The sequence below is a fragment of the Cervus elaphus genome, chromosome X (assembly GCF_910594005.1).
Source record: "Cervus elaphus chromosome X, mCerEla1.1, whole genome shotgun sequence".
NCBI lineage: Eukaryota > Metazoa > Chordata > Mammalia > Artiodactyla > Cervidae > Cervus > Cervus elaphus.
In genome coordinates, this window is record NC_057848.1 from 69,812,299 (window position 1) to 69,881,596 (window position 69,298).

Sequence of the window (69,298 nt, forward strand, 5' to 3'; positions counted from 1 at the left end):
AGCTGGACATGACTGAGGGACTAACATTTTCACTTTTCACTTTCTAATTGGAGTACAATTGCTTTACAATGCTGTATTAGTTTCTGATGTACAACAATGTGAATCAGTTATAAGTGTGCATATATCCCCTCCCTCTTGATCCTCCCTCCTACCACCAACCTACCCCTCTAGGTCATCACAGAGCACCAAGCTGAGCTCCCTGTGCTAAATAGTAGCTTTCCACTAGTTCCACTAGCTATCTGTTTTACACACAGTAGTGTATATGTGTGAATGCTACTCTCTCAATTTGTCCCACCCTCTCCTTGCCTCTCTGTGTCCACATGTCCATTCTCTATGTCTGTGTCTCTATTCCTGACCTGCAAATAGGTTCATCAGTACCATTTTTCTAAATTCCATACTATATCTTATATCTAGAATTCTGGCATGATGCTAGGGGTTCTAGAACCAGGAAACAATCTGAATGACTATTACCACACTAACAATCAGTCCTGTCCCATGGTGGCCTCAGTCCTTGGACCACATCTGCTTGATCTCTCTACTCCAAATCTAAGTTTTTCCTAACAGGCTTTGCATCTCTCATGAAAAACAGACTCATGGTGGCCTTCCTCCCATCCATTTTCTGGACATGCATCAATTCTAGCTGTGAAAAATACCTTAGGCTCATTCTAGTACATCTGGATCCCACTCATTCTAACTACAGTGGCTACTAAGGAAGTGTAAATACTTCATTTGTCATGTAACAACTTTTTCCTCCAGCATTCCCTTAATTCTTCAATCCATTTTTAATATTGAGATAATTTTCAATTCACAAAACAGTTACAAAGCTAATCTAGAGTTCCCATACATCCAGTTTCCCCTAAGGTTAACACATCACATCACCTTGAATTTGTCACAACTAAGAAGCCAATTTCTGCATGTTACTATTAACTAAACTACCAACTTTATTCTGATTTCACTAGCTTTCCCACTACCTTCCTTTTTCTCTCCCAGGCGCCAATCCAGAATACCACATTGCGTTTTGTCAGCATATCTTTTTAATCTCTTTTTGTCTGTTAACATCCCTCAGTCTTTCCTTGTACCCCAAATTTTTAAATAGTTGAAATATTTTTATGTCAGTTCTATGAGAAGAGTCTGAGCCCTGCTCTGTCTAGATACAAAAGGGTATAGAAAATATTTCTTCTTGTTAATTCTGAAAAGGCAGGATTCTTTTTTGTCATTAAAAAGAGGAGCGAGAAAGCTCTAGAGTGTTGCTTTATAATATAACAATCCCAGATCCTATTTCTGAGGTTGGACTTTCCTCTACTCCTTCAAAATAGGCAACCTTTTCATGGAGGCTGAGAACAAAAATCTCCACACTTTTTACCCACATCCTCTACTCTATCAACTAGCTTGCAACTGTGAGCCAGGGTTACCCCAGTTATTACTGTTCTACAGTCGACACTGCGGATGCAAAGTGTGGCACTCTCCGCTAGCTGCATACCCAACACCACTCACAATTTTCTCTTCCAAAAGAAGCCTGGTTTTGTTTAGCACAGCAATGTGTCTGGCTAAAAAAAAGTCAAGCTTCAGGCTTCCTTTCAGCTCTGCATGGCCAGGTAACATCATGCTGGCCAATGAGACGGAGGCAGAGGTCTACAAGGGCTTCTGAGAAAGTTATTATTTTTCTGATTTGAAAACTAGGGAGTGGGGAAACGAGCAGTTGGCATATGCCTTGTGCACTCTGTTCTTCCCTCTTTTTCCTGCATAGAATGTAAGCTCAAGACCTGGAGGAGAAGCAGTCAACCTGCAAGCATGGCAACATCAAGGACAGTGAGTGTGAAGCAGAAGGAGCTCCCATAGCTGCTCCACCCAACCTGTCTCCAGACTTTTTATTACATGTGATAATGAAATAAAAATAAAATCTTTTAGTTAGGTCAATATTTGTTAGGTTTAAGTGATAGATAATCAAATGTAATCATACTGATAAACAGAGTCACACTTGCAACATGCACTGACCCAGTACTGCAGTACAGTAATGGTCAGTAACCGCTGTAAATCTTCTCTGAGAAATGAAGAGGATGAGAAAAATGCCAGGAGACTGGAGATAGACAATATTCCCCATTTCATAAAGGACACACAGACCTCCAAACTCAGTTAATTCCCAGTAGAACTCTAAATGTGATTGTAACTAAACAAATCCACACTTCTGAAGGACTTTGCTTACTGCCTTTCAGGTGAAAGTTCACTTAACTTTGGCAAGTTATCAAGTTCCAATGAATGATCAAACCAAGGTCCATCATAGCTTAGAAATATTTCTCTGCCCTGATAAGAAGAGCCATTCTTGGAGTACTCCACTGATGTTAGGAGAGCAAGCCATCAGGTGTGCTGCTCTGCAGAACGAGGCAGAGTTTGTACGTTTGTGGCTGGTGATGGCAAAGCAAGCAGAGGACTACATCCACAACCCAGTCCTAATACAGTTGATACAGCCCTTACTGTTTGTAGACACTGGTTAAGCTATTCACATAGATTATCTCCTTTGATGCTCACAATGCCCCCAGTGAGCTGCATTCTATTTATTATCCCCATTTTACAGATAAGGGCTTCCCTGGTAGCTCAGCTGATCAAGAATCCACCTGCAATGCAGGAGACTCCCGTTTGATTCCTGGGCCGGGAAGATCCCCTGGGGAAGGAATAGGCTACCCACTCCAGTATTCTGGCCTGGAGAATTCCATGGACTGTGTAGTCCATGGGGTCACAAAGAGTTGGATATGACTGAGCAACTTTCACTTTCACTACAGATAAGGAAACTGAACACAGATCAAATAACTTTCCCAAGAGGACTGGCAAATTCAGAAAACTCTAGCAATCCATCCTTAGACTGGTTCCCTCTGTGCAGTACTGGGATACTGCTGCAAGCCCCACCTCCATGAAAACTGCCTTTTTCTCATGCTTGGTCACTGGTACTCTGAACTTCACAGAATCAATATTCCCTCCACATCTCACATAACATATGTAGATAACAAATGGCAGTCAAAGCTCTAGCCCTCATTATTTCAACATTAAGACTAATCATTCCTTTCATTCTTTGAATAGGGTAGGTGTCAGCATCACTTGTTCATTGTAACCAAATTTACTGCTGCTTTTCCTCCTGTTTATCTATTAGACTGATTTCTTGGTTTTGTACCCCAGATTCCAGTTCGGTTAGGTGCTCCATCAGTTAGAACTGCATATGGCTGCAGGTTATAGAAAAGCTATCTTTGGAAAGCTTAATCAAGTAGGGGTTTATTTTTCTGGTGGTAGGTGGCTGCTGGTGACAGTCCAGTGATACCACCATGATTCTCTTGGCTCCCCTCTCATGGTTTTCCTAGCTTTCTCAGGGTTTTCCTCGTTTTCGGCACCTCATCCACTGCCAAGGCAGGCATTACAGAGGAAGAGGCAACATCAGCCAAATTTGTCCCCTTTTCTCAAAAAAAGCAAAAGCTTCCCCAGAAACTTCCCAGTAACTTATGTTTACATCTTCAGTTCAGTTGCTCAGTCATGTCCAACTCTGCGATCCCATGGACTGCAGCACGCCAGGCTGCACCAACTCCCAGAGCTTGCTCCAACTCCTGTCCATGTTTACATCTTAATTGCAAAGAAATACGTCACTTGGCCATTCTAGCTGGGGGGTGGGGGTGGAAATGTGCATATTTAGATTTTGCAGCCTCTAGGGTAGAGGCAAGCAGGAGAGAATGAGGCTGGGAATGGAAGAGGAGTTAGCCAACCCAGTGTCTGCCACAGATCACACGCTTATTTGTTCTTAAACGATAAAGAGAAAATAATGTGATTATCTTTTTATGAAGTAGCTACTGAACTGACCTTGAGCATTAATACTTCCACCTGTGCAGGCTTATTGGTGATGTTTGGACTATGAACATGAATCCTGACATTCAAACCCCAAGTACAAAAGAAATTCCAACCCAAATGTTTACTATCAAGCTCTGAAGTGTAGAGCTTAGAAATTGACGTGTAGAGTAAGAGCTTAGAAATTGTCACTCCAAGCCTTAAAACAAGAAAGACATTGAGGCAACAGAAAAGCAATGACTTTTCTTAGACCTAGAGAACTGACATCACCAGGCAAATAGCTTGCCCCAAATGTGGAGAAACAGGTGAATACAGATAATCACAACAGAGATTAGGTTACCTGAGGCAGAAGCCACTGGAACCAATTATTGGTAGGAATACTTAAATGCTGGCTTTGATGAATTGCTTGAGGCTGAGTGGGACTAGCTTGAGAGTTGAAAACTCCTGGGGGAATCAATCTTGGGATAAGTCCTATATTTTCATTGCTTTTGCCTCTGGGAACCAGCCTGCCCTTCCCCTACCCCCACCCCACCCCCATCCCACCCCCAACTCCAGGTTCTCAGAGTGAAGTTCAGAGAAAAATTCCCTCCAGTTTCCTGCAGGAGGATGGAAAACACAACCATTTTAAAATACACATAGTGTTCTTTGTAACAAATGCCTGCTTACTCAAGCCTTCCCAACCTGGGAGAGGGGCTATTAGCCATTGCCAGTCCCCTCTAACCTTTCTGTATCACCTAAAGGGAGGGGAAAAAGCTAAGATTTGCTTTTGAAGATCATAGCCCAGGGACTCAGGCCCACTAAAAATCTGGGAGTTAATCATAAGATGACAGAATGCATCCCCTCCCCAACGCCTTGCCACCACATCAACAGGGCTCCAGAATAATAGTTGATTAGAACTAAAAGAGCTGAGAAACACTATGTAAGGAGGAGTTCTTAGGGAAACTCAAAATAACAAAGTAGACAAACATAAGGTTACTAGAAGAAACTGACATTGAAACAGCTGAAGCAAACACAGCTCAGCCCCTAGTCAGATTAACATAAGACTTCAGGTTCACATGGAACATTCACCAAGAATGGCCCATAACGAATCTGAAATAGTAGAAATTACACGGGGTCTTCTCTCAGACCACAATGAAGTTAAACTAGAAATCAATGACAGAAAGATAACTGGGAAATCCCCAAATATTTGGAGATTAAACAACACACTTCTAAATAACACATGGGTAAAAGTAGTTTCAAGAGAAACTTTTAAATATTTTGAACTAATGAAAAAAATACAACTTTTCAAAATTTATGGGATATAGCAAAAGCAGTGGTTAAAGGGAGATTCATATATTAGCAATGAACAATTGGAATTTGAAATTAAAAATACAGTATCACATCAGCACCAAAAAAAAAATCAGATACTAAGGCATAAATCTTACAAAATATGTACAGTATCTATATGAGGAACACTACAAAACCTTGATGAAAGAAATCAAAGAAGATCTAATGCAGAGACATTCCACATTCATGGATAGGAAGATTCATTACTGATAAATTGTCACTTCTTCCCAACTTGTTCTATAGATCAAGTGTGATCCCAATCAAAATCCAGCGAAGTTATTTTGTGGATATTGACAAACCGATTCTAAAGTTTATATGGAAAGGCAAAAGACTCAGAATAGCAAACTATATTGAAGAAGAACAAAGTTGAAGGACTGACTTTAAAACTTCCTTTAAATCAACAGTAAAAACTAACACATTGTAAAACAACTATACGCCAATAAAAATTATTTTTAAAAAAGCAACAGTAATCAAGACAGTGGTATTAATGAAAGAATAAATACATCAGTGAATTGAACAGAGACCAGAATTAGACCCATACAAATATAGTCAAATGATCTTTTCCAAAGGAGCAAAGAAAATCAATGAAAAACAAGTCTGTAAAAAAAAGAAAAAAAGAAAAACAAGTCTGTAAAAAAAAAAGAAAAGAAAAACAAGTCTTTTTTTTTTAAATGGTGCTAAAATCATTAGACATTCATAGGCAAAAAATAAGTCTAGCCACAGACCTTATACCTTTCACAAAAGTAGCACAAAATGGATCACAGACCTAAATGCAAAACACAAAACTATAAACTTCTAGAAGGTGACAAAGGTGAAAATCCAGGTGAACTTAGGTTTGTTAACGACTTTTTGGGTACAACCAAAAGCATAATCGAGAAAAAATTGATTAAGTCGGAGTTTTCAATGAAAAATCTCTACTCTGTGAAAGATAGGTGAAAGAAAAGACAAGCCATAACTGGGTAAAATATCTGGAAAACACAATCTGATAAAGAGCTGGTATCCAAAATATACAAAAGACTATTAATATTCACCAATAAGGAAACAACCCAATTTAAAAATGAGCAAAAGATCTGAGCTCTGGGACAACCCAGAGGGATAGGGTGGGGAGGCAGGTGGGAGGGGGCTTCAGGATGGGGTGGACACATGTATACCTGTGGCCGACTCATGTTGATGTACGGCAAAAACCATCACAATATCATAAAATAATTATCCTCCAATTAAAATTAATAAAAATGAGCAAAAGATCTGAAAAGAGACGTTCTCAAAGAAGATATACATATAACAACAAGCATACAAAATGATGCTCAATATCATAAGTCATTGTGAAAGTCACTCAGTCATGTCCGACTCTTTGTGACCTGAATTCTCCAGGCCAGAATACTGGAGTGGGTAGCCTTTCCCTTCTCCAGGGGATCTTCCCAACCCAGGGATTGAACCCAGGTCTCCCGCATTGCAGGGCGGATTCTTTACCAGCTGAGCCACAAGGAAAGCCCAAGAATACTGGAATGGGTAGCCTATCTCTTCTCCAGGGGATCTTCCCGACCCAGGAATCCAACTGGGGTCTCCTGCATTGCAGGTGGATTCTTTACCAACTGAGCTATCAGGGAAGCCCCTATTAGGGAACTGCAAATTAAAACAAAATAAGATTCCACTGCACACCTCTTAGAATGGCCAAAATCCAGAACACTGACAGCACTAAAAGTTAGGTTGGGCTGGTGAGGATGTGGAGCAACAGGAATACTCATTCATTGCTGGTGGGAATGCAAAATGGCACAGCCACTTAGGAAGAGAGTTTTGTGGTTTCTCCAAAACTAAACATCCTGTTAGCATGGGACCCAGCAACCGCACTCCTAGGTACTGCATATACCCATATGAGTTGAACACATATCCACACAGAAACACACACATGGATGCTTATAGCAGCTCTACTCCTGTCAAAACTTGGAAGCAATCAAGATGTCTTTCAATAGGCAAATGGATAAATAAGCTGTGATACATACAGACAACAGAATATTATTCAACCCTAACAAGAAATGAGCTATCAAATCATGTAAAGACAAGGAGGAGCCTTAAATGCTATCAGTAAGTCAAAGAAGCCAAGGTGGAAAAGCTCTGAACTGTATGATTCCCACTCTATGACATACCTGAAACAGCAAGTGTATGGAGACAGTAGAAAGTTCAGTAGTTGCCTAGAGTAGGGGGTTGAGCTGATGAATACATAGGTGAAGCACAGGTCATTTTTAGGATGGTGGAATTATTCTTTATGATACTATAATGGGGGATACATGACATCATTCATTTGTCAAAACCCATACACCATACAACCAATGTACATGTGTGTGTGAGTCGCTCAGTCGTGTCTGGCTCTTTGTGACCCCACAGACTGTAGCCCACCAGGCTTCTCTGTCCATGTGATTCTCCAGGCAAGAATACTGGAGTGGATTGCCTTTCCCTTCTCTAGAGGATCTTCCTGATCCAGGGATCACATCCTGGTCTCCTGCATCGCAGGCAGATTCTTTACCGTTTGAGCTACAGGGAAGTCCATTTAAACTAATGTATGGACTTTGGTTAATAAGATGAATCAATTTTGGCTCACTGGTGATAACAAATGTACCACAGTAACACAATATGTGAATAATAGAGGAAACTGAGAGGGAGGTATCAGGGAAGCAATATGGGAACTCTCTACTATCTGCTCAATGTTTCTGTAAATCTTAAACTGTTCTAAAACATAAGGACTATGATTTAATTTTTTCCTAATGTCTAGTTCAAAGAAGATGTCAAAGTGAAGTGAATGAAGATGAATGTGTCAAAGACTGTGTCATGGAAAAAGTGAGGCTTTAGGTAGGTCCAAGAGAGTACATAGGTTTTCTAGAGTTGGAAAGGGCAAAGGGCATTTCAGTTGGGATTGAGGCAGGAAAAACGTTCAAAGGGCTCAAATTTCAAAGCAGCAGGAAATAACACAGAATAAATCAATGCAAAGACAACAGGTAACAATTTAATGGAAGCTAGGGGCCAAGGCAAGCCTAGAGGTGCTGAAGCATCATTCTCATATTGGGTAAATATAAGTACGGTAGCAGATTGGAACCAAGCTACATCCTCAACACGGATTCATTCATTTCATAAATATTTAGTAGGTACGTGCTATGTTCCAAACGCTGTGGTAGGCACTGGGAACCAGCAGTAAATTAAAAAAAAAATCTGTTCTCACTGAGCTTACATTTTAGTGATAGAAGACAGAACTTACGTGATGTTTTCAAGAGACAGCAAAGAAGCCAGTATGGCTGGAATGGAGATAAAGGAGATAAAAGGTGAGAGACAGAGGAGATAAGTGAGGCCAGTGACTGAAGGGCACTGAGGCCAGAATGAATAAGGACTTTGGCCTTCCGCTGAGGCATTTAGGGTACAACTAGAAGGTTTTGAAAAACAGAATGACTTGATTGACACCTGAATAGGGTCAATGTCTGTGCTGAGAACAGACAGAGGCTAAGAGTGACTGCAGGGAGACTAGGGAAGTTGTTAAAATAATCCAGGTAAAAGAGGAATGGGACTTGAACCATGGTTTTAGCAGCACAAGTGGTAAGAAATAGGTTGTGGACTCTGAAAAGATTTGCTGATGGATTCAATGCATGAGAGAAAGAGAGGGTCAGAATGACAGTTTTAGGCCTGAGCAATCACCTGGAAGAAGGGGTTGCTAGGGAGAAAGAATATGGGAGTAACAAGTTCATGAGTGGGACTGAGCCCGTGTCTGAATTCAGCTGAGCTGTCTTGAAAGTGGGCATTTCAAGGACCTAGAGATCAGAGCAAGGCTGAGACTTACACTTAACTGGGAAAGACCAAGTCATAGTACATAGAGGTAGTGAGGATAGGCATGAATTCATTCATCCAAGATTTCCTAAAATCAACCACTCTGAATGTGCCAGGGACATAAAGATACCTAAGACATCTCTCCTGCCCATAAGGCACTCACAGTCCAACAAAGAAAACAGAAATGTAAATAAGTGATGACAGTACATCAAGCATCATAGGTGAGGTATTAAACATCGACTGAATCCCTTCTATATGCTGAGTACTGGAGTGAGAAACAGGAGGCATGTACAAAGTCTTTAAGAGCACAAAAGAGGTTCTTGCAAAGGTTCATAAAGACACTCACAAGGATTTTCACCACAGTGTGACATAAGGGAGTTGGCAGTAACCTAGACGCCCATCACTAGGGAAACTGCAGTATTGTGGATATAGCTCAAGAACGTAGCATTGAGTGAAAACAGTGGGAAATAAGAGATTTACAGTCGAGGACCATCTTCATAAATGTAAAAGGCATACACAAAACCCCATGTCTTAAATGATCAAGGATCCATACCAAACATACTGCAGTTTGTGTCTAGAAAAAGAATGAGAGTGGGTATTGAGAAAGACAAGGACAAATAAACCAAAGTAAAACAATATAAATAAGAAAAGGGCCTTGCAGGGACTGATGATAACATGCTGAGAATTGTGGAGCAGAGTAAACTCTCTGCACCTGAGATACAAATTACAAGTTAATGGGAATCCAGCCGATAACTCTAATGAGAAGATTTCTGGGGGCCAAGACGCACTGGGACACACGAAGGCATGAAAGTGCATCAGAGCTTCAGGGAACAGCACCAGGTTTAGTGTTGCTTGCAGTGGTTATGAAGAGCTGATAATATTTGAAAGCCTGGAGTAAACTGAACAACATCCTACACGTGAAAGTTAGAATCATCCGTATCAATCTGTCCCCCTTTATTATATTGGGGTTAAGGCTGATGCTCTGCTCTGCTTCCATCTAGTCAACAGTGATAAGTCTCTTTTAGCCGCACTGGAATCTTTGCCTCTTGCGACTCCAGAAACCCTAGTTCAACAAATCACTCCTGTTTACGTGGCCTCAAGGAATGTGGCCTTGATCTGAGGCTTTCATGCTGGAGCCCCACCAGAGGCAAGGCGGCTGCTCTGGCCAGGAGTGGGCTGGGAAGGGAACTGGAGGCCCAAGGATGCCTCACATTCTGGGGAACCTGCCTGGGGCAGTTCAACCGCCTCCACCAACTCAGTGCTGCCAGTTAACTCTCACTGGTCGCATTCCAGGTGGAGTCTTTTCCCAGCTGTGACCACCCTTCCCCCACCCCACAGTGGGTCCTGCACCACTATCATAGGTGTACCTATCCTTCAGAGCCCTTATCACAGCTGCCACTCGATTCTCTTTTCTGATAATTTATGTTCATGGGACGGGGGAGCCTGGTGGGCTGCCGTCTATGGGATCACAGAGTCGGACACGACTGAAGTGACTTAGCAGCAGCAGGTTCCTCTAGGTTCCAAGTTCAATGAAGGTGGTCCTTTCTTTACTTCTTTTCACTTTTTTTTTCTTTCACCAATGTTTCACGAGCGCGCAGCAAGCCGTCTGGCACATAGTTGTTGTTTAGTCGCTAAACCATGTCTGGCTCTTTGAGACCCCATGGACTGCAGCCTGCCAGGCTCCCCTATGGGATTTCCCAGGCAAGAATACTGGAGTGGGTTGCCATTTCCTTCTCCATTGGTATAAGGTAAAGGCTCAATAAACTTCTCAGTGGAATACAAGCCTTCAAAAGGAAACCGAGGTCGAGGTGGGTACAAGCATAGTGCAGAAGCAACAATGTGAAAAATTTAGGGTTTGTTCTACTGTGAAGGGTAAGGGGGGAGAGCTGCAAAGAGGTGCACTGGCCCCTGTAGACAGGTCACCTCCGGTGCAAGGCGGGCATGCGACAGGCATGAAACAGTAGGGAAATTAACTGCAAAGAAATCAACGGGTGTTTAGCGCATTTTTTTAAACGTGTGTCAAAACGGTATGAAACAGAACAGAGGGAAGGGGAGTACGTGGGTCAGGGCTGGGTCTGAGGAAAAACATTTCCAGAGGTCCTGACACAATCCACTGCCCCTCCTAGCACACTGGAAGGCCCAAGATCTCCCGGGGAGGGGAAAGCGTTACTCTCAGCTTCTGTCTCTAAGGGTCACACAAGCCTGGTCACCGCTGTTGCCACTGTTAACTAGTTTAAAGTCTTCGTCAATCTAATTTTTCACCTCCATTCTTGTCTCCCACTCCACCTCCAGCTCCATTAGGCTCTGCCCCACTTAAAAACACAAAACAAAAACCACCTCCGACCCAAGCCAGTCCAGACCTGGCGAAGTGAACACACTTGTTCGCTACGGGAGGCCCTTTCACGAGCCCTTGGCTTGCCCCCCAGCCCCCACTAACGGAACGGGCGCTCAGAACCCCGCCAGGCCACGCCAAAAGGCGCGACCTCGGCCAGCGGTGCGACCTGTCGCCGCCCTTCCAGTCTTCCCGCCGGCCGCCGAGCCCGCGCACGCCGAGCCCGCGCGCCTCACGTTGCGCCCGGCCACCCTGGCCCGTCCGGAGCAGCGCGCAGGCGCGCGCTCCTGGGCCCGCCAGGGGAAAGAGGGCGGGGCCGAGGGGCCGAACCCGCGGGGGGAGGGGCGGCGTCGGTCACATGACGCGGTTTCACTGTTTACACGCGGAGCGGCCGGATCCTTCGGCCTCAGTCAGGCGCTCGGCTCCGTTTCGGTTTCACTTCCGGTGAGGGGCCGCTTCGGAGCAGGCGGCGAGCCGACGGCGAGCGCAGGCGGCAGCGGTGACTGCGGCGCCACTGCCGGGGGGCGTGCGGTAGCGCGGCGGCGGCGGCGGCGGCGGCTGGGCCTCGAGCGCCCGCAGCCCACCTCGAGGGCGGGCTTCCGAAGCGAGCAGGGCGGACGAGAAGATGGAGGAGCTGGTGGTGGAAGTGCGGGGCTCCAATGGCGCTTTCTACAAGGTACTTGACTCCAGGGCAGGCCCCATCTTCGCCCTGCTTTCGCTCCCTTTTCTTCTTAGCCTCGGCCGGAGGCAGGCCTGGAGCCCTCTTCCCGAGCGCCGCGCCCGGGGGCCGGGGCGCACTCGGCGGGATGTTGTTGGGGAGGGAGGGAAGGACCGGACTTCGGGCCTTTGGGAAACCCCTGGAGCCCCACTGCCTCCCCGGTGTGAGGCCCCGGCGTCTGTCGGAATGAGAAGCGAGCAAGGAAAAGAGGGTGCCCTTTTGGGAGCGAGCCCCAGCAGGGAGCGCTGGGGGTGGGCGAGGGCCGACGGCAGGTAAGAGATCCGGGCGGGAAGCACCAGTATCCGCGCGAAGTGACGGTGAAGGCTTATTTCTGTTTTCTTAAATAACCTTTTCCAGTGGGATCCGGGCCTGACGTGTGGGTAGTTGCCAAGGAGCGGGGGGCGCTTCCGTCAAGCCGCCTTCTGCCTTGCAAAGACGGTTTGCGTTCTCCTTTGGTTTCTTTTTTCCGGTCCAGCTTTGGAACTTCGGAGAGCTCCACTGTTCTGGGCGAGCGGTGTGAAGAAAGAGTAAGAAGCTGTAGTTGGTACCAAATCACAATGGCAACTGATTATTAGTGACTTCTCTTTGTGGATTTCAAAAGAGATTTTAGATTCAAAAGTTTCAGGAAGACCTTTACATATCCGAGTGATGGATTAAAGAACTTGGTAATCTTGAATGTTTGCGCCCTCCCCCCCCCCCGTTATAAATGTGGGAAATTTTGGAATACAGATGCTTCAGCGTCAAAAAACATTGGCAACTCTACTACTTAAGAAAAAAAAATAACCCTCCAAAGGCCTGGATATATGCCATGAAACTTTAGGAAATTTACTAAGCGTATATCATTCCTATGGATTTTTTTTAAGTGAGTGGAAATGATTGTTTTGTGCTTCAAGCGCTTGACTTACCTTTGAACGTGTAATGCTGCAGCTAACTATATTGTTGAGGTTTTAAATAGGCATGCGTGGTTTTGCTACAGGCTTTAAGTACAGCATTTCATATCTCACTAATATGTTACATTTTCAAAAACAGGATTAATAATATTTTCATATGTCAGGTAGTGCCTCTGTTGGTTCATACTTGCTGCAGATCTAGCAATCTATAAGTCCTCGTGTCCTCTTGAATGTCTCTCTGTAACTTCGGTAGGTAATGTCCCACCTTACTACAGCATTTTGGCAACAGAAGGTGCATATGGAAGAAAGTGTGGAAATTAAATATTGCCAGTTGTCCAAGCGCCATTAAATCTACATAGAAAAACATAAACGTTTCAAACGAGGTATAGGCATATAAACATTGACTTAACTATATATGTGTTTACCTATTTCATGGAGAAATTTGGAGAGCATTATATTTCATAAGTGAGTAAAGTACGTAAACTGTTCCATGCTTTTAGCAAAATGATAAAATCTTTTGCTGTAAAAGGAGGAGAAATTTAACCCAGCATTTCTGTTCTTAAGTCTCACCAATATAAAATTCTTCCAGTTAACTGCAGTTTCTGGTTGCATTTATTTCAATGATCCATAATTATTGCTGATTAGTTTGCGTAGAACCCTTCTGTTTCCTGCTGCTAAGTCGCTTCAGTCGTGTCCGACTTTGTGCGACCCCATAGACGGCAGCCCACCAGGCTCCGCCGTCCCTGGGATTCCTAGGTTGGTAGTTTTGCTCACTATATTTGGGACGCTAAATACAATAAATATGAATAGGGGCTAAAGGTGGAGCGGTAGTCTAATAGATCTGTGATATTAGATCGAATATCACTCTTACTGTCTTTTAGTGGAGTTAGCTTGCTATAGAGGGCAAGCACATCCTAGTCTTGAAGGATTTATTGTTCTCTTCCAGCAGCCTATGATTTGCTTTGTGATTTTAGTTGCAAACTGATTGGAATATAAGAAACTCCCTCTATCTCTCCTCTTTATCCCCGCCTCTTTTTTGTTTTTTTAAACAAAAGTTGCTTAATATGAAGGTGAATAGAAGGAGTGGGTTGTCTGTTAGTTCCTTGAGGGGAAATGTTAAATGGTGAACAGACACATGCAGAAAAATTGCTGAGATGCTTATAATGTTTTGTTTTTAAGAAAACCTCAAATGGTCTGTGTTGGTAGAAAAATAGTTTCTAGAATGAAAAAGGTTTAAATTCTTATAGGACTCAATACTGTTCTGAGTTATAAAAGTAAAGCAAAAGTAAGTCACTTGTCCATTGGGATGGACAGAAAAGATGGGAAATAAAGACAAAAAATGAACTGTTATGAAGAAATGTTACATTTACGAAAAATTGGAAACCTAGGTTCACCAGATTGAAAAGACTTAAGGAACTAAACAACTCGAACGACTTCACTATAATTGAATTCAGACTTTGATTTGCCTACCAGAACCGCCATACTGGAAGGTGCAGTTCTCTGTCTTCTGGGCACATGGTCCAGATTTGCAGTATAAACTGGATAGATTGTATGCTGGTAACAGGTGGGTTTTTTCCTCTAAAAAATTAACTAAAACTTCAGGTTCAGAATCAACAGAACCATGACATCTAAACCCTAAGATCATAACAGCTCATTTGTATTTTTCCCTCTGGTGTTTATTCTTAAAAACTTGAAAGTTAAATTTAGTAACTGTCAGAGCCACTATTTTTATGCTTAGGTATTTCTTTGACTTTGGAAAAGTCATGAGTACACCATATAGAGCCTAGGTTACTTAAGACATGAGAACACTTGAATTATACATCACAAAATTTTTTACAAAACATCTCCTAAACAAAGAATGTTGAAAAAGGTCTTTATCATCAGGACATCTGCCTAAAAATGTACGATCAAGGGGAAATTTTTTAACTTAACATTTTCTTCATATTTTCTCTGAAGTCTTCTGTACTTCAAGGAAGTACAACTTTAGGTCAGCTGTATTTTTTTTTTTTCTTCCCAGTCTAAACACCCATTTTAGTGTTTTGCAAGCAGCATTATTACCCTTTTGAATTGAGCATTTTCCAACTTCATACTCATGCACTCTGAAAATCTCCACATATTATTAAGTAAATGTAAAATTCAGTGTTACAATAGTTGGATTTCTGATTCCTGACCACTATGAGAATGTGGTTCTTGGCATAACTACGAGCATAACTGTTAACAGATACTGAGAGCTTTCTAGGTGCTTTACCTCTTTTAAATTTGTTTAATCACCACCCACAACCGTGAGGTACTATTGTTACTCCCATTTTAGGTAATAGATAAGGATATAGGTGTACAAAGAGATGAGGTAGGTGACTTATTACTAACTGGCAGAGCTAGTAAGGGTTAGATTGGGGCTTTGAGATGAGGTACTCTGACTTCCTGAAGCAATGAAATTTAACTTAAAGAAGTGAATTGGCTTTCCTGGTAGCTCAGACGGTAAAGAATCAGTCCGCATTGCAAGAGAATTAGGTTCGATCCCTGGGTCGGGAAGATCCCCTGGAGAAGGGCATGGCAACCCACTCCAGTATTCTTGCTTGGAGAATTCCATGGACAGAGGAGCCTAGCAGGCTACAGTCCATGGGGGTCCCGAAGAGTCAGACGTGACTGAGCAACTAACACTTTCACTTTCAAATTTTCATTGTACTTTTTTTATTGTAATTGTTATTATAACACTATCTTAACATTATTCTGGGCTTCACAGGTGGCACTAGTCATAAAGAACCTGAATGCCAATGCAGGAGGTGTAAGATTTGTGGGTTCAGCATTATTTTATAAGTTCATACAATGACATCATGAAATACTCCGTTTATGTATAGGCTTCCTTTTTAGCAACTCTTGCACACAGTAATTCTTCATGTGAATGCCTGTTAATGAAAGATAAAGTTTGAAATCTTTGATTTTCCTATAATATTTGCTTTTGTTACATTAGGAGCAGGTAAGAACTGATGCATTCAAAAGTTAGAATACATAGGCACAGGGAAATTAATAATTCATTTCATACTATTCTTTCTGTACCTGTGTGTTGTCTTTGGGTCAAGGTGAACCAGAAAGAATGCATTTTTCTCAGAATTTGTGGTAAATGCCCAAATGAAGTCAAGTATTCCTAGTCATGCACTGTGGTTGGAAGAATTGTTGATGAGCTTTATTGTACTTTGCCCTCTCTGTTGTTGATTCTCATATGTTGTTAGCGTCCACATTCAAAGGGTGGCAAAGCAATAACTCACTTTGTATGTGAAGCCTTGGCTTTGAATCATATTTTATCAGATTTCATATGTCCTTATCATCTTATCTCCTACAGCTTTTCTTGAGGAGGGATATTTTGCGATGCTTTTAAGTTTTCTCTAATGAGAATCATCATTGCACTACATGAGCTGTCTTCAGTGATAATGTAATAGCTGTTCATTGCTGGTCAGTGGCTTACACTGAAATTTCTCTACACAGTCATCTCTGTCATGTTTGTGAGAAGAGTTTGCCAAGGTGTAAGGTGTAGTGGGAGAGTAAAAGTTCGCCAGAATGGGGACAGACTTTCTTTTGGTTTCATCAGTCCGGGTGATGTGATGTTGGAATTAGATATCTAGTCATGACACACTTTGGCTAGTATGATGTTATGATTGCCTCTTTGGCCCAGTTGCCAGTAAGGTGGGGGGATCCCATAATGATTTTTTTTTTGATTTTGTGTTTATTCCCCTTGATGATAAGTCTGTGTTTGTCTTTTTTTGTTTTTGGAGTATAGTTGCTTTAGGTGTCTTGTCTTTAACTGCACTTTTAGCAGTTTCTCAAACCCCAAAAGCTTTTGTCACTTTTTTTTTTCCTTTTAAAAGTCTGAATGACCTGTTAGTATTTAGTATCTTTGAGGAACTACCCTTTTCTTTTTCTGTCCTAAGTTTTAATATCTTTTTTTTAAGTATGATTTTTTGAAATGTAACTTTCTCAAATGCAAGAGTGTTTATGGCTCTGCGTCTTTTATAAAATATGCCCCTCTCTGCTTTACCTGTAACTTACTTAGTGCCAACTATGTGTTAAGCCTCATGCTAGGCACTAGACATGTGTGATATCTTTATTCACAACAGCAGACAGCAAGTCCAGTTCTGTATCCATTCCTTACTTATGCAGACAAGGCATACAAGGCCCAGAGACCACTTCTTGGAGAGTCCCACAGCTATTATGTCATAGAATCAAGATTTTGAACCTAGCTCTCATTCACAACAAAACTCGTTTTTGTTTTGTCTTTCCTCAAAGGCTCTTTTCTTTGTTGTTGTTGTTTGCGGGGTTGTTTTTTTTTTTTTTGGCCATAAAGGAATGTGGGATCTTAGTTCTCCATCCAGGGCTTGAATGTGGGCCCCCTGCTGTAGAAGCGTGGAGTCTTAACCCCTGGACCTCCAGGAAAGTCCCCACAGCAGAATACAACCACCAAGTTTACTGACTCTTGTAATTGCCCTGGTTCTCATCCAGTTCCATGCAACTCTCCTCCTGTATTCATTCAAACCCATTCAGTTGCCTTCTTTGGTAACCAACCCCACAGAAATCCCCTCAACCTATCTTATCAACTTTGATGTGTGGATAGGTAGAGAGTGCAACCAACCTTAGTTTTCCAAGTTGGTGGGTGGGGTGATAGTGCTCTGGGGGCGGCCAGGGAAGGAAAGGACATGATTATTGGGATAAGGGAGGAGCAGGGCCAAAAAGGAGAGTTATTGGAGAAAGTATGATGAGAAACAGAAAGTTGGGACCTTTGTTGGAATTTTAGCAAAAGGCCTCTGAAGTCACAGGAGACCTTTGTGCTTGGCGAGTGTGTGAACCAGAGGTAACCTATGAATTTCTTTTATTCCACTAAAAATGACTGGTTTTGAAACAATCATGCAAACATCCATATACAGATAAGCCTCATTAACTCGAAGGCAGTGGCCCTGGTAGGCTGTGATGATTGCTTAAACCATTTTTGACACTGTACATCCGGAATTGTTTTTACAGTCTTTGAGAGCAGTTTTTGTTTTTTTAAATAGTCACAACCGTTGCAGATCTTCCTCCTTTGAAGGAATGTTTAATTTTAGGAAATAGGCAAATGTGGTGAATGAGTGTGATTAAACTGCACAAAAACTTTTTGGCAAATAGAAAGAAAAGTTAAAATGTAGCTGTGTAATAATGAGACGAACTTTTAGAGTGCTTTCAACGTGGATTTGAAATCATTCCCTGAAATTTCTAAGTGTTGAAATCAGTGCTGTCCACAGATCTGTCCATCTGTGATGATGCAATGCTCTCTGCCTGTGCTGTCCTCTGCAGTAGGTCCTAAGCCATGTGTGGCTTTTGAGCACTTGAAATGTGGCAAGTATAACTCAGAGACTTATTTTTAATTTTATTTACTTGTAACCTGTTAAATAGAAATATTTACACATGACCAGCAGCTTCAGTGGTGAACAGTAGCACAGTTTTAGACAAGGGCAGTAGTATTGGAAAGATACCTGATTTAGTGAGAACAAATCTTCACCCAGCTGTAACAAGGTTCTCTTAGCTGACTAAAGGGCTTAACATTTTCAGCATTTAATATACAGTGCGTGCATGCCCAGTCACTTCAATTATGTCTGACTCTTTGCAACATTATGGGCTGTAGCCCACCAGGATCCTCTGTCCATGGGATTCTCCAGGCAAGAATACTGAAGTGGGTTGCCATGCTCTCCTCCAGGGGATCTTCCCAAACCAGGGATGGAACTTGTGTCTCCTGCATTGGCAGGCAGGTTCTGTACCACTAGCGCCACCTGGAAAGCCCCATAATATAAAGTAAGGAACTAATACTTGGAACTGCCATGACATGCAAACATAAAACTTCAGACAAGGATGAAGACAGAGGCCATGACATTTTTTGGTAAATAAGGGATTAGCTCCTAATAGAAGTCCCACCCTCAAAAAGCAAATTGTTAATTTGATACTAGCCATCATTGTCAAGACAGGGGAGAAATTGAGGGCAGGGGGGCCCTGTTCTCCCTTTATTTGTAATTTGTGGAAAACTAATTACTAAAACTAAAAAGCTAATTTTACTTTAGAAAACTAATTGTCCAGTTCCTTCAACTTTACTCAAAATCAAGCCTTGCTGTTGCTATAGTAATAGTGAGGCAAACCCCTTAGAGCAGTGGGGGCATACACCCTTATGAAATCTCTAGTATATTCTAAGATATCATGGTCAGTAGTTAACTAGAGTTCTCAACACTCTGTTGAAAATGTGTGATTTAAATATAGCTGAGGGAAAATAAGCAATATCACAATGAAAAGAAGAAAATGTGAATTCCCCCCACTTGAAACGAACAACTATAAAAATACAGACATATGTTTAATTTAGAAATAATTATTTAGCATCTTGGATATAGCAGAACACCTAGATTCCATTATAGTCCACCTTGATCTTACAAGGAAACTTTCTTTTAGCATAGCTTTGCTCTATTCTTTACAGCATAATTACAGAAGTTTGGTGTCTCTGTTTAGGTTCAATGTACAGTCAACCCTTGAACACTGGGACTGGGATACCAAAAGCAGTTGATAAATGACTCACCCGAAGGCAGGAAGGTGAAACAGCTTGGACAGAATCGAGACTCAAACCCAAGTTCCTTTGATTCCACATATTGTGACCTCTAATTGAACACAAACTCCCCCCCCCTTTAGATAATTTAAATGTCTATGAAGTGAAAATATGGGTACTATACTTACTGGGAAAAGTCCATGTGTAAGTGGATCCTCACAATTCAAACCTCTGTTGTTCAAGGGTCAACTGTAAATGGTTTCCAGGGCCCTGCCTTACTTGCCATTGTTTTTCTTAGGAGCAGTTATTTAATGGAGAAGGAAATGGCATCCCACTCCTGTATTCTTGCCTGGAGAATCCCATGGACAGAGGAGCCTGGTGGGCTACAGCCCGTGGGGTCGCATAGAGTCGGACACGACTGAAGTGACTTTGCACAGCTATTTAATACTTGGCTGATATGTTTTAATTTGATATTTTGGGAAGTTTTAGTTTTTAAACAGTGCTTTAATTTCTGGCTTTTGACGATGTATTTGTTTACCACCATATTTGCATTGAATCATTTGTTTAACACATCTATTGAGTACCTACTGTATACCAGAAATTGTGCCAATTACTGAGGATACATAGCGAAGTTAAAGAAGGGTCTTACTCCAAGCTAGTTATCTTCCCAATATCTGAAGTCAGGGGGATTTACTACTATATTTTCTTCTAAGAGTTGTATAGTTCTAGCTCTAACCTTTAAGTCTTTGATACTTTTTAGTTGATTTTTGTATGTGGTATAAGGTTAGGCCAAAATTTATTCTTTTGCAAGGGGATAATCTAGTTGTCCCAGCACCATATGTTGAAAGCACTGTTCTTTTCCCCCTATTGAATTGTCTTCACTTCCCTTCCACAGAGGATTTATTTCTACCACACCCCTAGCTGTTTCTCCAGGTCTGAGCCTTTGTTCCCACTGCACATTTAGGCCTGCTGCATAGGAACCTCACCCTCTTCTATTTGTCTTCCCTGATTAGCATCCCCACCCAGTCCCATCCCCCCAAACCACACAAATACCTTTCGTCCGCGAGGCTAGGATAAGAACCCCTTAGGCAGTGATCCATGATAATAACTATTCCTTGAACCCATAATAGGTACTTTGAAGTTCAATTGTAAATAAAAGATACCCTCAGGAAGCTTACCTTTGGTATGAAAATGGACAAAATACTCTAGTAGGGTAGTTTATAGTGGGGTATACTCATAAGACTCTCTAAGAAGTTAGAAAGTGAAATTGAACTTAGTCTTCTGGGTTTTCCCATAGGAGGTGACATCTGAACTGAACTAAAACCCATAGGAGATAGCTCAGTGAGAAGAGGGGAAGGAAGAAAGGCCCAAGTAGTTTAGCACTGCTGGGTTACAGCCTCCAAAAATGCTCACCTCAGGTCACCATGGGCCTTCTACAGCTGGAGGAGTTTGACCATAATCCTGTAGACAGGGAGAAATCACGAAAGCACAGACACATGCCCAGAACACACTGGGCTGAAATCTCTAAAACCATTTTAAAATGAATTAAGATAAAAAGCCCCTTGGGTTTCTTTATCCTTTATCCTACTCCTCTAATTGTCAAAACAAAAAACAAAGCCTCCTTTCCTGCACCTATTAAAAACTTAATTTTATAGAATTAAAGACAGCATGCTGATTAAAGAATTCTTGATAATTAGTTAGCTATTACTTTTGTTATGTCGTTTTATAGAATTACAGACAGCATGCTGATTAAAGAATTCTTGATAATTAGCTATTTTGTTATGTCTTTTTGCAGATTATTAGCAATTGCGTCATCAGATTTAAAAGATTTAAACTTCTGTACTTTATATTACTGTTCTTTCCACCAAGTGCCTGTGAGATTGAGAATTTAATTAAACTCTGGTAATTGGACTTTTTAGTGGTATTAGCAGCATGTTGTTAAAGAGAACTTAGTGTACTTGTGTTCACATAGATTTGAGATTATATTTAGTTATTTACTATTGTATTCTCCTAAAATTGTATTAAGGAGAAAAAAATAGGTTACAACAGATCTATACTGACTGGTATATAGCTCTGTAACAAGTTTCTTAGTTTCTAATACTTTTAATCTAAAGTATACCTTCAGCTTTGCATTATAATTTTCAGTTTACTTATCTGTCTTTCTCCTATTAGATGCTGAACTTTAGAGCAGTTCTTTTTGCTCTATTTTAAATAATCAGTATTCCTAGGGCCTAGCTCGTTGTAGGTATGTAAATATAGATGTGGTTCATGAATGAGTGAGCCTCGCAAACTAACAAACTTTTACTTGAAGCTTCATTCTGTTGTTAAACATAAAATATTTGTGTCACTGTAAAATGTAACTAAAAACAAAAACGATATTTAAGCTTAGAAGTTAATTTAACTGTTTTTTTTTAATAGGCATTTGTAAAAGATGTTCATGAAGATTCAATAACAGTGGCATTTGAAAACAAGTAAGTGTCTTGATATAATTTTAATATTTAGGTTCTTTAATATTTTATGCTAATTTTTCCTTGTACTCCTCATTTAAAAAAATTCAAGTCTAGTTTGAGTGTTTTTCAGGAATGGATCTTCATGTTACTGACCAGGAAGTTCCTGAACAACTCAGTATTAAACCAATGGAATGACTGTTCCTGCTAATGACCTCGGAGATCCCTTTTGTATAATCTTGACCCTTACATCTCAGTTCCTTTGAATGTGAACAAAGAAACCAGATTCTTTTGTGCTAGTAACTGAGAGTTTGAATAGAAATATTTGTAAATATTAAAAGATGAAAGTGAATGGATTCATGGGTATTGGGAGAGTTGATATGAGTTTTGTAATGTTAAATCTAAAACTGACAGTTTTAGTCCTTTGGTATATTTTATTGGAAATGATTATGTTTGCCTATTAACATTTTTTTATCTATTTCATATATTTAAAATCATCAATAGCAGTAACTGATCTTGTCTGTTTACTTTTAGATGAGTATATAAAAATACTTTGAGACCTAGGCACATTAGCTGTATGTACAAAGGCATCAATAGTAGAGATGTTAACATTTTATTGGGGAGGCAGGTCTCTTGACTAAATTTTTTGAATGCTGTTAATAAGAGCTATTTTCAGAGTAGCCATTCAAGATTCTAAAGTACGTATAAACTCCTTTGCCAAGCCCATAGATGTGATCATGATCTTAGGATTTTACTGAACTCTCAAGGATGGTCAGCAGTTAATAATGTTTGTTTTTTATTTACCAAGAGAAATCAATTGTTGTTGTTGTTCACTTGCTTAGTCATGTCCGACTCTTTGTGAACCCATGGACTAGCAGCATGCTAGGTTTCCCTGTCCTTCACTGTCTCCCAGAGTTTGCTCAGACTCATATCCATTGAGTCGATGATGCCATCCAACCATCTCATCCTCTGTCGCCTCTTCTCCTCCTGCCCTCAGTCTTTCCCAGCATCAAGGTTTCTTCCAATGAGTTGGCTCTTTGCATCAGGTGGCCAAAGTATTGGAGCTTCAGCATCAGTCCTTACATTGGATATTCAGGACTGATTTCTTTTAGGATTGACTGGTTTGATCTCCTTGCTGTCCAAGGGACTCTCGAGAGTCTTCTCCAGCACCACAGTTCAAAAGCATCAGTTCTTTGGTATTTAGAGAAATTAGTAGTTTATGACAAACAGATTACAAATCTATAGAGAAAATAAATAAATTAGTGGTTGCTTAGGGCTGGTGGGAGTGGAGAGCCATAGCCAAAGAGTATGGGATTTCTATTTGAAGTGATGAAAATGTTCTAAAATTGACTGGTAATGATGGTAGTTTAGTTGCTAAGTCGTGTCCGACTCTTTGCAACCCCATGGACTGTAGCCTGCCAGGCTCCTTTGTCCATGGGATTTTCCGGGCAAGGATACTGGAGTGCATTAACCATGTCCTTCTCCAGGGGATCTTCCCCACCCAGGAATTGAACCTGGGTCTCCTTCACTACAGGTGTATTCTTTACCAACTGAGCTACCATGGAAGTCCCTGGTAATGGTGGCACATATCTGTGAATCTACTAAGTAAGTCATCGACTTGTATGTACACTTAAGTGGATGGCTTATAGGGTTATGTGAATTATATCTCAGTAAATCTGTTAAAATACAGTATCTGACCAAGACATGGTATAAATAGAATGTTAGCAGGATCTTTTAGCTGACAACAGGACAAAGTACAATTGACCCTTGACCAGGGGTCATGAGTTTGAACTGTGTAGGACCACTTGTATGTGGATTTTTTTTCAGTAGTAAATACTACAGTAGTACACAAATCAGAGTCATTTGAATCCATGATACAAACCACAAATTCAGAGGAACTCTGGATATGGAAAGTTGACTATAAGTTATCCATGGAGTTTTGACTGCACAGAGAGTGAGTTAGTGGCCCTAACCTCTGAGTTATTCAAGAGTTAACTGTAGTAGTCTCAGATGCCTAAAATTTAAGGGGACAGAGATAAAAGGATTTAGAGTGTCCAACCATATTCTCAGTTCTAGACAAATGGTCTTGGTCCAAAATACAAGTTTGGGTAATAGAATACCTTTCTTTGAATACATAGAGCGAAAAGTTTCAGAATCTGCTTCGTTACATGATTATCCATGCATTATAGACTGGATAACAGCATCATGCCTCTAACAGAGGAATATTTAATAACTTGGAGAGGAATTTTTTTCTTGTAATTATACTCTTTATCAGCTTGCTTCCATAATGAGGAAAACACTATTTTCCTTAAAGGGAGAGTTTTCATTTGCTACTCTTTTAAGGTATTAAGCAAATACTTATTTCCTCTATGCGTTTAAGAATGTGTCTGGTTTCTAGTTTTTACAGTGATCAGTTCTCGTATGTTTTCCATCAGATTTCTACTATAAACTTAAAATTATTTTCTCTGGACCTTCTAGTTCTCTCCTGTACCATAGTTGTGTACAAGTTTCTCTTCTTACTGTCATGCTGGGAATTTCAAATAGATCAACTTTTTCTTTGTGCTTGTGTACTATGTATGCGATTCAACACTGGGTTTGAGCATGTCACCAGGATTTGATAGGTCCCTACCAAAGTAGTGTCTTTGCACTCCCTTGCATTTCCTTTTTGTTTTCTGATTTTTTAAAAGCAAGCATAAAAAACACACCTGATGTTTTATAAAACTTCAGTTTATATCCTTTCTTTCAATCATAAACTCCTATAATACCACACTATTTTAGATGTCTTCTTTTTGTCTTCCATGTTTCACATTTAAAAAGAAAGAATTTGAATTTTTATCTCTATTCTTAAAATAATTCTTCCTTCTTTGGAATGAAGAAAATTATGTATTACTACATGCTTTACAAATCAAATTTAGCAATGAATCTGCGATATATATGTTTATCTGTAACATTGGTCACTAATTTCAGTAAGTATATTTAAAGAAGTTTTTCTGCTGTAAAGACACTTTTTTTGTTGTTGTTTTTGGCCACACTGCACGTCTTGTGGGATCTTAGTTCCTCAACCAGAGATCAAACCTAGGGTCCCAGCAGTGAGAGAGATGAGTGCTAACCATTGCACTGCCAGGGAATTCCCTGAAGATAATTTTTTTTTTAAGTTGCAGAGTTTTCAAGGGTTTATAGTAATGCAGAAAAGAGGTTCAATGTAACATAGGCCCAAATCAGGTTTCCACAAATTCTGACTTCCTTACCTTGCTATCTTATATAATAGAATATTTAAAAAAAATCCCCCAAAACAAATAGCACATTTCTCAATAGGATTTTACTAAGAAAGCCCTTTAACAGAAAACCCAGAAATGACTGCTCTAGCAGTTGAATCCGCCAGTGTTTTGCAAAGTTTATCTTTTAATATTTCATATCATCGTGATATAAAAGAATAATTTGGTGTTTTCAAAATTGTTCCATATAACTTTAAATGAAAAAACATAGGCAACTTACTGAACTCCTGTAGGCTATCTCTATTGGGTTTCTGTGGTTTAGGAGACCCCACCCATCCAGTGCATGCTGGTACGTCATACTGATCAGCAGCCAGCTATCCATGGCAAGAGTTGACCACCTCGCGGGATCTAAAATTTAAAGGGGGAAAAGTGAGTTGTGAATTGCTAATGTGCTGACTGCCCCGTTTTGCTTGGAAATTAGAGGGCATTAAGACCAGTTTTTGTGGTGGTTGGAATGTGGTTAAAATTCCTTTGCAAGTATAAGTATGGTGATGACATTACTAACACATTCTGATACTAATGTATTTAAGCACCAAAGGAAATTGCTGTTGTGGCCTGAATTTTAGAACCCTTAGAAGTTGAAATTATTGGAAGAAAGACTTGTTAAGTTGTAATGTTGATCTATTGTGTTTAGAGAAATACTTCAAATAGAACTACAAGGCTGCTGTGTTGCATGCAGACTTTGTTGAAATGTCTCTATATTGCCATTATGCCCCCACTCAGCGAAACACTGACAGTTTTAAAGCATTTGCTTCTTTAAACTAGAAAAATGAAGGGTCTCACTTAACCAAAGGTTGATGGCAGCATAGTCATCCCTTCTATTAAACCAAAAAACGTGTTAAATAATTGTGTTTGCTTATTTGCAGCTGGCAGCCAGACAGGCAGATTCCATTCCATGATGTGAGATTCCCACCACCTGTGGGTTATAATAAAGATATAAATGAAAGCGATGAAGTAGAGGTAAGTTTCCCCTGCCATCAAGTTATTAAGCACTGAAGAACTGGGAACATTTAACTTGTTTGCGCCTTTTGTATCCCTTGTCTTTAATGCTTTTCAGTCTACCTTGAGAATTAGCTCTGATGCAAATAGGCTTTTAACTGCACCATCCTAATACGTTATTGATGCTTAAATGTGGCTGCCTGAACAGCATTCGAGGCACAGCTTGGAAAGTCACCACTGATTTCCCTTGTCTACGAGGATTTCTTTTCCCCATTTCCTCAATTTCTGAATCTTGTTAGTTTACAACCATGTCCCCATTTTAAGCAAAATGGGTTAGGGAAAAAACCATGCCTTTCAATAGAGCAGCATCCTAGGATTTCTTTAAGTAGCGATAAAGCCTTCTGGGATATTTTTAAAAACTCATCTATGAGTTTTAGTATATACACCTACAGGTAAAATAGCTTCACAGGAGATGCTGTGAACCAACTGCTTATGTGCCAGTGATGTCTTTGACCAAAAGGTGCTATGGAGATGTAACACATTGACAAAAAGATTGTGTTTGTGATTTCTGTAGCCACTGAAAATTTTTGTGAGACTTCAGGCAGTTGGAGTCGGCTTTATGTTGTAGTTGGTCTGTACAGTATCCTCTTCTTCATTCCCCTGCACATACCTCATTTTAAGTTGCTTCTCTTCTCCACAATGCCTTGTTAATGGTAGCAGTTTTATTTGCAGTATGATGGAAGCAGCTAAGAATCCATTTGTGCAGGTCAGGTGAGGTGTACTGGGTCCTTGAATGCTTATTTTCTGTGCTGGGTATAGATGGTGAAACAGAAGAGGCCCCAGCCTTTGACAAGTTCCCGTTCTAGTGAGGAGAGTTAATATTAGTGCCATTGTCAATAAGGCCAAGAAAGAAAACCAAGGATGGAAGGTGATGTAGGGGCAAGAGTGCCGTTTTAGGGAGTGCTCAAGGAAGGTCTCGATGTCCAGCCTGTGTTCTTTTCTCAAGTGCTATTTATTTACCCAAGACATACTCAGTACTTAAACAGGTGAAAGGAACTGGGCTTGGTTTTGTCAGGACTCAAGTAGAGAGTATAGACACTGTACTTGAGGACCTTTAGTTGTTCACTTCCCCAGGAGACTATATGCTTGTACTTGAGGACCTTTAGTTGTTCACTTCCCCAGGAGACTATATGCTTCCTGAAGTCAAGGACCAGGACTTTTGGTCTGTCTATATCAGAAGACCTCATAGTAGTGTTTGGGTTGATAAAAGGGACTGTTTTTTCTTTATAGTTCTCAACTGAGTCACATGACAGGTGGTAACCAATGAGATCCTGTTGCCATAGTGACCTCACTAATAGTGATACATAACTGAGGTTATCACTAGCTAGAGCAGAGATGAAAGGAATTGATGGTTACAAGAAAATGTGGGTTAAATCTAGTTATATTTAGTCACTGTATTGTATAACCATTAACTTGGGTCTTTTGGTCTGTCTACACTAGGAATGCTCATAATAGTAATGGATAGAGGGGACTTTTTGCCCACCTTAGTCACATGACCAATGGGAACCAATGAAAAGCTGTGGTCAAGATGACATAACAGTTAACAAATAACTGACATTATTTCTCTGACTAGAGCAGAGTTGAAAGGAAGTAATGGGGGCAAGAGGGAAAGGTAGGTTGAGTTAAGTTGTGTTTCATCACTGTTTTGTCACTATGAATTTCAGTAGTAAAAAGGGGACCAGAGTTGGAGCCCTGAGTTGTTTGTCTTCTCTCCTGTCCTTTCCTCCCCATCCCCTTGTCCTCCCTGTGTCTTCTTTCTACTTCTGAGTATTTCTGTCACTCACCATGTGTCTCTTTTCCTATTAACCTTGATTTGCTAGTGTCTTCACAAAAGGTTCCATGCTGCACATCATAAGTGAACTTTGAAGTGGTCACCCGAGAGATCAGTTTAGAAGAACTGATCCACAGTGTGTGAGAGGAGAAAGGTGGTATCCAGAGGACTGCCAGCGTGGAGTTGTCCATTTTAGTGGAGAGGGGACAGGAGACCAGAGAGTGACCCAGTTGCTGTCCGTTTAGTCCCAGGAGACATGAACACCAGGTGGTATCCTTAGTGGGCTGAATAGTCAGTGGCTTTACCCATTTAGCGACCATGAGCCAGGCAGTAGGCCAGGGTCACTAGCTTCCAACTTGTTATTTGCTTATTAAAATAAAACAAAAACGCGTTCATCTTTACATGTTTAGATACATTTTCATAGCTCACAAAGTACCCAAAGAAAGCATGCCCAACTTTATAAGTGGTCAGCTTTTCTCAATCTTTCATATTCAGAATACTGATGATTACTGAGGCAGCACAGAGAAATAGGAAAGTGTATTTTACAGTACTCTCCCTGGTAACCAGGTAGTTTCTGAATGTCTGTCTAGAAGCAGGGGTGCAGTCTGGTTAAAAGTGTACAACTTAACGGATTTGCAAGATACCTAAGGTCATTTTAAGAAATTTTCCTTGATGTCTGATAATTTATAGATTTCTGAATGATTTTAATCGTGAAATATTCTATGTTGTAATTTTTGTGTAGGTTTATTCCAGAGCAAATGAAAAAGAGCCTTGCTGTTGGTGGTTAGCTAAAGTGAGGATGATAAAGGGTGAGGTAGGAAAATGCCTATTTTAATTGTTTTTCTTACACTTCTCCTTTTCTAAATCCAGGTATATACATTTCTGTTTGGATTTCTATTTGAAAGTAATAGCTAACTTGATTATTTTATTTAAATGTTTATATGTTCAGTATGTTTTGTGTGTTTCAGTTAATTGATCAAATAGCTTTTTTTCCCTTTAAAAGAACTGAAAAGGTATAGCTTCTTGTTCTTAATTTAAACACTGTGATCAGGAATGACTTTCATTTATTTCTTACAGTTTTACGTGATAGAATATGCAGCTTGTGATGCTACATACAATGAAATTGTCACAATTGAACGTTTGCGATCGGTTAATCCCAACAAACCTGCCACAAAAGAGACTTTTCATAAAATCAAACTGGATGTTCCAGAAGACTTAAGACAAATGTGAGTTGATTTGCAAGAAAGGCTGAGAACTAAGAGGTGCTGTGCAATTAATTTTAAAGAATAATACATTTTCAAATAATAGGAATCAATTTTTAACCTCAGTGAACTTTGACATAAATGGTTTGCAAAAGCAGTGAAAAAAAATTTTTAGCTTTTTCTGGTTATGTAATCAAGCCAAGGCAGGAGGAGAAGGAAATGACAGAGGATAAAATGATTGGTTGGCATCACTGACTCAATGGACATGAGTTTGAGCAAGCTCCAGGAGTTGGTGATGGACAGGGAGGTCTGGCGTGCTGCAGTCCATGGGGTCACATAGAGTCAGACACAACTGAGTGACTGGACTAAACTGAATCAAGCCAAGATTCCACTTGTTTAAACTTACTTGGCCACATAGATAGCTAATGAACATTTTTTTTCTAAAATAAACATTCATCATAGAATTTTAAGATTTTTGAAACTGACTAATACAGTTCTGTCATAAGTTACAAGCCAACTTCTAGGCAATGTTGATTTCTCCACGTTTTTTTCCTTTTTAGCTAGTATTCTGAGATACATATGTAACAAGTAGAGCTTAAAGAAGCTTCCAAAGGTCATCTCTCTTATCATCCTTGATATGAAGTAATGCTTAAATAAGACTTTAGAGAAGAAAGGGCATATATTAAATTTGATTTAGACATGTCACACTTTAGATAAACATTAACTTCTATTAATAGTTCAAAATGCATAGAAATCCTACTTCTTAATTATAAAGATTGCATATGTATTCTGATTCATACACATTTTCTTCTCACCCTAAAATTGATCAGCACTTTTTCTTCAGAAAAGAAACAGCAGAACAAAATTGGATACCTGGTGGCTATCGCCAAAAGTTTTTAACAGTTGACTCAAGAAAATTAGTGACCTACCATATGTAACTATGGCTTCCCAGGTGGCTCAGTGGTAAAATAATTTTCCTGCCAATACAGGAGACACAAGAGATGTGAGTTGGATCTCTGGATCAGGAAGATCCTCTGGAGAAGGAAATGGGAACTCACTACAGTATTCTTGCCTGGAAAATCCCATGAACAGAGAAGCCTGGTGGGCTATAGTCGTCAGGTCACAAAGAGTCAGACACCACTGACCATGCATGCATCATATATAACTGAAATCAGGAAGCCTGCAGAGGAGAATGGTGGTCAGTCTCTCAGTTGTGTCCAAACTCTTTGTGACCCCATGGACAGAGGAGCCTGCCAGGCTCCTCTGTCCATGGAATTTTCTAAGCAAGGATACTGGAGTGGGTTGCCATTTCTTCCTCCAGGAGGTCTTTCCAACCCAGGGATCAAACTCTGGTGTCCTGCATCTCTTGCATTGCAGGCGGATTCTTTACTGCTGAGCCACCAGGGAAGTAAGTTCCCCTAAAGATGTCATCTTCAGTAATCTAGGACCACCAGTAATTTCCTAAGAGCATAACTGGTTTTTTCCTTTCTCTATAATCTCAGATGCTTCATTGGCTTGAGTAGCCCAGCAAAGAAACTGAATTTACAAATGGATATAGCATATTTTGCATAAATCAAGTTTAATATGAATCTACAATTCTACTAAGTGCAAATGTCTCTGCATATGTTTATACCAGTAGTTGGTAATCATTCATCTTTAACTTCACAATGGTTATTCTTTTTATTTCTAGGTGTGCCAAGGAATCTGCACATAAAGACTTTAAAAAGGCAGTTGGTGCCTTTTCTGTAACTTACGATCCAGAAAATTATCAGCTTGTCGTTTTGGTGAGTGTTTCTGAGTTGTCTATTTTGGTGTGTTTCATTTAGGGCATTTGCTTTAATCGTAACTTTTTTTTTTTTTTTTTAAATATTCTTAAGTCCATCAGTGAAGTCACCTCAAAGCGAGCACACATGCTGATTGACATGCACTTTCGGAGTCTGCGCACTAAGCTGTCTCTGATACTGAGAAATGAAGAAGCCAGTAAGCAGCTGGAGGTATGTGGCTTTCCCTAGTGATGCTTGTAAGGCTATCTAGAAATGATAACGATGTGGTTACAAAACATGACTATGGGCAGCTTGTCCTTTGTTTGTTGTTCTTAACAATTCCTTGTATTCTATATTTTGAAAAATTAAATTGTACAATGCATAATCATACTAAAATTTTTATGGCTGAGGTTTCAGAATTAAGCAGCAGTTTATGTATATTAAGGAACTTCTGGCCAACTCACTTTTTGCTAGAAGTTCATCAAAGCTGCTAATAAAGTGAAGCAATGCTTCTCCCATATAACATGTTATCATTAAAGTACTAGAGAGTATTTAAATATCTAATCATATTCCTTTCATTATGTATGTTTATCTCTGTTTAAAAGGGTATAGAACTTCTTCATTCTAATTGGTTGTCACTCTTTAAAACTCCTGTCTTCAGATTCCTGCCAGAGGCTCTTTCCCTAACTTACTATTTCGTCTTTTAAGGTGCATTTTATCTACTTTTATTAATCTTCCAATAATTTTCATCACCATACATTTATTTTCATTGATAACTATTTAGTACTTCCATCCATTACCATAGAAACTAAATGGGTTTTAGTTTAATGTGCCAACTCCAGTACATAATTGTCAGATTCCAGAGTTCCTCATCATTATTCATTTCATTAGAGGGAAAACACCATGCAGTTGAAATAGTAAATAAAAAAAGGAGTTCCAGACTGCATTTGAAAAAGAAAAGGTGACCACTACTAAAGGCTGTATTCTTGTAAAAGTCTGTGAAACTTGCCACCTTCCAACTTAATTGAGATTGCTGAACACCTAGCAGGAGAGGAGACATTCATATCTCCTTTTGCTGCTTTGTTTTCTTTTTGGCCATGGAGGTCTATTTAGTTACTCTCATTCTTTCTTGATGTCCCTATGTTCACAAGTTTGTGGTTTCTTTAGTGATTCTCTCATAGCTTTTAGGCCAGAACAGCCTCCTTAATTTCATTGTGAGTAATATGGAAATATACTCATTTACCTCTTCTTAAACATCTAATTCTTAAATGATCTGTTGTCATAACTTTGGCTTATCATTTATCAGTGAATTATCAGTGAAAAGAATGAAGCAGGTGAATGAACCAGGACTCAAAAAACATGACCTCTTGAAAAGTCCTAGGAATTTTGATTCACTTTTTTACTCTAATCTACAAAAAGAATTTTATACTTTTAAAATTGTTTATAGTAGTTAACACTCATTCATTCAGATTATCAGGTATGTTTGAATAATGAGAAACTAGTGTGCATGCCTATCTTTCCTCACTACTAATATTAAAGAGATCTGCATATTCAGATAAGAAATTTCCATTTTTCAACATGAGCCACTAATATGTTTGGTTTTCATTAATGGCATGCTAGAACTAAACATTAAATTTGGTAATACTGATGATACTCTCTAAAGAGAGTGATTATCCACAAGTTTTGGGGTGTCAGTATAATCTAGTTCAGTCATCACTGAATATAAAGAATTAATCATACTTGTGGATCCAGATCACAAGGTCTTACAGACTCTGATCTTGTTTTAGGTTGCAGACACACATATATATAAGATAAGTTGTAAATCTCTGATACTTTGTAATCATTCAGTTTAATGTACCAACAATTTTTATGATTCCTTTACTCAGATTTGGGGGTGGTGGTGGGAGGGTGTCCCTTTAATGTTCATCAGAGGGGTATCTAAACTCACAGTATCTAGTGATGTTACATAAATGGCACCATTTCTAGAAAAATATACACACCAATAACCTTTAATAAAATGAAATGAATACAGTGTTCTGTGAAGATGGTATTTAAATTTTTTTTTACTTAATATTGAGTCTGTCAGACCCAGTGAGCTGGTTTTTATTTGGGAACAGTTGATCTGCTTCTTAATTATTACGTTGATGTCACTGGTTAACTAAGGCAGCCTTGCAAATGGGTTTTCAAAGGTTACCTTGGAAAATTGTCAACAAGCCCTTTCCTATTAACAAAAATATATCAAATGACATAGACCTTTAGTAACCTAAAAAGTACTTAAGCTGTGCAAAATATTTTCTTAAACCTGTTAGTTTCCAATAGAAACTGATACACGGGGTCAAGATAATTTACATGGCTGACCTAAATACAGTTGTCTTAATAGTTGATAAAGCATACTAATCAGATGTGCATTTCTCTTCAGAGTTCAAGGCAACTTGCCTCAAGGTTTCATGAACAGTTTATCGTACGAGAAGATCTAATGGGTCTAGCTATTGGTACTCATGGTGCTAATATTCAGCAAGCTAGAAAGGTACCCGGGGTCACTGCTATTGATCTAGATGAAGATACCTGCACATTTCATATTTATGGGGAGGTAAGTATTTTACTAAATAGTTTGTCTAAAATAAAATGATATTTCAGATGGCTCATCTTTTGTTGATTTAAACCTTTTCCCCATTTTGATTAGGATCAGGATGCAGTGAAAAAGGCTCGAAGCTTTCTCGAATTTGCTGAAGATGTCATACAAGTTCCAAGGAACTTAGTAGGTGAGTCACAAATTGCTTTTGACACACATTACAAAAACAAGTTAGGTAAATAACTTATTTATGCTCATAGAATTTCATTTTCACTCATTGTAGAGTCATTTAGCTGAAGCTTAGTCTTTGAAATAGAGTCTATTTCTGCAGTATACAAAAAATATTTGGTAAATACACTCAAAGATTACATTTTAAGAAAGCATACAAAAGAGACTGCTTTGGTAGTTCATACCTACTGGTTGCTGAAAGGATAAGTTTTGCACAGCCTTCTCACTGTATATATTTATATGTTAAATAATGTTTTTTCAAAGTGAATGACATTTGGGGCCTTTTTATAATTTAGAGTAGACTGGTATTTGATCTCTCTAATGTGGCTATAAAATAACAGTTAGTGTTGAAGATCTGAATATAGGTTATTTAAATCTAATAAATTCCAAAGCTAGAAGTAATTCTGAATGTCTCTTGGGCTCTCTGCAACATCAGCTGTAATTCTTCATTTTGACTTGAGTTGTTTCATGACCATCACAATCATGTGTACCAGCAAATAACATTGGAACTCTCCACCAGTGTTCTTAAATGGTGCAGTTATCTTTAGTAAAATCTATTCGCAAAGTCCAGTTTTATCAGAATACTGCATATGTTTTAAATTTATAAATAAAATTGGGACATACTACATTTAAAAAATATTTTTAACTTTGGCTAATTACAAAAAGTAATGCATGTCCTTTGGAAGGTTTAAAGGAGAAAATAAGGGCTCTGTGCATTTTCTTCATAGACTTTCACTTCTACTTAGTTTGCTGCTTTTGTCAGCATAGAATTGTAAACATCTTCCTATGCCATTATAAAAACACTTAGAATAGTATTTTTCACCCAAAGAAAATAAATTTGAAGATAAAGTGTAAATACTAGTGAAATAATGCAGAAAAATTATTTTCTCAACTATATACTACATACAGTCAACTAAAGAGCATGATGATGTAATGTTACTGCCAGTTGTGTGTATGGGAAATGTATGATTAGCACTCTCCTGATTACCTCAGGAGAAGTGGGGTTGTGAATGGTTTTTCCTTACTTACAGTTTGTCAAGCAGTTGCATACATTTTATAGTTAGAATGAAAGTAAGTGAAAGTGTTAGTCATTCAGTCGAGTCCCACTCTTTGTGACCCCATGGACTGTAGCCCGCCAAGCTCCTCTGTCCATGGGATTTTCCAGGCAAGAATACTGGGGTGGACTTCCATTTCCTTCTCCAGGGGATCTTCCCAACCCAGGGATTGAACCTGAGTTTCCTGCATTGCAGGCAGTCTTTACTGAGCCACCAGGGACGCCTTGGGGTCACAAAGAGTCAGAAGCGACTGAGTGACTAGCACAAAAATAACAGTGGAACTGAAATTATTTTTGCTTCTTTTATTCAGTAAAGTGTTTTCTAAAAACCTATCACTTAAAGTGCTAAAAGGTCAGATTTCAAACATGATATCTCACTCCCCACAAACTATTTGGTATGTACACTTATCTTTTCTAATAATTTGCTGCTTCTTCACCCACTTTGACACTGAATTTGTTTAATTGTTCAATCAGTTGTAGTTAATACACAGTGTGTGTGTATATATATATATATATATAAAAGTGTGTATATATATGTGTGTATTACACATACACATATACATATATGTGTGTATATATATATTACACACATATATATAATCATATATATCCATATATAATTGTATATATCCTATATATATATAGGATTGTTAAGATATTAGTAGAAACATGTGCCAAAATCTCCTTTTTCTTTCTGCTAACTCATTTAAAAGACCTTTATTAAAATCAGCATCAGTTCATGAAAATGTGTTACAGATTTAAAGAAAAAAATAGGAGAAGACTCCATGTAACTTCTCTCCTCCTTCCATCCCTTTTCATTCAAAGGGGAGAATAACAGAAATAATTGCAGAAACACCTAGGTCAGGAGTCCTGATTTAGTGTGTCAGTTCTTTTCCCTGACCACTGACCAGTCAGAAGAGGTTGTGGGGGTAAGTGAGACTAGCACACACAGCAGGAATACCAAGGCTGCTCTGATTTGAAGAACCACAGGGTCTTGCCTTGAGAAGGCTTTCCCTGCATTTTTATCTAAGATTGGCTCAGCAAATTTTCATTCTTGTTTTTTTCCTTTATTATTGTTGTTCAGTTGCTAACTCGTGTTTAACTCTTTGTGACCCCATGGACTGCAGCACGCCAGGTTTCCCTGACCTTCCACAATGGACATGAGTTTGAGCAAGCTCCGGGAGATGGTGAAGGACAGGGAATCCTGGCGTGCTGCAGTCGATGGGGCTCGGAAAGAGTCAAACACGACTGAATGACTAAACAACATGTCCACTGAGTCAGTGATGCCATCCAACCATCTCATCCTCTGTCGCCCCCTTCTTCTCTTGCCCTGATCTTTCCCAGAATCAGGATATCTTCCAGTGAGTGGGTTCTTTGCATCACGTGGCCAAAGTATTGGAACTTCAGCATCAGTCCTTCCAGTGAATATTCAGGGTTGATTTCCTTTAGGGTTTCATTTAGGAATTCTTCAGGATCCCCATCCCTACCTTAGATGAAGTGTTGGGGTAAGCCCATTTTTGGGCATGGCCAGCTCAGCTTGCTTTAAGTACCTGGGAGCACCCTTGGAATTGGATGTAATTCATGTGTATATTTCTGCAATCAGTTGTTCTTAGTATTTGGAATGTCTTGTTTTGTTGGCTCTGAAAGCAGTCATTTCCCAGCTAAGTACATGATTAAATTTTTTATTTTTTATTTTATTTTTTCCTTTATTTTTATTAGTCGGAGGCTAATTACTTTACAGTATTGTAGTGGTTTTTGCTCTACGTTGACATTAATCAGCCATGGATTTACATGTGTTCCCCATCCTGATCCCCCCTCCCGCCTCCCTCCCCATCCGATCCCTCTGGGTCTTCCCAGTGCACCAGCCCTGAGCACTTGTCTCATGCATCCGCTGGTATTTGAAGTCTTCAGAGTTTTAACAGATGATATGATAAAACTTAAACTGGTTTTAAACTTTTTCATTGTGGTTTTAAGCTAAAGTGTGATTTCTTAATCTTTTATTCTGTAATAATCACTTCACCTGCTAACATACTAGTTTGTGAGTCATGCACAAGAGTAGTAGTCCACTAACACACTTGGCCTGAAGAATGTGTACTTTTAGATGTATGTATAGCTGCTTATGGGCTTCCCTGGTGGCTCAGATGGTAAAGAATCTGCCTGCAATACAGGACACAAGGGTTCGATGTCTGGGTCGGGAAGATCCCCTGGAGGAGGGATGTCTACCCACTCCAGTATTCTTGCCTGGAGAATCCCATGGACAGAGGAGCCTGGCGGGCTACAGTCCATGGGGTCACACAGAGTTGGACACAACTGAGTGACTTAGAAGCAGCAGCAGCAGCAGCATAGTTCTGCCGCTTTTAGAGTGTCTTATAAATGTGCCATATAAAATTCTAAAAATATTTGCCATGGGCAAAGAAGCAGGTGTAAATCAGATACAGATAGGATTGAAACTGTCAAATAAGCAAGATTCTATTATTTATCCTTTTTGTTAATTCTTTTTATAGAGCTTTGCAGTAAAGGATACATACCACTCTACTGAACGTTTAAAGTGTGCCCTTTAATGCCAAATAAGAGCCTATCTTTGAAGTGCCTTAAAAATGCAAAATTATCCTGTCAGTTCACAAGTTATTACTCAACTCATACCCGACCAAAGGAGTTTGAACTGTGATGACTTCATAGAATGAAAAGCCAGTTTCTATGTTGTTGTTGGTTTTTTTTTTTTTAAATAAGTCTCTGTTTTGGTTTTGAGACAGAATTCAAATTATATGAAATTTTATACATATATAAAATATTATAGTTTACAGTAGGGTGTGCTTACTGGTTTGAGGTGTGTGATTTTAAAATCAAACATGAATTATTCATTTTTTAACATAGGCAAAGTAATAGGAAAAAATGGAAAACTGATTCAAGAGATTGTGGACAAGTCAGGAGTTGTGAGGGTGAGAATTGAGGCTGAAAATGAGAAAAATGTTCCACAAGAAGAGGTATGTTTCTAGTGCATATGTTTCTGGTTTGTCTAATAAAGTCTTTTATTGTTGTATTTGACACAGTAACTTAGAGGCCTCTAATATGCACATGATGTGAATGTAAAACCTCTGTCAGGCATGCCAGTTAATTGCAGTTGTAGATGATGGCCTTTTTCTAGTCTCTGATGCTGTGATTGTGTATTAGTCCGTTTAACTCCTTAAGTCTTATTTCTAGATCTTTAGCATGGGCCATCACAATGTAAAAAAAAAAAATCTGAAGCTCACTTCAAATATCACTTAATGTTACTGGCAGAGACAAAACTGGGACACTAGTTAGGTTTTTAGCTTTCATCTTTTGACTTTTTTAGTTTGTATGTTTGTGTGCCTTACATTTTTTGAAGTATTTGGGATGGAGGAGGTGAAGCCGTGCTCTTCTGTACAATGGTACTGTTTAAAATAAAATCTTTCCAAATTGCCATAATTTTCATATGTTGTCTAGTCTTTGCTTTTGTGAAAGGTTCTTTTAACTGAAGTTCAATCTGTGTGCGTTTTTATTGCACAATTTTTGCATTCTGTAAGTTGGTTTACTGAAACTGTCTATAATAGTTTCTGTTCTTAAAAAAGATGATCGTTGATGGTGCTAAGTAAAATCTTAAAAATGGATCCTTTTTTTCTCTTTTATGTTTTGTGTTTTTCACCAAGGAAATGATGCCACCAAATTCCCTACCTTCCAGTAACTCAAGGGTTGGACCTACTCCCTCAGAAGAAAAAAAACATACAGATATAAAGGAAAATAGCACTCACTTTTCACAACCTAACAGCACAAAAGCCCAGAGGGTAAGAAATAATTGTCACTTTGAATTATAATGAAAGTAATTTCTTTGCCCCAAATGTCAGGTGTTGTTTTCGGTATTTTTTCTGGTTAGGCTTATAGGCTACTCATGCTGTATCTGTTTCAGATCTGATTGCCAGCTTATGAGATATTACAGACCAATGCAATAACTACTTTTCAGTTTATTCACAGTGACAAATCTTATGCTGTAAACATAAAATATTGGGTTGCATTTAGTGGTCACATTTTTCTTTTGAGGGTGGACTTTTATTTTTTCATGCTATAGCTCTTGAAATTTTGCAGGTTGTAATATATCCAAATGTACCTTCTGTTAGATGCATAAATTGTTACTTAAAGCCGTATTTTTTAAACTGACTTTCAATATTTGAACTAACCGAATTGTTTAGAAACGGATTTAGAAGTCCTGTGAAAGTCTTGCGTTCAGGCTTCTGTGTATCATTTGTTATAGTTAATGACATCACTTGCATTCCTTATACTGCCTTAGGTGTTAGTGGTTTCATCCATTGTAGCAGGGGAATCCCAGAAACCTGAACTCAAGGCTTGGCAGGTAGGAAACCATTCCTTGAAAAATCCATTTTAATTTTATATTTTAATGTTTATTCCCCTTGTTAAGAAAGACTTCAAATGATCGTCAGAGTTGGGGCATGGTGGAGGTGTGTCTGTGGGTTTTTTGGCTCCATTGCCCTGAGGAGAAAGCTCATACTCCTTCCCGTTGCTTACAAGGCCTTTCTTTCACAGCCACCTGACCAGTATCATCTCTTACCATTCCTCTTCCTTGCACTGGAGAGAGGCTTGAGCCATACTTAGAGTTGTCCAAACACTGCTCTCTACTCCTTATTGCTTCTAGACATATGCATATGTCTCCTCTGCCAGAGGCCCTGTTTTCTCCAGCTTGCCACCTTGCTGTGGGCTTACTCCATGTGCCTCTTTCCTCATGTACTTGCCATCGGGTCCCTCCCCCTGACAAGCTCAAGAGCCTTTCTCCCCTTTGATGCTCTGATGTAGTCATCCCTGTCTGTAGCACTACCACATAGATGTTTGCTTGTTATCTCCTCACATTGTTGGTTTCTTGAGGGCACGCCCCCCCTACCTGGCCTGTAAGAACTGTTGATGGGAAAAAATGTTATGAGTAACAAGAGATTAAAAGCAAAAATGCCATTTTATAAAGAGAAATGTAACTGCAAATGGATTGGACATTGCTCTCTGCAGGGGAGTCCAGTTCTCATCTGAGATTGGGGAATCACTTTTTCTGGTATCTACATTGAAGGTCACTGTTCTGCTCTTGCCTTTCTTTGTCTTAACTATTCTGGTCCACTAGTGATGTGCTTAATAGAGTGGCACTTGGGTACATCATCAGTTTGGAAATGTTGAAAGGTAATTTTGTTTTTTAGTATTTGCTTCAAAGTTGATCAGCTGCATCTGTGGCATTAAAGTTTATTTTGATAGTATGTGATCCAGGGAGAAGGGCATTTCCTCATAGGGCATTTTGGAAAATAATATGGTTAACTGCTTTGTAAGAAAGTCAGTTGTGGAAAAAAAAATTAACAGTCAAAAATGTTTTTGAGAATAAGAGATCTGGGTCATAGGCCTGATTAATTCCATAGTTCATCCAGTCAAAAAAAAAAAAAAAAAAAGGAAGCCCATGCGTTTTCAGTGGCACCTGACTCTTCAGGTGGTCCTTGTTACTAGGAAGCAATGCCTTGCTTACCAGATGGATGCCAGTTTGCAAGCAATATTTCCTGATTATTCAGTGTTGTACCCTGTCAACAGCCATGTTCATGTGGAAGGAAAAAGAAAAAAACCTATTCCAACCCCACGTATGTTTAAGATGCTATATACTGAGTGCAAGCAAACAAAAGCAGCCTAGCAGTGTTAACACCTATCAAACAAATGCTCTTTTTAAAAGAGCGGTACATTTTTTTTACAATTATTTTTATTCGTTGGAGGCTAATTACATGTGTGTATATATAGTATTGTATTATGTACAATATACAATACAATGTACTATATACAATACACATTAGTGTCCACATGGACAAACAAATTAATGAAACTGTATAAGAATCCAGAAATAAAACTACATATGTATAAAAAAATAAAAGAGTTAAGTTTCTTGGCTTCTCACACCTAAACTTCACCTAGAAAATGCTAATATATCTACATCAAAAATACTGTGTGCTTTTTCTTCAGTCACTTGTGACTATCAGTAACCATGAGAATTTCATCAGTAGTGGAATACTGAATTATTCTCAGCTTTGAAGGTCACAATTGCCAGCCATTAGTCTACAGAACTGGCCTAGGCTTCCCTATAACTTGCAACAAGAAATAATTTTTTTTTTCCTCATTTCTACTGATGAGCTAGAAGTACACATATTGAGCTAGAAAGTACACATTTTTAGTATACTTGTTTTTCAAAAAATCTATCCTTAAAGTTGTATCACAGGGAGATCAAAGTTTCCTAATGATTCAGTCCTTTACAGTGTTCAGAGTACATTATTGAAGTATATTGAAATGTTAAATTTGATTTCATGAATATGCCCAGTTTCTCCCCCTCACAGAATAATTACTAAGTGCACATTAATTTATCCTAACTCTTTTTGTTTGTGTCTTGTTTGTGCTATGTTGACTTGGTTAGCAAAGTTGATTTAGTTTTTACTTTTGTGCCCTAGTATCTAATTTTAATTTTTTAAAAAATTTTATCTAGATAAAACCTGTAGTAAATTAATGAGTATTTTAAAGTACTCATTTTGTTTGTGTCTCATGTTAAAACTTGTATAATTTTGAGTTACATAATTTATAAGCTTGCCAACATTTAATAGTGTGTAAATCATAGTAACCCTGATGCATTTAATGGTTGCTCTGTTGATTTGTCCTTATACACAGATGTGTAAAATATACTAACTACTCTTGTTTTTATATATTTCATATTTTCAACAAACTTTTCTGTACCTACCATTTGTCAGATCCTCTGCTAGGGATTTAGTCATTTGCATATTTCAGATTGTAATTCATCATTAATTTTATAAGATTATTGTTGTCATGTCTTTTTCAGGGTATGGTACCATTTGTTTTTGTGGGAACAAAAGACAGCATCGCTAATGCCACTGTTCTTTTGGATTATCACCTGAACTATTTAAAGGTGAGAACAGGAAGAACTTTAACTTTGAATCTTTTTGCACTAAAATAGAAAAACTCCATAGTAAATCTTAACACAATTAAGATTTGTTCTAGCATGTACATGATAATGAAAGACATATAAAAGATAATAGAAAAAAACTCATTTTGTTTAGCTTATTGTATTCTTTCTGAAAACCCAAGTCACTTTTCCATCATTTTGAATTTAAGAATCAGTATCCCCGTTCTGAAGAAATTCCTGTATTTCCCATTATTCTGTTAAACCCTCATCCACTTTAGACAATCCTGTCTAAAATCCTTTTCCTTTTCCATTGATCCTTTCTAGCCCTTGAGAGTTTTTTCCAGGCCAGATTTTATGTCTGTAACACTTGCTTTGTTGTCCCCTTTATGTCATTTATCAGGAATAGCCCAGAGTTTCATGAAGTCCTCTGTTTAAAAGTGTATCCTTCATAATTTTCTCTATACTCTGTTTTACAAACTAGAAGCAATTTATGTCTTCTTGTAGAAATGCTCATTTTAGTTGGTATTTGTACCACTGTGCCTACTCCAGCTTAGAATATGGAAAGCAGGAACCAGGAGGCTTCAGGGCATAGCAGAAAAAGCAGTGGATTGGCAGTCCAGCACTTGCCTGTAGTCTTCTGCCATGACCAGCTCTGTGTCTGTAGGCAAATCACCTCCCTAGACTAGGTGTGTTTTAAAATTTATTTTGGCCAACTCTTCTGTAATTCAAAACAGAATTTTACCAGTGTCACTTTTATAATTCCATCTTTGTATCCACATGTATCGAAAACATACTGTAACTGGTACTAAGTACTATTTTTAAAGTAATCCAACTTTCTATTGTATTTATGAGGCTATCTTATTAAGAATTTTTCTGCTGAATTCTTAAATAAAATGAAGCAATTTATAGTTACATGTAAATAAGGAAGAAAAACATAATAGCTAGGCACTTCTTGTCCTTCTTATGATGGTCAATTAATAATTGAAAATGGAGAGGTTTCATCCAGCAAGGTTTGCATGGGTAGGATACCCCGTTGATTTGCTTATTCATTTTTGTTTTAAAGTGTGTTTTATGTGTAATCTGTTCTATGTGTTTTTCTTCCTACTCTTAGCTTAAATAATGTTGAAGACCTGGAAATTTAAGGTTGCACTGTATCAGTCCCTTGTTCTTTTAACCAGTGTTCTTTAGATATTTTGATTTATTCTTCACAGTTGAATATATTTTTGGATTATTAGCAGCTGTCCTGTTGCCATGCTTCCCATCACCAGATCTTCCCTTGAGTGGGCTTGGCATCTCTCACCGAGTAGTGACTGCTTTGCCCCCATGGGATAACCTGGACTACCATTCTGTTTTGCAAGATCCACCCATTCCATGAGCTATAACTGTACTTTTGCAGTAAGCCACTCACTCAGCAGCATCTCTCCTTTAATTTAGTCCTTTGTAAAACAATGGTTCAGAGCACAGATGACACTCATCTAGATCCTTACTGCCCTTTTCCTGAAGCTGCTGTAACTAAGATTTTAAGAACTTAGCTTTACAGGGGCTTCCCCAGTGACTGTTCATGTGGACAGTCCCTGTGATTGCCTCTGCTTGACTGAGACACCCACCACTGCTCTAGTTGTGGATCCAGTCCCCTGTAGCTAGTAAATCGATGTTTATGAATAGATTGGAAGGAGAAGGGTTAGAACTGAGACATCATCTGGTTTTGACAGAACCTAGCATATTGGAAGCATTGTGTGAGAGGGTCTGTTAGTGGACCCCAAGTGTATATTTTGATCAATTGACTTTATGCTGTTCGTCATACTTGTTTTAGCAGAGTTGTAGTCTTTAAGAGGTTTTCAAGGCATGATATCCAATGTTTTGGGTTAACTATTAGATAGTTCCTGTTCTTTGAAAGTAGATGATGGCCCAAATTCAGTGTTTCATTAATTAAGTTTATTTACAATGTGTGATTTTTAAGCTTAGCTGGTTAAGCCTTAAATGTCATTTATCTGTATTCATATGTTTTAGAGTTGTTTTATTCAATAACCTATTATCAAGAAGTCCCAAAACTACCATATCTGTGCCTTAGCAGATCTGTTGGATAATATTGCCAAATTAAATAACTTTAAATTCTGTCAGTATAATTTTAATGCTGAGTATTTTTGTTATATCTCTTTTAATTCTGGACATCAATAATATGTTACCTATAGTAATTTTCTTTTTAAGGAGACCATTCAATTTCCTGATAATTCTGTGTAACAGTGTCTACTATAAACTTGGAGCTGAAATTGAAATATTTCCAGTATAATTTTTATCTGATGAAAAGGAGAAAGGTATTATTAAGTAAAATGTCAAATTATTTTTACTGTTATCTTGTATATTTTAAATAGGAAGTAGACCAGTTGCGTTTGGAGAGATTACAAATTGATGAGCAGTTGCGACAGATTGGAGCTAGTTCTAGACCACCACCAAATCGTACAGATAAGGAAAAAGGCTATGTGACTGATGATGGTCAAGGACTGGGTCGAGGTAGTAGACCTTACAGAAATAGGGGGCACGGCAGACGCGGTCCTGGATATACTTCAGGTACAAACTAAGCATTTTACTCAGTAACTTTATCTGTTCCTAGACTTAATAGCTGCTAATCTCTAATATTCATTAGAACCCCATTATAACAATTTCTCACTACATGGTTTCCAATTCACAGTGGGTCAAATTGTGTTGCAAGACACATAGAGTGAAAAACCTGTTAATAACCCATAGAGTTCACAGGGCAGGTGTGAGTTCTGTCCACAGTCTGACTGGGGATAGATCTGCTTAAGCCCTTGTATGCTGATGCCTTTCCTAAGGCCTTTCCTGATTTTATTACTGTATAGCCAAAACTTCTTTCATTTGTGTACTGTGGCTCATGTTTTGTCAGGCATGTGCTGGTCATACTTGCTGGATGGACTGTGTAAATCAGGGGTCTGCATCCTGTGGCTCATAAGGTGATTTTTGAGTGGCATGGCCAAAGTCAGCCCTAGGCAAAGTCAAGAAGTAGGCGAAGTTTCTCTTTGCCTCCCCAGCTCTTCTCTCTGTGCTGCTTTCTTCTCTCCCAGTACCTTTCACTGAACACTGTCCCACTACCCGTGCCTACTGTCTTGCTCAACTGTGTATCTACTATGTAACTTGCTAATGATGGTGTAAGGTATAATCCATCTCACAAATATTTGCATTTCAAAAAGGAACTCTGTAAGATGGAAAAGCCTTCAAGATCCACAGGAATGAAGCTATAATGGTGAAGCTATAATTGCTCATTAGCTCCAACAGGAAGAGAGAGGTAGTAGAGTTGCTGTTCTGGAGTGGGGGAGAGAGCTACCTACTCCTAAGGCCAACCTTGAACCTGAGCCCTTATCCCTTTCCCAACAGTCTGTTCTTGATTCTGTGAAAGGTCCCCCCTTACCAGGAAGTTCATTTCCCATCTCCCATCCCCTGTGTCATTAACCCACCCCCTCAGGCATAATAAGTTCACTACAGTAAATCCTTTCTAATGATCAGTTATTCCTGCTGGAGTGGGAGGGAAGGTTGTGGACCAAGCATCAGGAAAGCATATCCCCATTCAGCAAGGTCCAGTCCCTGATCCCACAAGAGACCATTCCCTGAGATAGTAGCCATGATGGCCACCTTTGCCACCCTCTCTAAAATGACCAAAATGTGTGCATTCCCCTTTGTCCCTGGGCCAAACCTTGTTAAAAGGAACTCTCTAGAAGTTTTGTTTATCAAGGTATTACATTTAACTGTTGTAGGCAACTTTTCCTCCAGAGAGCACAGATGTTTAAAGGAGCACAGCTGTTTAATGATGTGGCATACTCAGGTTTGAACTTAGATGGCTAATAGGATTCCTTTTTTTTTAATGAGAACCAAAGATGTTTGAAACAAAAATGACCTCAAATATTGTGAAAACCTTCATTTTGAACTTAAGATAATTTTGTTTTACAAAATGGAAGGTGATAATATACTCTTTGGTGGGCTTATAAATTGGGAAGTACATTGGATTACCCCCAGAAACATCTCTGGAAGCTTCTGTTAACCTAACATGTTTTTAAGTCAGACAATGGTATATAACTTTTAACTCTCGATAGGAACTAATTCTGAAGCATCAAATGCTTCTGAAACAGAATCTGACCACAGAGATGAACTCAGTGATTGGTCATTAGCTCCAACAGAGGAAGAGAGGGAGAACTTCCTGCGCAGAGGAGACGGGCGGCGGCGTGGCGGTGGAGGAAGAGGACAAGGAGGAAGAGGACGTGGAGGCGGCTTCAAAGGTACAGAGGGTTTTTCGTTTAAGAAATGAAGATGAATTGTAACAACTGTCTGAAATTTTATGAAAAAGCTAGGTGATTCAGTGACATACTATCAAGCCCCCGTTTCTCCCATTTTGTACTGGTCACCATAAGAAAGACTCATGTAATTAGCAATATCAGACAGGCTTCCTTACAGTTTACATAGAATAAATATATGAATAACCCCTGATAACTAATTCAGCTTCTTTGGGAACTCTAAACATCACATCTAATCATTAGTTCAGGTTGACCTATCACACGGTTGATATAGAACTGTGATGACTTAGGAATGTTTTCTGTAACATGTGCTGCTGTGCACTAAGCTGCTTTAGTCATGTCCAGCTCTTTGCAGCCCTGTGGACTGTAGCCCGCCAGGCTCCTCTGTCCATGGGATTCTCCAGGCAAGAGTACTAGAGTGGGTAGCCATTTCCTTATCCAGGGGATCTTCCTGATGCAGGGATTGAACTCAGGTCTCTTATGTCTCCTGCATTGGCAGGCAGGTTCTTTGCCACTAGTGCCACGTGGATGCTAGATTATTAGACAGTGTGTATCTGAAATTGCTAGGTTGTTGATTATATTTTAGATTCTGTGGTTGGTCTAAATAAATTGAGGATGTGGGAACAAAGAACTCTCCAGTAGGCATGTCAGAATCAGTGACCATTGAACCTTTTAAAAATGTCCCTATAGGAAACGACGATCACTCCCGAACAGATAACCGTCCACGTAATCCAAGAGAGGCTAAAGGAAGACCAGCAGATGGATCCCTCCAGGTAAACCTGTGTGCCTCTTTTCACCTAAATTATCCCAGTTACAGAAGTTTGAGATTTATGTGAATTTGCTATACTATATAGGTATTTGTGAAATACTTTCCTTTCAACATTACATTGGTGGTCAATTTTAGTCCTTTATGACAAGTATACAAAGAAGATTTCTCTAGAGAATGTGCAGTCTCGGTATTTGTAAAGATTTCGACAACCACATTATGACTTCAGTACCACATAGGTGGTCCTCCCTACCCTCATTCTCCAAGGAAAGAAACATCCAGGAACGTACTGAGAGAGACTTGTATAAGCCCTGTGGAACCCACATCCCTCCTCACTGGAGTTGCAAGGATAGGGTGTCCTCTTTGACTGGAAAAGTAAGAAAAAGAAGGTATCTAGCTCACAGTAGACAGGCTGATGACACTCGGCTAATAACATGCTGAATCAGTCAGCTGCTCATTTAGAGCCAGCCTCTTCCCTGAGAACCCAGCTCATGTGGCCAGCACCTGTGCTGACCACATTGTTAACATAATTTTAAAATGAGCCCCCAAGCATGGCCAGGTACCTTGGCTGGGTAGATTGTATCTCACTTAATGTTTCAACAGTATCCTGAGGTAAGAAGTTTTACTATTCTGTTTTATAGGTGAGTAAACTGAAGTTTAGAAAGATTGAGTCACACAGTTAGCATACACTAGAGTGATGTTTGAACCCTGGTACCTCACTCCTAGAAGGCATGATCTCTTCAGCTGCTTCTTTAACTCTAAAGACTTAATCCAAGTAGTTGGGGGTCCCTTCATGACTATGGATTGGTTTGGGACCAGTACTTAAAGTTAGTGAGACATAAATTTTAAGAGCAGAAACTTCATGACAGAATATTCCTTAGAATTCATAGCATTTGTAAGTAGGTATTAACTATTAGCTGGTGCTTAAGGATCATCACAGAAAAGATCTTAGACCTAGAGACTGATGAAATGATGTACACATGTGTTTTACAGAGATGTAAGGTGTTTATGTACCAGTTTTATAATTCCCCTCTTGACAACCAAACAGTTAAAATGCTCACCCAGGACCAACAATTAAACACACTTTGAAATTCGAGTTCACCATTTTGTGACTATAGGTAGTCCCATTTGTACTTGAAGCAGATCAATACTTTTATTAATTGTTTTAGGCCTGTGTGTCAACATTATCTTTCTTTTATACAGCATCTACAATTGCATTAGCAGTGTTTTAAGTGTTCAGTGCTGGCACTTAAAATATTATATAAATCTCAGGATATTATTTTTAAATCGTATTCGTCTCTAGCCTCTTCCTGGGATTCCAGTTCTCCCACACGTTAGTGTCTTCAAATTTCTGTGTACTATTCTTATTCTTCAGAGTTTAAGTTGTATGATGCTCTGACTTTCCTTACTGTAATACAAGCTACTAGAAACCAGTGCTCATATGAATATATATGAGTATATATAGTGTGTGTATATATATATATGAGTATATATAGTATATGTGCATATTTATATACACACACACACATATTGTAAGACAAAGGGAGCCCTCAGTGTAGAAAAAGTTAATCATACTTATGATGGAAATGAAGATGTCAACTAAAGGCTAGTTAATAAGTGAGTTAAGTTATTGTTCTGGTAACATCAGAATAGGAAGACAATAATTTGTCTCTTTCCTGGGTTTCATATCTTTGAAGAATAAACAATGTTTTTGAACAGACATTTATATTTTGCATATATATTTTGCAATCAGTAATAGGAGTTCATTTTAACTATTTGTTTCTCATTGTTTTGTTCTACTTAGAAGAAGACACAGTAGGATTGTGAGTTTTTATCTAACTTTGGATGCAGTGAGATGACCAAGGTGTTCCAGTTACAGAAGAGGAGTGTTTTAGAATCATAAGCCAAATAAAGCTCTTACCTGACCTTAATTTCTCACACTTCTTCTATTCAAATCCCTTTTAAGATGTGGAATTTACACTTTGGGCTTAAATTTCTTGTCAGGCCAATTACAGATTACAACAGAATATGGTCTTTGTATATAACAACTATAACTTGTTTTAGATCAGAGTTGACTGCAATAATGAAAGGAGTGTCCACACTAAAACATTACAGAATACCTCCAGTGAAGGTAATCGGCTGCGCACGGGTAAAGATCGTAACCAGAAGAAGGAAAAGCCAGACACCATGGATGGCCAGCAACCACTTGTCAATGGAGTACCCTAAACTACATAATTCTGGAGTGATATCCCCTATACCATTTCCGTAATTCTTATTCCATATTAGAAAACTTTGTTAGGCCAAAGACAAATAGTAGGCAAGGTGGCACAGGGCATGAAATGAACAATTCCATTAAGAATTTTGCTTTTTTCACATTGGCCATAAGCAGCAATTTTCAAATTTGCACAAAATGAAGTCTTAAAATTTTTGAGACATTACTTTTAAATAATTAAGTATACTTAGCACTTCAGGACAGGATTTTTGTTTGGTTTATTTTTTAAATACCAAGCAGTGATATTCTTTGTTAATTTGGACCGTTTACCCTGCATTGGGTGATAACTCACTGGTATATTTCAGTTTTTCTGAATAATAGCATTTATGGTAATCATGTTAGACTTCTGTTTTCAATCTCATATAGAAGTCCATAAAATACTATGGCATTTCATGTCCTGTGTCAGTTTATGTTTTGGTCCACTTTTTCAGTATTTTAGTGGACCCTGAGATGTGTGTGATGTGACGTTTGTCATTTTCATTAGCAAAAAAAAAAAAAGTTGTATGATCTGTGCCTTTTTTATATCTTGGCAGGTAGGAATATTATATTTGGATGCAGAGTTCAGGGAAGATAAGTTGGAAACACTAAATGTTAAAAGATGTAGCAAACCCTGTCAAACATTAGTACTTTATAGAAGAATGCATGCTTTCCATATTTTTTTTTCTTACATAAACATCAGGTTAGGCAGTATAAAGAATAAGACTTGTTTTTGTTTTTGTTCTGTTGCACTGAAGTTTGACAAATAGTGTTATTGAGAGGGATGTGTAATTTTTCTGTATAGACCGGAGAAGAAGTAACGGTCTTTTCATTTGCAAGAGGCTCAAATGTTTTCAGCTAGGAACAAACCTTCCTGGTCGAAAGTTAGTAGGATACGCCTGCTCTTTGGCCTGATGACCAGTTTTAACTTAGAGCTCTCTTTTATTTTGTCCTCCCCGAGTTTTGTGAAGTTTCTCATTTTCATTTCAAGCTTATTTGGGGGAGGTAGAAAGGTCATTTCCATGTGTGCATAATAATCCTGTGAAGTACAGGTACTTTGTCTGAGAAACATTGGAAGCAGGTTAAATGTTCTGTAAACTTTGAAATATTAGGTCTAATGTATAAACAGAATTGGAAAGCAGACTAGGATTGGTTAACACATGAAACTTTTTTCTTTAGTTTTTTTTTCTTTTGTTTTTTTGACATATTGGGTTTCGGTTTTGAGGTTTTTTTGTGTTTGTTTTTTTTTTTTTTATGAGATTTACTGAGGAAAATATGTGAAGGACCTTCACTCTAAGATGTTATATTTTTCTTAAAAAATAACTCCAAGTAGGGGTACCACTGAATCTGTACAGTGCCGTACAAACCGAAGTTCTGCCTCTGATGTCTGTTGTGAGTTTGTTTCTTTGAATTTTCATATTACGGTTACTTTTCCTTGCATACAAATAAGCATATAAAAATGGCAACAAACTGCACATGGTTTTGAGAATATTAAAAAGTCTTTTAAAAGTATTGCCAAACATTAATGTTGATTTCTAGTTATTTATTCTGGGAATGTATAGTATTTGAAAACAGAAATTGGTACCTTGCACACATCATCTGTAAGCTGTTCGGTTTAAAATACTGTAGATAATTAACCAAGGTAGAATGACCTTGTAATGTAACTGCTCTTGGGCAATATTCTCTGTACATATTAGCGACAACAGATTGGATTTTATGTTGACATTTGTTTGGTTATAGTGCAATATATTTTGTATGCAAGCAGTTTCAATAAAGTTTGATCTTCCTCTGCTACACTGATGTTGATGCAATCCTTACAAATGATTGCTTTTAAAATTTTAAGATAGGAAAAGTCTATAGAAAGTGTTCTGTTACAAAATGTATCTGTTACCATTGGAAATTTCACATGTCATAGGAAGTTAGCCGATATCTACCAACTTTCAAGAACTTGATCTTGTTTAATAAGGTGAAAAATACCAACAAAATGGTACAAAAGCACATTGTGCCATTACAATATGCACTAAGTCTCTTTTTTACCACGGCTGAATTCAGCAAGGCGCTAACTTGCTTAAATGTGAATTACTAACTTCTAAAACTGTAATTTGAGTCACATGTTTTCATGTGGAGTTGGAGTTGATTCATATTACAATATTTGTGTGCTAAACATGTATGTTTTTCAGTTCAAAGTCATGATGTTTTTAAAATCTTATTAAAGTTTCAAAAATCTGAAGATTGTTTATCTAGATGTAAATTTTTATTAAAAAGTTGCACTTATGAAAAAGCAAAAATTTAGTCTGACAGATGTTTGCTCCTGGTCTTAAATTTCTAAATGTAACAAAACTTAAAGATGGGGGGAGGTATTAATCATGCAAAGCATATGTTATGCCTTGCAAATAATCTTTTATGTGCTCTTAAAAGGCAGAAATGTAGATAATTGAAAATAATTCTATATATTTCCAATTAGAGGATTTGAACACATTAATTACATAGGATGCTACTAAACCATGTTAAAGACATGCTCCTGTCTGTGCAACACATAAACATACTTTCCATTTGGAAAGTATTAAATATGTCTGAATCTTTTAAAAAAATGTTGATGTCAGTGTCAGTAATAGAGAACATGACAGTTTGTAGGTAGAATGTGTCTGAATTGATTATTGTGATAACTTGATGGAAACTCTGGCACAGCCTAGAAGAGTAGATAGAAACAGATGACCGTGTCAAAGTTCTTCCCAGTGTTAGAATCCAAAATGATTCAGTGATAAGCAGGACAGTCACTCTATGTATAAATTTTTTTTCTTTTCTGGAGAAAAATCCACCTTTATTTTCTGGCTTTCTAGTTTTCATTCTGGTACTTTTTTTGAATTTCTGTTATCTGTTCAGCCTAGTTCTAGACTCTTGCACAATCCATTAGAGGTGGTAAGTAGCAACCATCCTCAAGTAACTATGCTGGGCTTTCATGGTTTCGCGTTTCAGTGCTTGCTACATGTGAATACCCTATTGCTGGCAGCAGGCTTGAGACTGAAGCCTGTCTTGTCTTAATTGGCTCACTTGGAGGCATTTCTCTCATCTGACCATGAACTTCCAGTTCCTGGTGGTTAGGAGTATAGTACCTTTTAGAGTCAATATACTGATTAGATCATTTTTGACCAATTTGCTTCATGGCCATTAATAGTGTCTTTGCATCATGACACTTTGAGGCTCTGATAAGCAGTTATTCTGAAATAGCCATTACAAGATGCTAGTCTTGATTGCTCAGAAGGCTTAATGGGTACCAGTATTTAAATTTTGATCATCTTTCCCTATCTTTATCTGAGGCTGTTTGAAGGTGTTTTTTTTTTGGGGGGGTGCTATTTAAAAATTTTCTTGCCATTTCTCTCCAAACTTTCCATGAAGAAACAGGGAAAATATGTTTTATGGTAATGAGTTTCATGTTAATGGGAGACGCATTAAAAGTCTTTGCAAGTTGTACTCGCTAAGTGATTCAAGAGTAAGCTTCAAACTAAGTGCCTAAAGGTTTTCCCACCAATTTCTATATCAGTTCAGTTCAGTTGCTCAGTCGTGTCTGACTGCGACCCCATGAATCGCAGCACGCCAGGCCTCCCTGTCCATCACCAACTCCTGGAGTTTACTCAAACTCATGTCCATCGAGTCAGTGATGCCATCTAGCCATCTCATCCTCTGTCGTCCCCTTGTCCTCCTGCCCCCAATCCCTCCCAGCATCAGGGTCTTTTCCAATGAGTCAACTTTTCGCATGAGGTGGCCAAAGTATTGGAGTTTCAGCTTCAACATCAGTCCTTCCAATGAATATTTAGGACTGATTTCCTTTAGGATTGACTGGTTGGATCTCCTTGCAGTCCAAGGGACTCTCAAGAGTCTTCTCCAACACCACAGTTCAAAAGCATCAATTTTTCGGCACTCAGCACAGTCCAGCTCTCACATCCATACATGACCACTGGAAAAATGATAGCCTTGACCATACGGACCTTTGTTGGTGAAGTAATGTCTCTGCTTTTTAATATGCTATCTAGGTTGGTCATAACTTTCCTTCCAAGGAGTAAGCGTCTTTTAATTTCATGGCTGCAGTCACTATCTGCAGTGATTTTGGAGCCCCCAAAAATAAAGTCTGACACTGTTTCCACTATTTCCCCATCTATTTTCCATGAAGTAATGGGACCAGATGCCATGATCTTAGTTTTCTGAATGTTGAGCTTTAAGCCAACTTTTTCACTCTCCTCTTTCACTTTCATCAAGAGGCCTTTTAGTTTCTTCACTTTCTGCCATAAGGGTGGTGTCATCTGCATATCTGAGGTTATTGATATTTCTCCCGGCAATCTTGATTCCAGCTTGTGCTTCTTCCAGCCCAGCGTTTCTCATGATGTACTCTGCATGTAAGTTAAATAAGCAGGGTGACAACATACAGCCTTGACGTACTCCTTTCCTGGTTTGGAACCAGTCTGTTGTTCCATGTCCAGTTCTAACTGTTGCTTCCTGACCTGCATATAGGTTTCTCAGGAGGCAGGTCAGGTGGTTTGGTATGCCCATCTCTTTCAGAATTTTCCACAGTTTATTGTGATCCACACAGTCAAAGCCTTTGGCATAGTCAGTAAAGCAGAAATTTCTTTAGACCATACACTTAATTACAGGGGTAGGTCAAAATTAGAAGGAAAATTGTCAACAGGAAATGGTTACATGGAATCCTGAGAACTAGAGTATGTTATACAGTATCAAAGAGAACATAGATGGCTTATGGTAAGAGAAGAATTCCAGTATTATTTTTGGTAAATAGTAAGGCATGTTTGTCAGATTTCTCTGGAGATTGAAGCCTGTAAGGTATTGCATCAAAGAATACTAGTGCTCAAGGAACAACTCTTCCTGGCTTTAATAACATTAAAAGTTGCAAATGCAGCCTGGATATTACATGATAAAAAGGAACCTAAGGAGTTAGGCTGTGAAGAGGGAGGAATCAGGAGGTAGATTCTACACTTGACCTGGGTGCACACTAGCTCTCTGGTTCCTGGAAGAGTCATTTCACCGCTTCATGTTCCAGTTTCTTCATGGGTTAAATAAGTGGTTGCCAAGGTGTCATAGAGGCTTCCCTGGTGACTCAGTGGCAAAGAACCCGCCTGCCAATGCGAGACGCAGGTTTGATCCCTGGGTTGGGAAGATCCCCTGGAGGAGGGCATGGCAGCCCAGTCCAGTATTCTTGCCTGGAGAAACGCATGGACAGAGGAACCTGGCAGGCCACAGTCCATGGGGGTGCAAAAGAGTCAGATGCGACTTAACGACTAAACAACAACATGTTTTACATGGAGAAAGCTAGTAATTGTTAATGAGCCACCCACCTGATTTCATCTCATTCTTATTAAATATTCAGTGAACATTCACTATATCAGGCACTTCACAGGTGGATTAGGGATATAGAGATAATGTTTCAGATCTTCAAGAAGTTCAGTGTCAAGTGGGCGAACTTGGTGAGGCAGCGGGCAGTTCCAACACTTGGTACAGTCAGTGCTCAGATGCACAGGGTGAGGTGTGTGCACATAGAAACAACCCAGATCAGGGTGGTGTGGAGTCAATAAAGGGCTTCTCGGTGAAATGAAATTTACCGAAATTGGAGGACAGGTTAGAAAGTTTAGCCAGGAGAAAAGGGGCCAGGGCCATTGATCTGGGCATGAAAAAGCCAATTAGGGGTGCTTTCTGAAGTTCCATTGTGGCTGGAACAGAGAATTTGAGGCAGAGAGTGAAAGGTGAGACAAGCAATATGGCCAAGGCGCAGGTCTATGGCACCGTTTAGAGGTTTGACTTGCAGGAGCCTCTGAAGGGTTTTAAACGAGATCAGATTTATGCTTGAAGTGTGGAGGGACAGACATGACTGCCCACATCTTCAGGAGCCTCTGTCAAGTTGCCTGGTAACCAACAAGCAGGAGGGACTGGGCCCACATCCAACTTTGTGGAGGTTCCACTGCCCGTGGTCCAAATCCAGCTTCCCACAAGGTCACAGGTGGTAGCAGCCTGTGTTCCCAGACAGCTCCCCTGACAGCCGGCATTTAAGCCCTGGTTTGAACTTCTGCCTGCAAGGCCGCTAACATCAATGCTGCCCTGCGAAATGGTAATTCCCAGGGAAGACCTTTCCCTGGAGCCAAGCCCCAAGGATGCAGGCTACAGGGCCCCAGCCTTTGTCTGTGGCTCTGCTGGGAGCCTGGGCGTCCTTGAGCCTCTTCTTCCTGAGCCTTGCTGGTAAGTTTCCCTCATTAAAACCTTTTCCTTTTGCATGCTGGCATGCCGTTTACCCGGAGAAGGCAATGGCACCCTACTCCAGTACTCTTGCCTGGAAAATCCCGTGGACGGAGGAGCCTGGTAGGCTGCAGTCCATGGGGTTGCGAAGAGTCGGACATGACTGAGCGACTTCACTTTCACTTTTCACTTTTATGCATTGGAGAAGGAAATGGCAACCCACTCCAGTGTTCTTGCCTGGAGAATTCCAGGGACGGGGTCGCACAGAGTCGGACACGACTGAAGTGACTTAGCATGCTGTTTACCTTTGCCCTCTGAGGCACAGATCGTGTCCCACAGGAGGCAAGCTCCTCTTCTTCCAGCTCTGGCATTTGGGAAACCGCAAAAGGGCTCAACTAAGCCATACCAGGGCTGCGTGACACCCCTCCTAGGTAGGGCTGGTGGTGGGAGACCTGGAGAAACTGGTGATGTGCAATTTCAGGGCTTGGCTGGGCCCTCGCCAGTTGCTACAAAGACTATGGAAAGCCCTCGATGGAGGGCAAACAGACCGATTCCTTGGTACCCGCTGTGAGTCAGCCAGCCCTGTAAGCCCTAAGGAAAAAGAAGTTGAGAGAAAAGAGCCCTTGGTCTAAAGTGCCGTTGGAGTGGTAGATGCAACCTATCCTCAGATTTGAGACCTGTTGTGCAGTGTACCACCCAGGAGCTTGTGGAGAGGGCCGGGGGTTGAGGTTCAGACAGAGAGGCTTCATCGCACAGGGAATTGAACTCCCTGTAGTAGTCACAGAAGTCCATTGAGGCTTCAACTACTTACATGATGAAGAAGCTACACCCAGGAGGTAAGTGGTAACGGATGGCCAGCATTGGAGCTTTACCACCAGATTCCCTTTTGCCAAGTGAATTGGCTGGTTCAGCCAAGCATGTGTGCCTGCCCTGGGCTTAGAATCAGATGCTCGCAGGGAAGTCAGATTCACATACCACAAAGAGGAGACTTCCCTACTGAGGTTGCTGGTACTTCAAGGCACCTGGGCTTTATAGAGCTTTATAGAAGCTCTATATGAAAATCCTGGGCCTCAGGGTTAACTTATACAAGGAGGACATCCCTCTAATTTTGCTCCTTCTACCAGGAGTAAGGGATAGGATGATCCCTTGGTGCTGATTTAGGCCCCACCCAAAAGAGTAAGAGGAAATAAGGGGGGTGTAAATTGTCCCAGGTCTCAGCAAAAGTGAAAAGGCCCAGACCAACACTTCAGGCTTACTGCAGTGCTCTTAGGGCTCTGGTCCTCAAAGGGATCCCTAAGGAGGTGGATGGGGAAAGCCAAGAGCGGAGATCAACATAACCCAAATCACCCTAAAGAGGATGTAGAGAGAAGATAGGGGTGTAGGAAATAAAAAGGACTGATAATCGAGCGGGCATTAAGGCGAGCCCAGTGGAGAGCTGACACAAGGAGGTGGTGGATGTTGGAGGCCATGAATGTTTCCCACTGCCTGGCCAGGAAGTTTCCACAGCCTGTTGTGTACTTGGAAAAGGGTGCAGAAGAGGAAACTGAGTACTTAGCCACATATTCATGCTGCTAGAATGAGACTCCCCAGGCCCATAAGCCTCTGTGTGATCCAGGAGACTTGATTTTTCTGGCCTGACTGCTAGAGGGCCATTCAGTCCAGATTTGAATCCCGTCCAAAGCAAACTTGGCCTTGGGCCCAGTCCTCTGCCCTCTTCAGAGGGATGGCTGACTTTTGCCCTTGTCCATGTGGCCTGGAACATAGGTGCGGGGAGAATTCTGCAGACCTGCCAGGCACTGGTGCCCTAGTAATTGTCATTCTTGGATCTGATGGGTCCACAGTAAGTTTCCCTGGCAGGGTTTGGGACCGGTTTTACTTACACCCAAGACACTTGGCACCATTGCTGCAGAGGCCTTTGGCCCCTTTGAAGGGACCATGCTTGGGGTCCCTTCAACTGACTGCAGGACTGGTACAGACATGCTGGGTTCCCTCAGTCCAATCAGAGTACACTCATCTGCTGGGTGGGTGTGGGCACCGCCATCCCTCCTGGTGACTTCAGGGCCTCTTGAATTTTCAAAGCCTGCCAGGATTGCGCCATTGAAACAAGTATCAAGTACCAGTTGGTGACAAAGAAAACCGAGAAGGCTTATTCTGTTGCCAGGAGGGAGTGGTAGTGCATACTATCTGCCAGCTCCCAGCCTGGGTAGGCAGTTAAATCCAGTGTCTGATTGCAGATCGTTGTGGCTTTAATAGTGGCCACCCAGTCACTCAAAGCACCTGATACACCAGCAGATGACTCAACTGACTGCCTCCATCACTGGCGCTCGGTGTGTGGCCGGCAGCTGCACTATCCAGACCCTCAGCCACCAGCCACTGCTGACCACTCAAAGGCTGCTCTGAACTGAGATGTGCAATTCTCACTGTAGAATGCACAACAGATTTTGAAGACTTAGTTTGAAAAAAGAATGAAAAATACCTGTTTTTTATATTTAAATGCTGGAATGTTACTATTTTGGATCTATTTTAGGTTAACTGAACCATGTTACTAAAATGAGTTAGACCTGTCTCTTTTGACCTTTTGTTTTTTTAAAATATATAGTGACTACTAGGAAATGTAAAATTACATGTGGGGCTCACATTATATGACTCTTGGACAAAATTGCCCTAGACATTGCTCATGTTCCCTGCTCTCGATTTCTCCAGGAATTAAAATAATTGTTTTCACTTAGCAGAGCGTGAACCTCACCTTAAAAACCATCCTCCCTCAGGCATGTTGAACTTCCCCAGCAATACTTAACAACTGCAGTAGTCCATTGTTTATTAATAGATTATGAAGATCAATAATCCATTGGGAAAGCCCATTGTCTCCTACTGATGGTAGCTTTGACAGCGGCCCCCAGAGGAAAGTTTTCTCCCTAATGCAAGCTCTCTAAGCACAGCTGTCCCCGGTGGCAGGGCCTTGAATGAGGACAGCGGTCAGAGCGAGACCACTGGAGTACGTATAAGATATTCCAGAACCTCATAAAGAAAGCAGCAAGGAACTTCCCTGGTGGGTCAGTGGTTAAGACCATGAACCATGAACCATGAACTGTAACCTGTCATGGGATTTCCTAGGCAAGAATACTAGAGTGGGTTGCCATTCCCTTCTCCAGGGGATCTTCCCAACCCAGGGATCGAAGCCGGGTCTCCTGTATCTCCTGCATGGGCAGGTGATTCTTTACCACTGAATCACCTGGGAAGCAGCTAAATTCAACCATGGGCCGCAGCAGTAAGAAGCCACAGAAGCAATACCTGCCTCTCCCCACCCCCAACTCATTCTGATCCCATGGAATTTTCATTATCTGTGATGAGCCTCACATCTGATGTCTCTAACAATGCTCTGCCAATATTGGGGGTGGGTCGTCTCACTGCTACTGAATGGTGCAGGCACTTTGAATGACAATTATTGGCCCTGGCGAATGAGAAAAGTGTGACTCTCAGATCCAACATTCCCGTCCTACAGTGGGTTGTTACCGAACTGAATTCCATCACATGGGTGGATCCCTGATGGTCCAGTCGGGAAAACAGAAATCACACCCCAGTGATTTTAACAGAGAATTTAATGCAGAGATTGGTTAATCCAATCTTAAAGGACTGAAAATGCAAAACTGGAGCATTAAGATGTCACAGAGTTGAGTTCTGCAAGAAACATTGACCATCTGAGGCCTGGATGAACAATGGGAGGAGGCCGGGATGATGAGCAGCCAAAAGCTCAAAAGCAAGACCCGCAGAGTTAAAAACCCAGACCTCTAGGAAAGAAGCACTATTGGTCAGTAGTGATACCCCAGTAACATGCGGGAAATTAGACCACTGAGGACAGGGTGCCAGCCAACACTCTGGTGCTGGCGTGTCTGAGGAGACATGATGATGCTGGCTCTGAGAGGAGTGGGGAGTCAGAGGGTGAAACCTGGAAATTGGATTCAGCAGCTGCTACTAGACCCAACTATTCCTGCCAGAATGAAGAACCACGGTCTTCCAGTCTCCCCCTAGAGCCTCTTATCAGCAGAATCTAATAGGCAGCACTGGTAAAGGAGAAATGGGGTGTGCAGAATGCCAGCCCCAGCCTCACAGAGCAAAGTGTAGAAGGATGGTTTGGAACTGAGAGAAATAATTGACAAAGTGCAGCAAGCTGGAAAAATTGCAAAATGGAAATGGTGCATCCAAATGGTCAACCCAACTGTAAGAATAGGTGACTACCCACACAGTAGGTACTGAGATGGCCCTGTTGCCTGCCTTGCCTTAGCTACTGGCTTAATGTGGCTTCAGCTTTGAGACTTGGTACCAAACACAGAAGCCTGTTTCACTGATAGGTTAGCAATTTTCAGTGGGATACTGCTAAGCCATTTGTTATATGATGATAAATGCTGACAACCCCTGGCATTGACTAATCTGCACAATGGGTGGAAGTGCAGTGCTTTTTGGGTAATAAAGCATTGAAATATCCCTTTACATAGACTCATGGGCTGCTGCCTCACTCTTTAGTCAGGAGTCAGGTCATTGAGTCACCCAAAGCTATTAAAGTTATACCCTGTAGAAACAAATACAACTCACTCACAAGCCCAGTTAATAAGTCACATATATATTTGTCTCCTAGAAAAGCAAAGCACCTGCAATGAGAAAATCAACTGGACCTCTGAGTCATCTTATCCGTAGCGCTTGCTGCTGCTGCTGCTGCTAACTGGATCTATATCCCACTGTGCTTGGTTATTGACTGAAGTAGTCTACAGGAAATATGGCACAGACTCAGTGGAGGATCATAAAGACAGTGCCTGGGACTGTAAGGCAGTCATGCTCTAGACAACAGATTGAAGTGGCATGCTTGTGTGGCTGCCATACTGCATAGTAATCATTTCCCTCCTTTTTTAGACCCACACTGACCACGGCGAGTAGCTGGGGAAGATTTTACCACATGGATCACAGAAATGTGTATGAACACAAATGTGGAATGGCTTCTTGTGTTCTTTACCACTGGGCAGACAACTCTGATGCTGGGTTAGCCACTCACTTCCTCTGAAAACTGGGGGATACCTATGTTAAAACAAAGTCACCTTTGTCCTGAAGCCATCTTCCTTAATCTGAAGAGATTGCTTTGGGTAAAAGAATTGTTAACCCTGGGTCTCTGTGCAGTTTTTCATTCCAAGATGTAAAATTAGGTCTGGTTAATTCTTGCCTGGAGAATGCCACAGACAGAGGAGCCTGGCAGGCTATGGTCCATAGGGTCACTAAGAGTCAGACACAACTGAAGTGACTTAGCACGCATGCACGATGGACCATAGCTCACCAGGCTCCTCTGTCCATGGGATTCTCCAGGCAAGAATACTGGAGTGGGTTACCATGCCCTCCTCCAGGGGATCTTCCCAACCCAGGGATCAAACTCATGTTTCTTATGTCTCATGCATTGGCAGGCAGGTTCTTTCCCAGTAGCGCCACCTGGGAAGCCCTACAGCCTACAGTCCATGGAGTTGAAACTATATATATGTATAAATTTATTTATTTGACTGCACCTGGTCTTAGTTGTGGCATGTGGGGTCTTTGTTGTGTCATGCAGGATCTTTCATTGTGGCACAAGGACTCTCTAGTTGTGGCACACGAACTCAGTAGTTGTGGCACACAGCCTTAGTTGCCCCATGGTACGTGGGATCTTAGTTTCCCAACCAGGAACTGAACCCATGTCCCCTTCATTGTAAAGCAGATTCTTAAACACTGGGCCACCAGGGAAGTCCAGTTCATTCTTGAGGGTAGCTCAAGGGCCCCACATGGACAAATTCAAACCTGTGAAGCCAGTAGAGCACTATAGAGGACATAACCTCTCCGTTTTCCTAATCCAGTTATGGACAGACTGTACCAGTCTGGGGCAGTGACCATAGTACCAAATATCACAAAGCTAGATCTGTCACCCCCAATTTCATTTGTCCATAAGGGATCTTACCAGCATTCTACTATCAGACAGTGTCTCAGGTGTCACTTCTCCCAGGCAGTGGCCTCAGCCACCATTTTCCTTCACCTTCCACACTCATGCATCCACACCCCATGATGTCCATGCTAAATAGATGCAGGTCACCTTGGAACCAACTTGAAGCAACATTATATGCTTCCCACCCACTTCCAGGACTAGATTTTCTGGGTGCTAAGACACTCTCCCTTGCCTCCACTGCCTTTCACTTGGAGACAGGGTGGCCCACTTCGTGCAGGTAGCACACAGTTCAGTTCAGTTGCTCAGTCGTGTCCAACTCTGTGACCTCATGGGCTGCAGCATGACAGGCTTCCCTGTCCATCACCAACTCCCGGAGCTTGCTCAAACTCATGACCATCGAGTTGGTAATGCCATCCAACCATCTCATCCTCTGTTGTTCCCTTATCCTCCTGCCTTCCGTCTTGCCCAGCATCAGGGTCTTTTCCAGTGAGTCAGTTCTTTGCATCAGGTGGCCAAAGAGGCACACAACTCTTCAGTAATCAAAGATCCAGTGGGCATAGGCTATATATGCCCAGTCTCTGGTGCCATCAGCAGGCTGGCCTTGGGGGCGATAAGAGACACAACAATGCATCACCATTTTGCATGCATTTCCCTCCATCAAGAGGTGTTTCTAAGGCTTATCTGGGAGATTACCAAAGAGATAGCTGAGAGTTACACTAGCAAAGATACTCTTGACTCCCTACCTCTGATTGTCTTGGATATCTGCATAGCTTTGGGTTATTACTGACTAGGCAGTGTGTATTGTGGTCAGCTTCTGGCTGAATAGTTCACTGCAAGCATAGGAGCTAGTGACTCTAAACCACTCCCCATCTCAGCCCTGGGATTTTTTTCTTATGACTTGGCCTGGAGTCCGTGACTAGAGGTTTTGGAAAACTCTACAGTTGAACTTTGTACTCTTTGTACAGATGAACTTTGTATTCTTATTTAGAACCCTCCTTGTTTTACAACATCTTCTCTGCCATCCTCACCAACTCCAGAAACCCTACTGAAAAATCCAATCAATTTCTGTCACCAGGCGGAAGGCAGGTCTCACTGTGAGATGCTGACAGAATAAGAGACCACATATGTCATCTTACTAACACTTGGGCTTTTAAGTTATCTCAATGAAACCTATTATTGTGCCCATTCTCCACGATATAGTGGGGTTTTCTGTAACTCACCTTCCAAAGATGGATTACAGGGGGCAAGACTAGAGGCAGGGAGGTTAGGGTGTTGTAATAATGAGCCAGTGCATGGCAGTGAGAATGAAGAAGGGTGGGATTGCTATGATATTTAGGACATACAATTAATGAGACTTGGTGCTTATTACTTGTGGGGGAAAGGATAGGGAAGAAACTAATGTTATGATTCACAAATTTGTGCCTTGAGTTATAGTTTTCTTTTAGAAGAAAGCAGATTTATTCACTCAATTGTTTATTAAACATATACCATGAGTCAGGCAGTGAATTTGATGCTGGAGATACAGAAGAAAAAGACATTAGCACACAGAAAAATTAGCATAAAAGGTAATTACAGGTACAAATAGATAGGTACTTCTTCATATGGAGCACTGAGAAAGGCAGAGCACACTTCGGTAGTGTTCCAGCTAAAAAACTTAATAAACTGAATATAACCATGTGGAAGCATCACACATGCTAAAAAAAATGGGCATTTTACAAAATAAATGGCTTGTGCTCTTTATACCTATCAAGGTCATGAAAGACAATACTGAGGAACTGTTTCTGGTCAAATGATACGAAGAAGATATGATAGTTAAATGCAATATGTGATCAGGGATTTGCCTCTTGGACCAGAAAATCTTGTTGTCTTTTGTTATAAGGGACATTACTGGGAAATTTGGCTATACATAAAGTAGATTACCTGGTGGCTCAGACGGTAAAGCGTCTTTCTGCAATGTGGGAGACCCAGGTTTGATCCCTGGGTCAGGAAGACCCCCTGGAGAAGGAAATGGCAACCCACTCTAGTACTATTGCCTGGAAAATCCCATGGACAGATGAGCCCGGTAAGCTATGGTCCATGGGGTCGGTTGCAAAGAGTCGGACACAATTGACTGACTTCACTTTCACTTTCAAGTAGATTACATAGTAAGAAAATGTTAATTTCCCAGTTTTGAGAATTGTACTATGACTATGTGAGAGTTTTCTTTAAAAAAATAGATGAAGCAAAGGGCTCAGATATAAGCTGGAGGAAGTTTTGAGTGGTAGCATTGTGGCTAAGCAGGCTTAGACTCCCTGAGTTCTATTAATAATCTCAGCACAGCTGTGCACTACATATGAGACTTTGGGTAAGTTATTTAAACGTTCTATACATTACATTTCCTCATCAGTTTAAAAAAAAGATGATGTTAATAATAGTACCTGGGGCTTCCCAGGTGGTGCAGTGGTAAAGAATCTGCGAGCAACGTAGGAAACACAAGAGATGTGTGCTTGATCCCTGGGTCGGGAAGATTCCCTGGAGAAGGAAATGGCAACCCACTCCAGTATTCTTGCCTGGAAAATTCCATGAACCGAGGAGCCTGGTGGGTTATAGTACATGGGGTCGCAAAGAGTCAGACACGACTGAGCAACTGAGTGCACACACACACACACACACACAATAATAGTGCTTACCTTATAGAAATGGTATGAGAGCGAAATTAGTGAGGATATATAAAGGCCGTAGACCCGTGTCTGGCATGTATGTATAACTAATATTGGCTGTTATTTAAGCTATTCTGCTTCTTCCCTGTAAACACAGAGAGAAATGGGATGTGGTTCCCTTGTTCAAGTTGTCACAGTCCAGTGGAAGAAATTAGGTTAACAGATAATATTAATAAATTCATGTGATGAGTGTCCTGCTAGGGATTTGAACTGAGTGCAACTGAGGCTGAGGCAATGAATTCTGCAGGAGGAAATCAGAAGTTTCATAGAGGACTTCCCTGGTGGTCCAGTGGCTAAGACACTCCCAATGCAGAGGGCGCAAGTCGCTAAGAGTTTGAATACCACAACTAAAGATCCTACATGCCACAGCTAAGACTCTGCACAGCCAAATAAATAAATAAATAAATTTTTAAAAAGAAGAAGTTTCACAGAGAGATCTGGTTAGAATTGGATCACAAGGAGTGAACAGGAGTTTGACAAAATACACTTTTGCCAGGACAGGAACATCAGAAGTGTCAAAGCACAGGGTTCTGGAAAGGGCATTGAGTTCTGTGGAGTAGTGTAGGTGATGCAATCTGGTTGGCAGACTCACCTGCCAGGTGTGTGTGGGCAGAGGGGCAGCTTAAATATCACCTGTAGCCTCAAAAAGGTCACATAATCTCTCTGAATCTCTGTTTTCCCTAAAAGTGGAGATATTAACACTGACCTCAGGTCTATAGGGAGGATGAATGAAATGTGCTTAGCAGAATGTCCAGCACACAGCTCCTCCTTGGTAAAGGACAGCTGTTAGCAATGATGCTGGTGTTAAATGTTTCTAGGGCTCACCCAACTTCCTGGATCCCGTTTCCTTCTGAGCATGTGTCTCCCTCAAGTGACGCGTGGCCCTATAACTTCCTTTGGCCAATGAGGTGGAAAAAGAAAGGCTATATGTCCTTCCTGAGCTCTTGCTTTCTTGACACGGCAATTTGGAAGCTCAAGTGGAGATGGTGGCATCACAAAGCAAGCCAGGTCTCAGTGATGACAATCAGCAGAATGCCCCTGTCAATCTGTGCTGGGCAGGTAGTGTGAACAAGCACTCAACCTTTGTTGTTTTAATACACCAAGGTTGGCAGTTTATTCTCTTAAGCCACCTCATAAACCCTGGAGGGTTTGGGACTTTTCTAGACACTTTGGTGTCCCATGCCAATTCCAGAAAGAAGAGAAAAAATTCTCCACTCTCCCACCTTTGTTGATGGGGTGGTAACATTGGGTGGAGGGTTTGGAAACATATGTGTTTAACAGATGAAATTCAACTCAATGTAAACAAAGAAAAGCTACCAAGAACATGTATGGCTGCTTCAGTCCATTCTGTCCTGCAAGAGCTCCCAAACAGGGAATGCAGAAGGCAGTAAACATGGAGCAGATCTTTCTCTGAATTAACTGTGAATTCTGTTCTTCCCATTCAAGCACCAGAAGATTAGTGATGTTATAACGTAACCTCATAGGAAACTACAAAAAGGGGATCTAACCTGGTCTGAGGGTTAGGAAAGTTCTCCTGAAGAAGTATGGACAAAGATGATGTCACACACACACACACACACACACACACACACACTGGAATGTTATTCAGCCATAAGGAAAAAGAAAATCTGCCGTTTGTGGTAACATGAATGGAACTTAAGGACATTATGCTGCTGCTGCTGCTAAGTAGCTTCAGTCGTGCTCTGTGTGACCCCATAGATGGCAGCCTACCAGGCTCTTCTGTCCATGGGATTCTCTAGGCAAGAATACTGGAGTGGGTTGCCATTTCCTTCTCCTGAGGACATTATACTAATTTAAATAAGGCAAATACTGTGTGGTATCACTTACATGTGGAATCACACACACACACACAAAGTGAAACTCAGAAACAAAGAATAGGGGGCTGGTGGGCAGAGGAAACCAGGAGAGGTTGGTAAAGGGTACAAACTTCACTTGTAAGATGGATAAGGTCTGAGGAGCTAACATAGAGCATGGTGACTACAGTCATTACATTATATTGTATAATTGAAATGTCCTAAGAGGAGAACTTGAAATTTCTCACCAAAAAAACAAAAAAAAAGAGATATGTGAGGTGACAGATGTGTTAATTAACTCAATGGTAGGAATCTGTTCACAATCATCACGTGTACACTTTAAGTATCTTACAGTTTTATTTGTCAATTATAGCACAAAAAAAAAATACTGGGGAAAAAAAGTTCACTTACTAGAACAATGAAATGAATTGTTGAAAAACTAGTTATGATACCACCTCCGAAAAAGCACACTGAGTCTGGGGTGCTGTCTGGCAGGATGTGTGGTGCATTCCAAACCAGGGCCAGTAACCAACATGAGGTACCATGTTCCCCAGACTCAGAATACATGGGGCTAAAGACTAAGGGATAATGGTGAGAATGATGCCTAATGATACGCTACTACAAATGTTTGCACTTAGCTTCTCATTCTCTGATTTCTGCTATTTTTGAAGCTTATTATTCAAGAAAGAAATATCTCTTTCACGGAACACAATGGTTCCACGGAATTAGAAGCTGAAACTGCCACCTCATGCCACTAGGTAGATCCACCCCCCAAAAAATAAATAAATAAAAAGAATTACTGTGTCAGCTAAGGTGATTGATCCTGATCATCATTAAGTACTACCTATTAATACATTGCAGAAACAAACAATTTGTTTCCACTTCCCTGCATCACAAGGCAATCTCAGTGATCCTTTACGTTGTTTTCATCATAACAGTGAATGTCCTTGTACATGTCATGGGTGACAGGAGAGATACCTAAAAGTGGAACTTCTGTGTCACAGACAATGTGAATATTTAACCTTTCAAAGTGCTGTCAAATTACTGTCTTAAGTGGTTGTACACTTTTGCACCTTCACCAAAATGATTGAGTTCACATTTCTGTACATTCTTGTGAATATTTATTAATTTTTGCCAATCTGATTAGCATAAATTATCTCATTGTTGATTAATTTGCATTCCCCTGATTGCTTGTCTATAGTGATATTTTTAAAAGTGTCAATTCTCAATTTTCCACAAGAATGATAGTTACATTCTGAGCAGTGGATGTAACCATCTCATGAAGCACTTCTTGTATTCATGTCCATGCAACAGATTTTTCTCCCTAATTACAACTGGGTTGACTACTATCAAATTTTGTTCTTGTTGAGTCACCCAGTCATCTCCGACTCTTTGCAACCCCATGGACTGCAGCATACCAGGCCTTTCTGTCCCTCATCATCTCCCGAAGTTTGCCCAAGTTCACGTCCATTCCATCAGTGATGCCATCCAGGCATCTCATCCTCTGATGCCCTCATCTTCTGCTCTCAGTCTTTCCCAGCATCAGGGTCTTTTCCAGTGAGTCAGCTGTTTGAATCAGGTGACCAAAATACTGGAGCTTCAGCTTCAGCATCAGTCCTTCCAATGAAAATTCAGGATTGATTTCCTTTAAGATTGACTGGTTTGATCTCCTTGCTGTCCAAGGGACTCTCACGAGTCTTCTCCAGTACCACAGTTTGAAGGCATCAGTTCTTTGGGATTCTGCTTTCTTTATGGTCCACCTCTCACAACTGTATGTGACCACTGGGAAGACCATAACCTTGACTATAGGGACCTTTGTTGGCAGAGTGACATCTCTGCTTTTCAACACACTGCGTAGGTTTGTCATAGCTTTCCTGCCAAGAAGCAATTGTGTTCTGATTTCATGGTTTCAGTCACCATCCACAGTGATTTTAGAACACAGGAAGAAAAACTATCAAATTTAGTTCCCTTAAAAATACAGGATGAAAGAGGAGACCCAGTGCAGGATTTAAATCTCCATCTGATAGTCTATAAGGTGGATACTTCACATGGCTTTTAGTGCCCCCCACCCAATCTTGAATTAGTGTTTTGTAAAACAGGAAGTGCCTAGGCTCAGTCTTAGAGATTTCATCCTCCTGAGTTTTTGTTAATAATGCAGATTTCTAGCAGCATAATGTGAATTGCTCACGAGTATTGCACTGGTACAGAACTGCCATGCCTTGCCTGTTGACAGCAACATCAAATGCTGCAATCAAGTACAAGTCACAACGAGCCAGAGCTGAAAGACTCTTCACAACCAGGATGTCCACAGCTCATCATTTGCAAAAGGAAAACTAAAGCTCAGAGAGCACAACCCGTGAAGTGGCAGAGAGCTGAGTTCCTAATCGTGTGCTCTAGCTTAGTCCATGAGAGATCAGGGTGGCTCTGTGCCCCTGGTCACAGGCTCATTTTCCACGGATTCTATGACACAAACGAGGTTGCTGTTGGAAGACAATTGTTCATGAATCTCTCGAGTGTCTGCATGTCTTGGGGAGGTTTTGTCCTTTGTCCTTAACCCAGCAGTCTTGCATCTTCTGCCAGCATTTATGAGACTATGGCAGTCTGCCTTGTTACTCAGAAGTACAGTAAAATCTCAGACACTTTTCTCAGACATTTCAACTCACAGTTGAAGATAGTAATTTCAAAAGCTGTTAATACAGTTGTCTTCTGGTCAAATTAGTTTTGGAAAAGTTGAGGACAAAAAAAAAAAAAAAAGAGTGATATTTAAAAAAGATAAAAGGGAAGGAAAGCAGCGCCTTTTTCTGTCAGCTCCTTTGATAAACTACAGAGCATTATGAATTGCTCCTAGATGTGGGGGTGAGGTGGAGTATACTACATTTCAAGAATTATTTATGTAGGAAAAATTCCTTCCTCCTCCCCACTATAGAATGCTTATTAACATTGGAAAAAATAACAAGGACAATAGAGTACAATTAGTAGAAAACCATTTGGAAAGTCAGAGTAAAATTTAGTAAGAAAAAAGATGAAAATGCATTTGAAGGGGGTGGTTTTCACATCACTTGAAAACTAGACCAAGGTAGTTGAACAGGTGCTCCAGCATCACCTACAAGATGCTTTTCCAGATGTGCCCGAACCAAGCCAGTTAATGGGATTTTGCCCAAGAGTCAGATTTTAGAATCAGGAGGGGACTTTCAGACAATGTTAACTCTCTCATTTTACACATGCAGCACTGAGGCACAGGTGAAGGCAGACACTTAGGACCACCTAATTCATTAGTGACAAATGATGGGAATCAAACCGAAGTGTTCTGAGTCTCTTTTTTGTGTTCCTCACACACTTTGTGGAGAAAGCAATGGCAACCCACTCCAGTACTCTTGCCCGGAACATCCAATGGATGGAGGAGCCTGGTGGGCTGCCATTTATGGGGTCGCACAGAGTCGGACACGACTGAAGCGATTTAGCAGCAGCACACACACTGTATTATCATACTGTCCCACTGTTTCATTTATTCATAACAACCTTAAGGGCTCTAAAGGGAAATACCATGTTGTTCCACTTAAAAGCTCCTACTG

The 69,298-nt window shown here is 40.2% G+C and overlaps 1 protein-coding gene across 12 annotated transcripts; it reads left to right on the forward strand.

Annotated features, from left to right (window-relative positions):
• Positions 1-11,651: 11,651 nt before the first annotated feature.
• Positions 11,652-51,311, forward strand: FMR1 (FMRP translational regulator 1). Of its 12 annotated transcripts, none has more exons than XM_043895939.1 (17): positions 11,652-11,963; positions 21,861-21,913; positions 26,031-26,124; positions 28,677-28,748; positions 29,012-29,160; positions 30,827-30,920; positions 31,014-31,130; positions 33,319-33,489; positions 33,583-33,661; positions 37,628-37,737; positions 38,422-38,556; positions 39,057-39,119; positions 41,625-41,711; positions 44,081-44,276; positions 45,812-45,994; positions 46,700-46,782; positions 48,580-48,874. In XM_043895939.1, exons 1-17 carry the CDS (start codon positions 11,913-11,915, stop codon positions 48,592-48,594), a joined length of 1,752 nt encoding a protein of 583 aa, XP_043751874.1. In that variant the 5' UTR covers positions 11,652-11,912; the 3' UTR covers positions 48,595-48,874. The 12 variants fall into 12 exon arrangements, with proteins under 12 accessions (XP_043751874.1, XP_043751866.1, XP_043751869.1 ...); XM_043895931.1 differs by lacking the exon at positions 48,580-48,874 and adding an exon at positions 48,891-51,311 and having other exon boundaries at positions 11,653-11,963; XM_043895934.1 differs by lacking the exon at positions 48,580-48,874 and adding an exon at positions 48,891-51,311 and having other exon boundaries at positions 11,653-11,963; positions 45,848-45,994.
• The last annotated feature ends 17,987 nt before the right edge of the window (positions 51,312-69,298 follow it).

Excerpts from the sequence above, each read along its gene's own strand:
- FMR1 (XM_043895928.1), top strand. The coding sequence starts at position 11,913 with ATGGAGGAGCTGGTGGTGGAAGTGCGGGGCTCCAATGGCGCTTTCTAC. Across the intron at positions 26,125-28,676 it reads ATGAAAGCGATGAAGTAGAG|GTTTATTCCAGAGCAAATGA; the intron begins GTAAGTTTCCCC and ends ATTTTTGTGTAG. Across the intron at positions 29,161-30,826 it reads CCAGAAGACTTAAGACAAAT|GTGTGCCAAGGAATCTGCAC; the intron begins GTGAGTTGATTT and ends TTTTATTTCTAG.